Source organism: Dermacentor silvarum, chromosome 7 (assembly GCF_013339745.2).
Source record: "Dermacentor silvarum isolate Dsil-2018 chromosome 7, BIME_Dsil_1.4, whole genome shotgun sequence".
NCBI classification, from domain to species: domain Eukaryota; kingdom Metazoa; phylum Arthropoda; class Arachnida; order Ixodida; family Ixodidae; genus Dermacentor; species Dermacentor silvarum.
This window is the reverse complement of record NC_051160.1, coordinates 121719504-121791592: the sequence shown is the minus strand read 5'-3', so window position 1 is coordinate 121791592 and position 72089 is coordinate 121719504. Positions and strand designations below refer to the sequence as shown.

Genomic DNA, 72089 nt, shown 5'->3' with positions numbered 1-72089 from the left:
GGAATGCTTTCTTTGTGTTTCTGGGATGCACATGGACGCTTTATTCACAATAAATGCTGTCAAATATGCCACTGCGTCATCAATGTTAAGTGTACGGATGTCATCCCATGCTAGGCGGGTGAGCTCTCTGTATTGCTTCCAGTCGGCAGAGTCAATCTTCCACTGGGGAACATGAGGATAGTTTTCCTCCCTTTTTGTTAATGTTAAGACGATCGGGAAGTGGTCACTCCCATAGGGGTTTTTGATGACGTTCCACTCCAGATATGGCATGAGTGTACTTGATGCTATGCTTAAATCTATAGATGAGTATGTATTGTGTGCCACGCTGTAAAATGTGGGCTCTTTTTTATTTAGCAGGCATGCATCTGTGGTAAAAAGAAAGTTTTCAATTAAGCGTCCTCTCGCGTCACAACGAGAGTCACCCCACAGGCTGCTATGGGCATTTAGATCTCCAACAACTATATATGGTTGGGGAAGTTCAGCGATAAAGCTTAAAAACTCTGATTTGGAAAGTTGATAATTCGGAGGGACGTAAAGGGAACTTACAGTGACCAACTTCTGAAAGAGTACCGCTCGGACTGCGACTGCCTCAAGAGGAGTTCGGAGAGGCAGCCGCTGACAAGCAACATCTTTGTTTACTATAATGGCGACGCCACCCGATGAGGCGAGTGCGTCATCTCGATCTTTTCGGAAAATGGCGTATTTCCTGGGGAAGTTACTTTGTATTGGTTTTAGGTGTGTCTCCTGAACACACAGCACCTTTGGATTGTATTTGTGTAGAAGTTCTTTAATGTCGTCGAGGTTGTGCAGAAAACCTCTCACATTCCAGTGTAATATTTGTGTATCCATATTGTTTATGTTAATATGCTGTGTGTCAAGAGGATTCAAGTTGGCTTACGAAGCCTTTCCAGGCCCCGTAATCCGTGGCTTATTTGTCTTGGAGCGTTCGCGAGAATCGCGTCGCTCCCGAGGCGCTGGCTGCGCCGTCTGGCTTGGAGTTGTGTCCATCGACTCCTGGGAGCCGCTGGACTTCCGCTCACTCGAGCGAGGTAGTTTCGGGGTAGGCCTTGCTTCGAAAAGCAGGGCCTTGGAGGCAACCAACCCAGAGGTCGATGAGCCCTCCTTCAGAGACGGCGCAGCAGCGCTGGCTGCTGTCACCTGGGGGGCTGGTGGCACAGCCGTGGCCACACTGTTTGTGGGCCGGGCCGATGCCGGAGTCTGCTGCAGCGTTGCCCCCTTTCGCGCTGCACCATCGTACCCTGCGGTATGCAGAAAGGAAACACGTTTCCGCGCTTCTTGAAATGAGATGTTTTCCTTCACTTTCATAGTAATAATATCTTTCTCTTTCTTCCACGTAGGGCATGATCGTGAATATGCCGCATGATCACCGTCGCAGTTTGGACAGTGGAGCGCACTACCACAGTTATCAGAAGTGTGTTCATTGTTGCCGCATTTTGCACATGTCAGTCGGCCACGGCAGCTTTGAGCGCCATGGCCGAATCTTTGGCACTTAAAACATGTGCGGGGATTCGGGATGTACGGTCTCACTCTTGTCTTTGTGTATCCTGTTTCAAGAGAATCTGGCAGCTCGCTTGTCCCAAAGGTGAGGATCAAATGCTTAGTAGGTATTTCTTTATTATCGCGCTTAATCTTTATCCTTCGCACTTCAATCACATTCTGTTCCTTCCAGCCCTCTAGGAGCTCTTCTTCGCTCAGGTTCAGTAGATCATCATCAGATATCGCTCCTTTACTTGTGTTCATTGACCGGTGCTGTGTCACAGTGATTTGAAGATTGCCGAATGCCACTAGATTTGAAAGTTTATCATGTTGGTCCTTGTCGCGAACCTCAAGGAGAAGGTCGCCGCTGGCCATTTTGGTCACTTTGTAGCCTGGGCCCAGTTTGTCGGTGAGATATTTGGAAACACAGAAAGGTGAAATTGTCCTAGCGGTCGTTTCAGAGTTAAGACTATGAATGACGTGGAAACGTGGGAAGCATTGTTTGCGTTTGACAAAAAATTGAAAGTTTTCTTCGGTGCGCCCTCTTTTTGTAAGAGGACGATCATTGAGTCGGGGGAATGATGAAGCCATCAAGTGTTGATTGATTTCGGCAGCGATGCCAGCCGCCCACCACGGAGCCCAACAAGGGGGCGTGACAAGACTTGTGCATTGATAAAGCTTGCCATCGCCAGCTGTACACAGCCACTATAACCCAATATGTATAACCAAGGTTGGTTATCGCACACAAGGTTAACCCTCGCTGCCCAGAAAATCAGAAGTAAATAGAAGAGAGGAGAAGACAGGAAAGATTGAAAGTGAGAGGAAAAGACGAAGATTGAAGAGGAGAATAGGAAAAGGCAACTACCGATTTCCCCCGGGTGGGTCAGTCCGGGGGTGCCGTCTACGTGAAGCGGAGGCCAAAGTGGTGTGTTGCCTCCGCTGAGGGGCCATGAAGGTCCAAGCACCCGGCTTCGGCTCAACCCCCAGGATCCTCTTTTCCCCGGACACGGCTAGGCCGCGCACGGTTAGACGCGGGAGGGTCCAACCCTCGAGTGCTCGGGTAAGTCCAGGCACACAAACAACACTAGAAGACCAGGCCAACTTATTAGGCGAACACTTTTATAACATCTCAAGCTCAGCAAATTACTCAAACACATTTTTAAAATACAAAGAGTCGGCTGATAAACAGAGACTTCCCACTACCGGTGCTTCAATGGAACTATATAATGACACTCTTACAATGCAGGAATTAAACAGAGTTCTTTCGGCCGGTAAAAAAACAGCAACAGGTCTTGACCGGGTCCACTACACAATGCTGGCGCACTTATCTCAAGCATCGGTAAAGGCACTCCTTCAATTTTTCAACAAGATATGGCAATCTGGGGTAATGCCTACAGACTGGAAAAATGCAGTAGTAGTGCCTTTTCTAAAATCTGGTAAAACTGCATCATCGCCAAGCAGCTACAGACCCATTGCACTAACAAGTTGTCTAGCCAAATCATATGAGAGCATTATAAACGCGAGACTCACATTCATCCTTGAATCAAGACACCTAATAGACACGCACCAGTGCGGATACAAAAAGGGCTGCTCCACGACTGATCATCTCGTCCGACTAGAACATGAAATACGTGATGCGTTTCTACACAAACAACACTGTCTCGCGGTTTTCTTTGACCTAGAAAAAGCGTACGATACCACATGGCGATATGGAATTTTGAGAGACCTGGCTGATTTGGGCATTCGTGGCAGAATGTTAAACTGCCTATACGATTTCATGTCAAATAGAACATTTCAGGTACGCCTCGGCACAACACTTTCACGCACATTTACACAAAAAAATGGCGTCCCACAAGGTTGCATTCTCAGCACGACACTCTTCATAGTCAAAATGAACTCTGTAAACAAAATCATTCCATCGTCTGTTATGCATTCAATATATGTCGATGATTTGCAAGTGGCTTGCCGCGCCTCAAACCTATCCACCTGCGAAAGACAGCTACAAATAACAATAAATAAGCTCACACAGTGGGCCGACAAAATGGTTTCCGCTTTTCAACCCACAAAACTGTACAGTGCTGTTTTCCCAGAAGCGTGGCTTACATTGCGATCCAGTTCTGACACTGGATGGCGCAACACTACCGGTCAAACAAGAGTACAAATTCTTAGGCGTAACATTTGACACAAAACTGAACTTCCTAGCCCACATTAACACAACGAAAATTAAGGCAAATAAAGCTATAAATATTCTCAAAGTGTTATCGCACAAGCACTGGGGATCTGACCGAATATGCCTACTACGTATTTACCGGTCCCTTGTGCGTAGCATTCTCGACTACGTTAGTGTAGTTGATGATGTATGGTGTTTAATGGCGCAAGGGCCAAGTATGGCCAAAGAGCGCCATGCCAGTGTTTGTGAGTTTGCAGTGGAGCGATGAATTCTGAGAAATAGATGAGGCGTGGCTGTAAAGAGGCCTAAAATAGTCGCTGTAAAGTGCGTAAAACATACATGTATTAAGATCATGGCAATGGCTAATGAGGTGTGCTATGAAAATGAAGAATGCATTGAGGGAGAATGATACGATTTACAAAATATAACAGATGCAAGAATTGGCCAGAAGCACAATTGCCTAAACAAAGCCCTTGAAACACAAGGGCCTGAAGGCACGTGCTATAAAAATAAACTATCACAGCAGCATCCTCTGGAGAGAGGATGCGCTATGAACTTATTGGGCTAATAACGTGTAGTACAACATCGTTCAAGAAACGGAGAACTGCTTTGGCGTTAAAAAGAGGTTCTTCACCAATAAACATCGTAGGATGAAGAGGGATATGATAGTGGTATGCTACAGGGAAATGTTTCCTTCTCTCTGTTTCGGCTTCCCGACACTCCAGTAAGACGTGGAGTACGGTCAGCCTTTCCCCACATCTGCCACAGAGGGGAGGTTCAGCACCAGTTAAAATATATGAATGTGTACCATATGTATGTCCTATTCTAAGGCGGCAAAAGAGAACTTCAGTGTGTCGTGACTTTGTTAATGATGGCCAGTTGCCCAAAAGGGGCTTAATTACATGGAGTTTGTTCAGTGTTTGTTCATCCCATAAGTGTTGCCAATAGTTTCTGAGTTTTTTGCGTAGAAATGGCTTTAAGTCTGTGGCAGGAACGGGTATGGAAAAATTGCTAGGTTTTGTTGCTATGGAAGTTGCCATTTTGTCGGCAAGCTCGTTACCCTCTATATACCTGTGCCCAGGCACCCAACATATTACAACGTGTTGATTAGAAGCATACATATTGCAGAGTAATGAATAGAGGTTATTTATAACAGGATTTTTCTGTTTTCGTAGAGATTTCAAAGATTTCACGACACTTAAGGAATCTGTGAATATAATGGCCTTTGGGAGCTTGGCTTTCTTGATGTGTTTAGTAGCCGACAGTAAGGCATAGGCCTCTGCCGTGAAGATACTGGTTTCAGGATGTAAAACGTCAGATTCAGAAAACGATGGGCCAACAGCCGCGTAAGAGACGCCGGCTTGTGATTTCGACGCATCCGTGTAAAACTCTGGGCAGGTGTACTTCGACTGAAGCTCTCGAAAGTGCATATGTATGTGCGCCTCTGGGGCGTGTTTTGTTACATCTACAAATGATGTGTCGCATTCAACGATTTGCCATTGCCACGGCGGCAACAGCTCTACTGGAGCCATCAGGCAATTTTCGAGGATTGGGACATTCATTTCATCGAAAAGTTTTCTGACCCGCATTGAGAAAGGCTCTCTCACTGAGGGTCGATTATGGAATAGTGCAGCAGATGCCATATCGTTAAGATGTTTGTAGCAAGGATGTCGAGGGTTAGACTGTACTTTGAAGAAATATGTGAAACTGGTGTATGTTCTTTGTAGGTGAAGGGACCACTCATTTGATTCTACGTATAGACTCTCAATAGGGCTTGTTCTGAAGGCGCCTGTGGCTAATCGGATACCCAGATGGTGGACGGGATCCAGTATTTTTAGCGCGCTTGGCGCGGCTGAGTGGTATACCATGGCACCATAATCCAAACGTGATCGAACAAGGCTCTTATAGAGGTTAATTAGGCACTTCCTATCACTTCCCCATGTTGTATGAGAGAGAATTTTCATTAAGTTCATTGTTTTTAGGCATTTTGCCTTCAGATATTTGATGTGCGGAATGAAGGTCAATTTTGCATCAAGTACAATACCTAAAAACTTGTGCTCCTTGTTCACAGGTATTCGTTGCCCAGACACTTCGATACTGGGATCGGGGACTAGTCCTCGCTTTCTTGTGAAAAGGACACAGGAACTTTTCTGGGGGTTAAGGTTAAATCCGTTTTCGTCTGCCCATTTAGACACTTTGTTTAGGCCTTGCTGTATCTGTCGTTCACAAACTGCGAGGTTACAGGATTTAAAGCCTAATTGCACATCGTCTACATAGACAGAATAGATGATTGCTGGAGGTAGTGATGCACGGAGCGAGGTCATCTTAACAATGAACAGCGTGCAACTGAGCACCCCTCCTTGAGGTACACCAGTTTCTTGTGTAAATGGGCGGGACAATACGTTGCCAATTCTGACTCGAAAAGTACGGTTAGACAGGTAGCTTTCTATAGTGCTAAGCATATTACCTCGAATGCCCATATGCGACAGGTCTCGTAAGATACCGTACCGCCATGTCGTATCGTACGCCTTTGCCATATCGAGAAATATAGACAAGAAATACTGATTGTGTACAAAAGCATCACGGATGTTTGCTTCGATGCGAACGAGGTGGTCGGTTGTAGATCGGCCTTCCCTAAAGCCACATTGAAATGGGTCAAGCATTTTGTTAGACTCTAAGAAATGTACAAGACGGCGATTGATCATTTTCTCAAAAAGTTTGCAAAGGCAGCTCGTAAGTGCTATAGGCCGGTAGCTGGTCACCAATGATGTATCATTACCGTGCTTTAAAATTGGGATGACAATAGCTTCTTTCCATTTAGCTGGCAGATACCCAGCGGCCCAGATAGTATTAAAAAGTGTGAGTAGTGTGATTTGCGTGTCGGGGTGCAAGTGCTTAATCATATCGTACATGATTAGATCCGGACCCGGTGCAGAGCTCTGACATGCTGACAAGGCAGCTTTAAGTTCGGCAACGCCAAAAGGACGATTATAAGGGTTATTTGGGCTGCATTTTCGGTTTAGTGGCTTACATTCTTCTATTGCTTTGCACTTCAGGAAGCTCGCTGAGTAGTGGGTGGAGCTAGACACATGCTCGAAGTGTTGACCAAGTGCGTTGGCCTGGTCTTCCAACGTGTTTCCTTCTTTATCCACCACGGGCAACGGATGAACTTGTTGTCCCTTAAGCCTCCTTAGTCCGTTCCATACTTTTGCCTCCTGTGTGTATGAATTGATGCCGGACAGGAACTTCTCCCAGCTTGCCCTTTTAGCTTGCCGTCGCGTTCGCCTTCCTTGTGATTTTATGTTTTTAAATTCCATCAAATTTTCTGCAGTTGGGAATCGGCGAAGTATGCCCCACGCTTTATTTTGTTTTTTACGCGCCTCCTTGCACTCATCATTCCACCATGGAACTCGTCTTCGGGATGAGCGACCGCTTGATTGTGGAATGAACTTCTTTGCTGCCTCGATGATAAAATCGGTAAAATACGCTGTCGCGTCATCTATACTAAATTCGCTGATAAAATCACGGGATATAAAAGTCGATTCCTTAAAACGTTTCCAATCAGCAGAGGCTAGTTTCCATCTAGGTACATGTGGAGGGGAGTCACCTTGCGTTACTAGGCTTAGAGTTAATGGAAAGTGGTCACTTCCGAATGGGTTTTTGATTACATTCCATTCTAAGTCAGGAAATAGGGAAGCAGATCCAATCGCCAAGTCTATCGATGAATAGGAATTGTGGTGAGGATTATAATATGTTGGCTCCTTCTTATTAAAGAGGCATGCACCGGAGTTTACTAAAAAGTTTTCTACGAAACGGCCTCTCGCGTCGCATCGTGAGTCTCCCCACAATGTATTGTGGGCGTTAAAATCTCCCACGAGTATGTAGGGCTCGGGAAGTTGATCGATAAGATTATAAAAGTCTGTTTTCTCGAGGTGATGATTTGGGGGTATGTAAATAGAACATACCGTGACCAATTTGTTAAATAGGATAGCCCGAACAGACACTGCCTCAAGGGGCGTCCGAAGGGCGACGTGTCGACAAGCTACGGACTTGTCGGCAACTATTGCTACACCGCCGGAGGCGTTAGCCTCGTTACGGTCTTTTCGGAAGATGGTGTATTGACGAAGGAAGTTTGTGTTTGTAGGTTTCAGATGTGTCTCTTGAACACACAGCAACTTAGGATTATGTTTGTGTAGGAGTTCTGTAATGTCGTCGAGGTTGTGAAGAAGTCCTCTGACATTCCACTGAAGTATTTGTGTCTCCATAATGACAGATGTGTTTGTGCTGTGTGTTTAAGAGGTGAGGATTAGCTCACGGGGCCCTTTGCAGGCGCCGTGATACGAGATTTTTCTTTTCTGGAGCGGTCGAGAGATTCTCGCCGCTCCTTAGGCGCTGGTGGCGCCGTCTGGCCGGTTGTTGTGTCCATCGCATCTTGCGAGGCGCTGGACACGCGCTCTTGCGAGCGGTTAGTTTGACGTGAAGGCCTCGTCTCGAGGGACGAGACCTTGGAGGCCACCAGCCCTGAGGTCGATGGCCCCGTGTTCTGAGATGGCGGAGCAGCCTGAGCTGCAGCCGCCGAGGGGGCGGATGGCGTCGCTGGCGGCTCACTGCGTGTGAGCCGGACAGCCGCCGGAAACCGTTGTGTCGCTGCCCCCTGACGCGTCACATCGGCAAAGGTGTTTTTGGGCAGGTATGATACCCGCCTACGTGCCTCCTTGAATGATATGTTCTCCTTTACTTTGATTGATACAATTTCTTTTTCTCTTTTCCAGGTAGGGCACGACCGCGAGTATGCGGCGTGCTCCCCATCACAGTTTACACAGTGGAGAGAGTTTTCACATGATTCAGAGAGGTGTTCGTTCGCACTGCATTTCGCACAAGTCTGACGGCCTCGGCAGTTCTGTGAACTGTGGCCAAATCTTTGGCATTTGAAGCAACGGAGAGGGTTGGGGATGTACGGCCTTACTCTGATTTTAATGTAACCTGCCTCGATGGTTTCTGGCAGCACACTGGAACCGAATGTGAGTATTAGATGCTTAGTGTCAATTTCTTTACCATCACGCCTCATTCTGATCCGTTTTACGTTGATTACATTCTGTTCTTTCCATTCTTCCAGAAGTTCAATCTCGGTAAGCTCCATGAGATCAACATCGGAAACTACACCGCGGATGGTGTTCATGGTGCGGTGTGGGGTCACTGAAACGGGTATGTCCCCAAGAGACACTAGGTTAGATAGTTTTTCATGTTGCTTTTTGTCGTGAAGTTCCAAAAGAAGGTCCCCACTTGCTAGTCTGGATGCCTGATAGCCTGGGCCAATTGTCTGAGTTAGACATTTGGAAACGAGGAAAGGCGAGATCATTCTCGTTGTCTTTCCTGGTTTCTCACAGTGAATTACTTGATAGCGGGGGAAGTTCTCGGTGTTACGGCCAAAAAATTTAAATACTTCTTCGGTGCGCCCTCGTTTCTGAGGGCGATCAGGGAGTTTGGGAAAGGATCTATCCATCCAAATTTGCAGTTTTCGGCAGTAACGCCAGCCGCCCACCATGGAGCCCAACAAGGGGACGCCACAGGTCTTATAGAAAACAAGTCCTGCGGACGCCAACTGTACGTCACCACTATAACCGAATATGAAGTAACCTAGGTTGGCTCCTCACACAGGGTTAACCCTCGCTGCCAAGAAGGTCGGAAGTAATATAGAAGAGAGTAGACGACAGGAAAGATAAAAAGGCGAGAGAGAAAGACGAAGATTGGAGAGAGAGACAGGAAAAGGCAACTACCGATTTCCCCCGGGTGGGTCAGTCCGGGGGTGCCGTCTACGTGAAGCCGAGGCCAAAGGGGTGTGTTGCCTCCGCCGAGGGGCCTTAAAGGTCCAAACACTCAGCGTTGGCTCAACCCCCAGGATCCCCCTTTCCCCGGACACGGCTAAGCCGCGCACGGTTAGACGCGGGAGGGTCCAACCCTCGTGTGCTCGGGTCCGTGGTGTCGCAACACACCAAACGCCTGCTGACGCAGACGCCCCTGCGGGGGCTACCAGACACTGGTGAGACACTTACGCCCTTGATTGCTCAAGTGTTCACACTTTATTATCTGTTTAGAGTTTACAGTGAGCATGGACCCGCTGCAGTTCCCGCTGGATCACCGTACGCCTGCCTTTGCTTTAACGCCATCTCTAAAGTCTAAAGTACGATAACCTGGTTGACATGTTAGGTTTACCTCCGGGCATTTTCGAATTGCCTCCCGTGTTCTGTTCAGTTGATTCTGTGAACGGCTGCGTGCATGCTAATCATGGACAGCACTATTTTATAGCCTGGTCCTAGACTGAGTTAGAGATTTCGAAACAAGAAAAGGGGTTTTGATTGTTCGAACTTGTTTTTCTGGTTTTTCTGAGTTGACTGTGGGAAATCTTGTCTTTGATCCAAAGAACTGATCTTCGGTGCGCCCTGACGGCGATCAGAGTGTGGAAAAGGGCGCCATAAGAATATCCGGTTTTCGGCAGCAACGCCAGCCACCCACCATGGAGCCCAACTGCAGGCCTGTGACACAAATGCAGACGCAGCTGTAGTCACTACTATAACCAATATGATACCAGGTTGGCTACCCACACAAGGTTAACCCTTGCCGCCCAGAAAATCAGAAGTAAAAGGAAGCGTAGGAGACAGGAAAGATTGAAAGTCAGAGAGAAAGACGAAGATAGAGGAGGACAGGAAAGGGCGACTGCCGATTTCCCCCGGGTGGGTCTCCGAGGGTCTACGTGAAGCAAAACAGGTGCAGCATCGCTCAACTCCCAGGTTCTGGGAGGGACCCTCGTGTGCTCGGGTAAACTCAAGGCGTGGTTCGGGCGCTGTAAAGTGCGACATGTTTCATGGCAATGACTAATGAGGTGTACTATGATGAAGAATGCATTGAATCACACAAATATTTAAGATCGTAATTGGCAAATAGTGCCTAAACAGAGCCCTTGAACCACAAGGGCCTGACATGTGCTTAAGTATCACAGCGGCAGGAAAATGGATCCGCTACGACAGAGTTCATCGACGATGTTCTTCAGAGGCACATGCGGTACGGAGAGCTTCCCGACACTCCACGAGGCCAACGGTCAGCCTCTCACCACATCTATGCGGTTCATCACCAGTAAGCAAAAAATTGTTGCCATATGTATGTTATTCTTACATCAGTTCGTCGCGTTTTCTTTGCCAGTAATTGTTTTTTCAAGTGAATGTTATTTCTTTTGCATAATGCCACCGCTTGGAAAAGGCTTTAAATGTTGGAAAGCAGCATCGAACATTAGTGCCCTCAATCCTCTAAAGCATCACATGCTTAGATATCTACGCTTTACACCCAGAGTGATTGCAATGTGCGAGTCTGGTTCTTTTCATTATATACTTTCCATCCTCAGCCGTAAAGAACATGCAGTACACCGGATTTGGAGAGCTGCATAAGTATGTGATAAGCGTCTGTTAAAACACGAATTAGATTGGACGGATATGTGTGCTTCTGGCGCGTGTTTAGTGTCTATGAACGAGTGTCACATTCTATGAGCTGCCACTATAGCTGGAGCCATAGGACATTGTTATCACTGATTCCTCAAAGAGAATCGCTGCAGGTCGGTTTGTGGCAGCGTTCAGTATCCAAGGACAATGTTCGCCTTTCTAAATGCAGTATGACTAGATGCTGATTCGATTCTACGTATGGATTGTGTCCTGAAAGCACCAGTAGCGGACGCCACCATTTTTAACGCACTTGTTGCATTATGAGGCGTGAGGCAAGTACAAGCTACCCCAAGTTGTGCCATTGTCTTGTTTCCTTATGCTACAGCATGATAAACTTGTGCTCGCTGCACAGAGAGCGCAATTGCAATACGGACTGGCGTTGCCTCTCGTGCTCTTCTGAGCGTTTAAAACCATTTTCATATTTGACAATTTGTTTTCAACTGCATTGATGGCAATATTGCATGACTTGAAGGCTATTTGTCGTCGACATTGGAATAAAAAGGGACTGTGTGCAGGGCTAGTGGCAAGAGCGCCAATTGGTGAATACTAGACAGGCGTGAATGTGCGATTAGATATGGTAATCGATTGTATTTAACATGTTGCCACGGACACTCAGATCTCGGGAATAGTGTCGTAGCTTTTTCTAGGTCGAGGAACACTGAAAGACAAACTGGGGCCTCCGGTCTGTTGTGGCATAATTGGAAGTCTAGCCTTCGTTTAAGTTTCAAATAGTTTGCACAGGCAGCTTGTTAGCGCTATATGCTGGCTAAGATATATGACAGCTTCCTTCCACGAGGACGGGATCGACATGAGCATGTCACGAGTAGGGTGATCACGTAAGGCCTAACATCTGCCGCATAAGGAGCGTAAAAGAAAATCCTAAGATATGCAATGAGTGATGAGGCGCAAATGAAATAATATATATAAAAAAGTTGCAAGGAGATAAAGGCATATGCCTCCAGGGACACTTAGAGCAGGGCCCTGGGGAGAGTGCTTCAAATGATGATGATGATGTATGGTGTTTAATGGCGCAAGGGCCAGGTATGGCCAAAGAGCGCCAGGCCTGTGTTAATAAGTTGACAATGGAGCAATGAATTGCGAAAGGTAGATGTGTCGTGGCTGTAAAAGGGCCTAAAAACAATCGCTGTAAAATGCGTAAAATATATATGTAATAAAATTATGGCAATGGCTAATGAGGTGCACTATGAAACGAAAGAACAAATTGCAAGATAATGATGATAAATGAGAATTTATCACTGATAAGTCTTTCAAAAAGCACTACTGCCTTGACAGGCCCTTTGAAATGCAAGGGCCTGGAGACGCGTGCTATACAAAACTACTATCGCAGCGGCATCCTCTGGAGAGAGGATGCGCTATGAAACTATTGGGCAAATAACATGCAATGTAACATCGCTAAGAAAACCCAGGACAGCTTTGGTGTTAAAGAGGGGTTTGTCACCCAGAAACATAGCGGGATGGAGAGGGAGACAGTACCGGTACGCTAGAGGAAAGTGCCTTTTTCTCTCTGTTTCGGCTTCCCTGCACTCCACGAGGGCGTGGAGCACGGTAAGCCTCTCTCCACATCTACCACAGGTTGGTGGGTCATTTCCAGTTAAAAGAAAATTGTGGGTGCCGTATGTATGTCCTATTCTCAAACGAGAGAATAGGACATTAGTTCTTCGTATTTTCGTAACGGGATGCCAGGGACCTATCTGTGGCTTAACTAAATGGAGCTTATTGTTCGTTTCGGCATCCCACAAGCGCTGCCAGTGGCTTCGAAGATTATTTCTTAAGTAGGGCTTGAGGTCTGCGGCAGGGATAGAAGCTGTAGGGTTAACGGCTCGCGATGTAGTTGATGAGGCCATTTGATCAGCCAGAACATTGCCCTCGATGCCTCTATGGCCAGGCACCCAGCACAAAATAATATGCTGGTTAGCCATATATGCTTTGCACAGAGCAGAATACAGTTCAATGAGTACGGGGTTTTTGTGTCTGTGTAGAGTCATGATAGCTTTTACAACGCTTAGGGAGTCTGTAAATATTATTGATCGTTTGAGTTTTGACTTGCCTATATTCTTCACGGCTGATAAAAGTGCATAGGCTTCAGCCGTAAAAATGCTTGTTTCCGGGTGCAGTACATCGGACTCGGAGAACGATGGGCCGACTACTGCATAAGAAACCCCTGCATGTGACTTGGAAGCGTCAGTGTAAAACTGAGTGCAGGACGAGTACTTGAACTGGATTTCTAGAAAATGCATCTGGATATGTGCCTCTGGAGCGTCTTTTGTGACCTCTACAAACGAAGTATCACACTCTATGAGTTGCCACTGCCACGGTGGCACTGGATTTGCTGGGGCCATCAAATTATTTTCAAGTAGTGGGATATCCATTTCTGCACTAATTTTTCTTATACGTAGTGAAAAGGGTTCTCTTACTGTCGGCCGGTTATTAAACAGTGTGGCACTGGTCATATCATTTATGATTGAGAAGGACGGATGTTCCGAGTTCGAATTTACTTTTAGGAAATAGGCAAGGCTTAAGTATGAACGTTGCATGTCAAGCGACCACACGTCCGCTTCTACGTACAAGCTTGACACAGGACTTGTCCTGAAGGCACCAGTGGCTAGGCGGATGCCGAGATGGTGTACAGGATCCAGCATCCTTAGGGCGCTTGGCGTAGCGGAATGGTACACTATGGCGCCGTAATCTAGTCGTGTGCGTATGAGGCTCTTATACAGATTTAAAAGGCACTTTGTGTCACTACCCCAAACGGTGCGTGACAACACTTTTAGAATATTCATTGTTTTCATGCACTTGTTTCTTATATACTGTATGTGTGCCACAAATGTAAGTTTCGTATCTAGAATCACACCTAAAAATTTATGTTCTGTTTTTACGGCCACACGTTGTCCCTGCAACTCAATGTCAGGATCGGGGTGCAGACCCCTCTTCCTGGAGAACAGGACGCAGGTGGTTTTTGTGGGTTAAGGCTAAATCCATTCTCGTCTGCCCACTTAGACACCTTGTTCAGACCAAGCTGAATCTGCCGCTCACAGACTGCAAGATTGCACGAGGCGAAACCTATCTGTACATCATCGACGTATGCAGAGTAAAACATGTTTCTTGGGATGTACAGACGCAAAGAACTCATTTTTACGATGAAGAGAGTGCAACTCAGCACCCCGCCCTGTGGCACTCCAGTTTCCTGCACAAATGGTCTTGATACAGCATTTCCCACACGAACACGGAATGTGCGATTAGATAAATAACTTTCTATGACATTTAACATGTTACCACGTATACCAACGTGTGAGAGGTCTCTAAGTATTCCAAACCGCCACGTGGTATCGTAGGCTTTTTCCATATCAAGGAATACAGACAGAAAGAACTGTTTATGGACAAAAGCTTCACGAATTTGCGTCTCAATACGTATTAGATGGTCGGCGGTGGATCGACCCTCTCGAAACCCGCATTGGTACGGGTCAAGCAATTTGTTTGATTCGAGGAAGTGTATTAGTCTGCGGTTTATCATTTTTTCGAACAGTTTGCAGAGACAGCTTGTTAGTGCTATAGGCCGGTAACTTGAAGCAGACGAAGGGTCCTTGCCCTGCTTCAGTATAGGAATGACAATGGCCTCTTTCCAGGCAGAGGGGATCTTGCCGGAGGACCATATAGCATTGTAAAGGCAGAGGAGAGTTTTCTTTGTTTCTTGGGGAAGGTGTTTTAGCATTTGATAAACTATGCGGTCAGAGCCTGGGGCAGACTTGTTGCAACAACTAAGGGACGCATACAGCTCAGCGATGCAAAATGGCCGGTTGTATGCCTCGTCTCCGGTGCATTTTCTTTCTATTTTCTGTTTTTCTATGGTAGCCTTGTGTCTTTTAAATGTTGGCGAATAATGGGATGAGCTGGACACATGTTCAAAATGTGCTCCCAGGCAGTTAGCTTGTTCTTCCAGACTGTCGCCTTGTGTGTTTACCAACGGGAGTGAATAAGTTTGTAGCCCTTTTATCTTATTAACTTTCTTCCAGACTCTGCCCTCATCTGTATACGAGTTGATGCCTGATAAAAACTTCTCCCAACTCTCTCTCCTGGCCTGTCGACGCGTTCTTCTGCCCTGCGATTTTATCTTCTTAAAATTGACAAGATTCTCCGCAGTTGGGGAGTCCCGTAGCAAGCCCCACGCTTTGTTCTGTTTCCTACGTGCGTTCCGACATTCGTCGTTCCACCATGGGACACGGCGTTTGCAGGTCGCACCACTTATTTTAGGTATACATTCAGAGGCGGCATCAATTATAAGAGATGTAAGATACTCGACAGCAGCATCAATTCCCAGCGAAGATATGTCAGACCACGAGATACTACTTGTCAGACTTTGGAATTTCTCCCAATCTGCTGTATCCAACTTCCAGCGAGGTGCCTGTGGTGGTTCGTTTTGTAGTGGTGATCTCAGCAGTATCGGGAAGTGGTCACTCCCGTAAGGATTTTTTATAACTTCCCATTTAAGCTCAGCAAATATAGACGGGGAAGCTACACTGAGATCAATGGAAGAAAACGTTTTGTTTGCGAGATTGTAGTAGGTGGGTTCCTTCTTATTCAGGAGACACGCACCAGAGGAGAAAAGAAATTGTTCGATTAGGCGTCCTCGTGCATCGATACGCGTGTCGCCCCACAAGCTGCTGTGTGCATTGAAATCGCCAAGAACGAGGTAAGGTTCTGGTAATTCATCTATAAATGACTGAAATTCATGCTTGTGTAAAGGATAATGTGGGGGTATGTAGAGCGAGCAAACGGTTATGAGCTTACCCAGAAGTACAGCACGAACGGCTACCGCCTCAAGTGCCGTATTGAGTGGAAGTTGCTGACAGGCTACACTTCTGTCGAGTATGATGGCCACACCACCAGAAGATGCGGCAGAGTCCTCGCGATCTCTTCGGAAAATAATATTCTGACGTAGGAAGTTGGTGTTTCTGGAGTTTAGGTGTGTTTCTTGAACACACAGCACCTTTGGATTAAATTTATTGATAAGTTCTTGGATGTCGTCGAGGTTGTGGATTAGTCCCCTAACATTCCACTGCATTATTGTGTTCATGTTGGAGGAAAATAAAAGGTGCTGTGTGTCTCAAAAGGGAGAAGGGTGACTTACTTTACAGAGCCTTTGCTAGGCCCTGTAATTGGTGTTTTGTCTTTTTTGGAGCGGTCAAGAGAACCTCGCCGCTCCTTCGACGCTACTAGCGCCGTTTGGCTTGGACTAGTGTCCATAGCCTCTTGCGAGGCACTGGACACCCGCTCCAGAGAGCGATGTGTGCGTCGCGTAGACTTCATCTCGAGCGATGAAGCCTTCGCCCCCACCGGGCCGGAGGTCGACAGGACCCCTGTGGCCTCTGCGGTGCCCTGGCTGCTGCCGGAGCTTGTAGAGGCCACTGGTGTGGACACTGTGAGAGATGGCAGGGCAGCGTTGGCTGCTCCCACCTTAGGGGCGGGTGGCGTTAGCCTCGGCACGCTAGACGTGGTCCGGGCTACCGCCAGAGGCCGTTGTGGTGCCGCCCCCCGTTGCACCACTTCGGCGAAAGATGTTTTAAGCAAGAACAACGAGGAGATACGTTGACGTGCTTCGCGGAATGTGATATTCTCCTTCACTTTTACAGTAATTATTTCTTTTTCTTTCTTCCAGGCTGGACAAGCTCTGGAGTATGCCGGGTGACTGCCGTCGCAGTTCGCACAATGTACCTCGTCATTATTGCAATCGTCAGAAGAGTGACCAGTTGTGCCGCACTTTGCGCACATAAGCTGCCCTCGGCAGCTCTGGGATGCGTGACCAAATCTTTGACATTTGAAGCAACGTCGCGGGTTCGGAATGTATGGTCGAACATGAAGTTTTACGTAGCCGGTTTCCAGAGTCTCGGGTAAAGTAGTTGAACTGAAAGTGAGTATTAAATGCTTTGTTGGGATTTCGTTGTCATTCCGTCTGATTTTGATGCGCTGCACATGGATTACCCCTTGGTCCTTCCATCCATCCAGGAGTTCTTCTTCATTCAATGTCATTAGGTCTTCGTCTGATACTACACCTTTTACTGTGTTCATTGTTCGATGTGCGCTTACAGAAACAGGGATGTTACCAAAGGCTACGAGGTGTGCGAGTTTGTTGTATTGTTCCTTGTCTTTTAGTTCGAGTAGCAAATCTCCGGTTGCCATCTTTGTTGCCTTATACCCAGCTCCAATGGTCTCTTTTAGGCACTTGGCCACAAGAAATGGGGAAATTGCTCTAGCTTTTGTAGATGATTGTTCGCAGTGGAGGACGTGGAATTTCGGGAAACGTTCGTTGTTTTTGGGCAAGAATAGTGATGTTGCATCGGTGCGTACCCTTTTCGAGGCACGATCAGTTGAGAAAGGGTTCGGGGATCCCATGGAAAGAAACTACTTGTTCGGCAACAGCGTCTGCCACCCACCGCGGAGCCCAACAAGGGGACGTGGCAGAACATAGAGACAAGTCTGCACATCGCCAGCAGTATGCCGTTGCTATAACCCAATATGGTATACCCAAGGTAGGACAGCCACACCAGGTTAACCCTTGCCGCCAGGAAAAGTCGAAGTGAATGGAAAAGATGAGAGGACAGGACAGATTAAAAGTGGAAGGGAAAGACGAAGATGATGGTAGAGAGAGATAGGAAAAGACGACTACCGGTTTCCCCCGGGCGGGTCAGTCCGGGGGTGCCGTCTACGTGAAGCAGAGGCCAAAGGGGTGTGTTGCCTCCGCCGAGGGGCCTTAAAGGTCCAAACACCCGGCTTCGGCTCAACCTCCAGGATCCCTCTTTTCCCCGGACACGGCTAAGCCGCGCACGGCTTACACGTGGGAGGGTCCAACCCTCATGTGCTCGGGTACGTGGTGTCGCAACACACCAAACGCCTGCTTACGCAGACGCCCCTGCGGGGGTTGAGGATTTGGTACGGTAAGCCATACGTGATTCGATTAACCACTAAGGCCTGTCGAGCCTTAGGGTATCGTCTTCTCGCATTCCCACTTTTCGATACGTCACGGGACGTATCATTTGAGCTATGTTGTGGGTTGCGGATTTCAGGGTTTTGAGCGTCTGTACTGCTCTCCCGTCGCTCTGCAGCCACAAACCCAGGCCTCGCATCGTGGGTACCTCTCGGACTGATTGGCCCTCAACTACGATGTTAATAGATCCTCTGGATTTGTAGCCTTTCGCGTGTATCCGGATGACCTCAGATTTTTCGGGCGCGCACTTCAGGCCGCTCCGTGTGGAAAATTTGTCTACCGCTAATACTGCGCTTTGGAGCATGAGAAAATGTTAGGTAACATTATTCAAGCGCAGCGCCGGTAGCTCAAGTGGCGCCACATGCACCACTGATGCTTCGCGCTTGTTCGCGCTTTTAAGGCGAAAGCCTTTAATGGCTCGCGGCGTCCAACCGTCCGTCCGTCCGTCCGTCCGTGCCCTGGAACGGTGCCAGCTGTGGCCTCTCCCCCTCACACTCTCTCAGCAATCGCGTGATGGCACAGCGGCACATAGCAACAGTTGCACCGCCACAGCTGTGGCCTCGCCCCCTTACACTCTCTCAGCAATCACGTGATGGCACAGCGGCACATAGCAACAGTTGCACCGCCACAGCTGTGGCCTCTCCCCCTCACACTCTCTCAGCAATCGCGTGATGGCACAGCGGCACATAGCAACAGTTGCACCGCCACAGCTGTGGCCTCTCCCCCTCACACTCTCTCAGCAATCGCGTGATGGCACAGCGGCACATAGCAACAGTTGCACCGCCACAGCTGTGGCCTCGCCCCCTCACACTCTCTCAGCAATCGCGTGATGGCACAGCGGCACATAGCAACAGTTGCACCGCCACAGCTGTGGCCTCTCCCCCTCACACTCTCTCAGCAATCGCGTGATGGCACAGCGGCACATAGCAACAGTTGCACCGCCACAGCTGTGGCCTCGCCCCCTTACACTCTCTCAGCAATCACGTGATGGCACAGCGGCACATAGCAACAGTTGCACCGCCACAGCTGTGGCCTCGCCCCCTCACACTCTCTCAGCAATCGCGTGATGGCACAGCGGCACATAGCAACAGTTGCACCGCCACAGCTGTGGCCTCTCCCCCTCACACTCTCTCAGCAATCGCGTGATGGCACAGCGGCACATAGCAACAGTTGCACCGCCACAGCTGTGGCCTCGCCCCCTCACACTCTCTCAGCAATCGCGTGATGGCACAGCGGCACATAGCAACAGTTGCACCGCCACAGCTGTGGCCTCGCCCCCTTACACTCTCTCAGCAATCGCGTGATGGCACAGCGGCACATAGCAACAGTTGCACCGCCACAGCTGTGGCCTCGCCCCCTTACACTCTCTCAGCAATCACGTGATGGCACAGCGGCACATAGCAACAGTTGCACCGCCACAGCTGTGGCCTCTTCCCCCTCACACTCTCTCAGCAATCGCGTGATGGCACAGCGGCGCATAGCAACAGTTGCACTGCCACAGCTGTGGCCTCGCCCCCTTACACTCTCTCAGCAATCACGTGATGGCACAGCGGCACATAGCAACAGTTGCACCGCCACAGCTGTGGCCTCGCCCCCTCACACTCTCTCAGCAATCGCGTGATGGCACAGCGGCACATAGCAACAGTTGCACCGCCACAGCTGTGGCCTCGCCCCCTTACACTCTCTCAGCAATCACGTGATGGCACAGCGGCACATAGCAACAGTTGCACCGCCACAGCTGTGGCCTCGCCCCCTCACACTCTCTCAGCAATCGCGTGATGGCACAGCGGCACATAGCAACAGTTGCACCGCCACAGCTGTGGCCTCTCCCCCTCACACTCTCTCAGCAATCGCGTGATGGCACAGCGGCACATAGCAACAGTTGCACCGCCACAGCTGTGGCCTCGCCCCCTTACACTCTCTCAGCAATCACGTGATGGCACAGCGGCACATAGCAACAGTTGCACCGCCACAGCTGTGGCCTCTCCCCCTCACACTCTCTCAGCAATCGCGTGATGGCACAGCGGCACATAGCAACAGTTGCACCGCCACAGCTGTGGCCTCGCCCCCTTACACTCTCTCAGCAATCAAGTGATGGCACAGCAGCGCGCGCGGCAGCGCTCCTTCGTCAGACGTCTCGTTGCAGCAGTCGAGTTGGTCGGATGGCTCCCAAGCGGCCTGGTGATGATTCCACGGCAAGCGATTCGGAGAAGCTCCCCAAGAATGTGGATTCCCCCAATACCAAACGCCAGAAGAATGAGCGAATGCGCATGCGTTAGTCAGTCGAATGGGCACATGCTTTCGCTGAACACACTTTGGAATTTACAAAGCGTCCTTCAATTTTAGGGGCGAAGCTTCTTAGGGCGCGGGTGTAGTATATAGCCACCTGTAGTTTTATGAAGTGTTCACTAGATGGCGTAAGTGTCGATTTTTCTATATGTAAGTGTATATAATGTCACTAGATGGCGCTAGAGGAAGTGTCGATCTTTCTATATATAAGTGTATATAATGTCACTAGATGGCGCTAGTTTTTCGTATAGTTGATGAGAAAACCTACAATGCAGTGCGACGGGTTACCGCTAGGGGGTGTTATAATAAAAGGTGCTCGCTCTTGGCGCGCTTTCTCTTTCGCTCGGAGTCGCCGGATGGAAGACAAGCCTGCGGAGCGGAGAGCACGGTGTATCTTGCACCAAATTTGTCGAACGGACATATCAAGGCGTTCGTTGACGCCGCGTTGTTCGAGCCCGACAACTACAATCAAGGACCCTTTGTGTTGGTCGGGGATTTCAATGTGGACATTACAGAACGAACTAACGAGTGGCTCATACAACACATGGCAGCAAAACATGGACTCACGTGTGTCTCCTTAGACTATAAGAAACCCACGACAATTAGGGGGACTTGCATAGATCTTGTCTTCTCTAACTTCCCATTGAGACCTATAGAAGAACCGTTATCCCTTCATTTCACGGACCACAAAGCCGTGGTAATGAAGGGACTCCGCAAACCAAGCATCTAAGAAGAAGCGTCTAAGAAAATAAAACGTATTGTATATATACACGCGCTGTTTCTCACGTGTTTACTTGATCATATACTGGGCGAATTACTCGGAGTATTCACGGTTTACCGATGATCCCTCCGGAGCTTCGCCCCATCATCATCATTCAACTCGTGGATATGCTGTGATTTTTTGCTTTCTTTTTTGTCGATATCGAAATTTTCGGTGGCGGTGACGGCGGTTCGTTCGTACTGTTCGCTTGCTTAAAGTGATAAGAGTTTTCGGGTGGAGAAGTTCGGATCGGGTTTGCAAGAACGGCAGGAACAACACCGCTTTGTTTCGGTTCGGTAAATGATTTTGTTATAAGATTGAAAGGTTCCTGGTTTACTAGAAATAATGTATGATTTGAACGGCACGAGCGGCAGCTAACGTTTCGGATTGTAGCGTTTATGCAGTTGTTGACGAAGCCTGTTTCTGATTGCGTTATCTGATTTTTTTTAGCGGCATTCTTTTTCTCTTGCCTTTTTGAAGCGTGAAAATGGTACTGGCTTTGAGGCTTCGACAGGAGCTGTGTAATTCCGTTACCGACTCGACATGCGGATGTCGATCACCAGCCATGTCCTGATGTTAAGCATTTCCGATACAATTCTTCATCACTATGTACTGTGTTAAAACATGATCGCATAAATAACACTCGTAGGCTGCGAATACTGACGAAAAGTAAGCGATGCCACAAATAGACGAGAGTGGCGATGGGGGCTTCCAAATTGCCATTCCATGATGCCGCCAAATTTCACGTGAAAATGAAATTTGGCGCCTTTCCTTGACCGTGCAAATCCGGAAGAAAACTGCTAATGGCTCCACATTTAGCTCATGGAAGTGTGTCCACTCCGCTATTAAGCATGGAGGCAAGGCAAATAAAACCAACGGCAGGCAGCAAACAAGTGCAGTCGCCGAAGGTAACGGCCGCCTATAGCTGAGGCCTCTCTTGTACAATGATTCCAGTAAAGTGCAGAAGTTTATGATGCTGTTTAAAGGGAAGCCACAAGAGTGTAAAACAAAATAATCAGCAGCTCATAAGCATACATATTCAACATTTCGTGAAAAGTGAACCACTAGAGTGGTTCAAACATCTGTCGGGCTCTGATATCTTGAGTGCGAAAGAAATTATCACCTTTACACATTAGCTAAATGAAACTTGCAATTTCAAGGGCAGAAATTTCGTACTGTGTGACTCTTTCCAGTGTTCCTGAGTGAAATGTTAAAAGCGCATCCGGAAATCATGGTGAATGTTACTTTAGTTTTGCGTGTATTGTTTCGGGTAAATGCGTAGAATTTGCTAAAAGATTGTTTTGAATAGATACCTTAACCTTAAGTTGACCTCAATTTTATGTTGGCCTTAATTCTATTTTTACTTAATGGTTCTGCGCTGCACTACCCATGTGTCTGTCAAGACAGCAGTGTTGCTCGCAGGGTTGTGACAGAGTAGTGTGAAGTCAATGTAGTATGCATCTTTTTCCATTTTTGTTGTTCCAAGCATATGAATATTTTTTTTTTCAGAGCGCCTGTCTTAACTTGGATATCGCATTTGAAATTCTGTGTAAGCTATCATTGTTCATATGACATTTTGAGCCAATGGTTGAGAAAATCGAATTTCCGGGGCTGGGAGGAACGACCGAACGTGAGCTAATTTGCTGTCACAGTGTGAAAACAGTGGCAGAGTGGCCGACAAACTGCTGCTTGAGCGTCATCTTCCGCTCAAAGGTAAGTGCGATGCATTTTATAACCTTGATTACATAGAATTCTTGCTGAGTTTTCTAACATATATGAAAGAGAGCTATACTTGCACTTATTTGTGGAGGACCTTGCAGTTTTTTCATGTAGTTAGAAATATATGTTTCAAGCCCAGCGCAACACTTCGAGCGAGTTGCCGCCAAGCGAACGGACGTAAACAATGCGGCCGGCGTAAACAGCGCTTTGCGAACTCGAGAGCGACGGATCTGGAGACGGCGGGCGCCGACGGCGGGGACGCTGCAACGAGAGTCGACGGCTCAGCTTGTGGAACAGCCACGCCACTTGCCACGCACCGTACTTGCGCATTCCTTCGGCTTGATGCATAATCGTCCAAGGAGCAGAGCGTGCCTGGACCTGGGAAAGGGGTTCGCCATCCGACCGCTTGCAAGGCATATTTCTGCGGGGGTCATAACCTCCAAGCGACGGCGTTTACTTTAACACGATGCAGAAGAACCGGATTCCCAGAAATGCGCGCTACGGTGGTGTTCGACTGTTTATACCAACAAGGGATCCCAAGTGTGAAACCGAATACCCTGTGTGAGGCCACTTGTTATGATAATGAACAACGCCGATACAGCAGCTGTACTCACGCTGATCTAAAGTCTGCGGGGGTGGAAGAATGCGGGAGGCGATCGGTGACCTACAAGAGCCAACGATTGTTGCGGTTGTGCCGCGGGAGAGATTGCTGCTGAGTCTGAAGCCAATGAACAACTCCTGGGAAAGACTACTTCTGAATTCCGGACCAATATGCAACGTCTGGGAAAAAAGAACTGGCATTGATTGCGCATAACTGTGCACTGCAGTAAGTACAAGTAACTTCCCCTATGTTGTCCTTGGTGTCTTTCTTGGCATCTTATATATATATATATATATATATATATATATATATATATATATATATATATATATATATATATACCCTTTGCATGTATTTTGCGTAGCCCAAAAACAGATCAGACAATTGCAAAAGGTACAGACATGCCCGTAGCTTACGAAATTAACGGCGGAAAGCCGCACAGCTGCACGCTTAAAACAACCAACAGCAATGTTTCGACGAACTGCATTAGCACCGCGCGGGATAGAAGTAACACGTATACGGGGCATTGTTTTGCACGTCATATCCCTTGAATTTCTGTTAAATTAAGTATAGCTTTAAAGTAGCAATTGCGTCGGCATTTTTTCTATGGAGGAGTAAGGTGATTCATTTAAATTTTAACTTGCCACATATGTCGAAACCATGTGTTGGAACCGGCGCGGTTTCGGCTTCTGTTGCGGGTTTCGGTTTCGCTCTTTCTGGCCGGGCAGCTTCGTGCACCCGGACTTCGGCGTTCTCTTCTTTTTCGTTCTCTGTCCCATCAGTGTTGCATAATTGTGGCAGCACCGCGTTTTCACGATTGTTGACGCACATTAAATTCCGAAGTGTTTATAGTGTTGTCGCCGTCCTTCATCTGTCCGAGGAGTGGCCGCTACATCAACGCGCGCCATAGAATCGGAACACCACACTTTACGCACCTACTGCCGGTCGCGTTGATGTAAAAGGCACAAGCATTGGACAGCTGGGGAAATGAAGCCATTTTGACGCGATAGCGTTAAGGGCCCCGTGTCGCAGAAAATCCGGCGTCGGTGTGAGCGCGGGCCCGCCGGCGTCGTTGGCGGAAATAATCATCCCGAACCACCCTGGCTGCGCAGGCCCTCCGCGTGGCGCAGGGCATTAGTGAAGAAAACTGAATTGCTCAAGGTAAAATCCGTCAAAAAATCGTAAAGTACGACTTAATCGCAACCTGCAGACGTAATAGCGTCGGATTGTAATTTGAATGTACGAGAAAACATAATTCTGCTACGAGTAAACTCAAACACAAACCCCTTTTCCAGCATCTCTACCATACCAGCAGCGCCGCGCCCTTGTAGGTTACTTGCGAAAACACCATCCAGATGGCGCTCGCCTCCTCGGAAGCGCAAAACGGTAGCGGCGCGCAGAGGCGAAGGTAGAGAAAACGAAAGCTACAGTTGCCGGGAAGCCTGACAAGCATTCAGGGATCTTTGAATGCTCTCGCGTTCCACTCTTAAAGGCGAAGCTTAAGCGTCCTTCAAATTTTTGTTCCTGATCTTCTTTCGTTAAGAATTGTTCGTGAGAGCTACACGTTCCTCAAACTCTGTTTCTGTAAATTTCTCGACCAGCGGCGAGCCGGCCGCGACTTTACCATCACTAGGCAGCACAGCGTGGCGTGGCACTTCAAGAATCGCCCGACGTATGTGCGCAGGCGCGATAAGAGCGGGGGAGAGAGAGAAAATGGGGGGAGGGGGATTTTGCTCCTTAATTATTTGACTGAGCCGGTCCTGGAGTTGCGTGCCGGGTCAAAGTGCGTTAAGCCACGGGACTGCGTGCCTATACGTAGCTCCGTTTAATATACCCCAATTTCGAAAGCACGTCTCTGTTTTGAGCATTAGCGTATATCCTGCCCTTTGATTTACTATACTTCTCGGCAACGTCACGTCATCTGTGCACCCGTTATCATCAAAAGAATTTGAACACCACTGGGTATAGTCCTTGAAAAGAACTAACACCTCTTTTTTTGCATTATCTATAACTATTTTTGTTATATATATATATATATATATACAGCAAGACATGAGTGCTATTGGCTCCACAGTACAATCAGTCGCCGTCCCCAAAACGTTTTGCAACCGCTCCCCCTTTCTGCATCATGTCTTTCCACTCAATGGCGAAGTTAGGTACTTTCTTATTTTTTAAGAAAATACAGATGGACTTGGTGGAAAGCAGAGGCGTTGCAGAACGCGGGTACGATTTCTCCACAGCGACCGGATGTAAGGGCGGCTAGCGATAACGAACGCACATTATGCCGCCGCGGCAGCAGCCCCGACGCCAAGGCGCTGTGCGTGCTTTGCTGCTGCATTGATTATAGAAGGAGAGCCGAAAGGAAAGAAAATTGACCCTTCGCTTCATACAGCAACGGACTGAACCACTTCGCTGCATGCACCACCTCCACTGTGTAACCTTCTCTTGCACAGGAAATCCGTTCATAATCATTACACTACTGGGAGCTACACTAATTAAGAAGCTTGAGAACAAGCTAAAGACCGCGCATAGAACAATGGAACGAAATATGTTCGGCGTAACGTTAAGAGACGGGAAGAGAGCGGTGTCGATCAAGTGGGGGTAGCCGATTTGACATTAAGAGAAAAAAGAATGAAGCTCAGGCAAACTACTGCGAAGGATGGATAACCGGTGGACCATTAGAGTTACAGAATGGGTGCCAAGGGAAGGGAAGTGCAGTCGAGGACGGCAGAAAATTAGGTTGGGCGATGTAATTAGGAAATTTGCAGGCGCAACTTAGAATCAGCTAGCGCAAGACAGGAGTAATTGGAGATCGATGGAAGAGGCAGTCGTCCTGCAGTGGACTTAAATATAGTCTGATGTTGATAACGACTACATCGTAGTTTAATAGAGCCAAACTCTCAACAAGTTTCAAAAATATGTACTGGGTCACTACGGCCCAAATAAGCAAAAAGAACAAACAAGAGAATAATTTGAAATATATTACTCACGTATCTAAAACTCACGTATTAAAAAAATCGACCTTTCACCTTCATTGTTTCTTCTAAACATAACTCTGTTGCTGCGAAATTGACGAAATAACAAGTTTTGAAAAAAATACTTAATCACGCTAAACTGATTTAGTTCTACTTTTTTTTTAAAGCGTCGCATTCTTTTCCCGTATTCATATAAATTACCTTAAGTAAGAACATTTGTTATTCGCCGGCTCGGGCCACTCACGATAGCGATCACGATGATAATGAGATCGCCACAACGATGTACGCGATGCGGAGAGCACTCAAGTTATCGAGTATCGAGAACAACCAGGCAGGCTTTGCAGCTGATGGCTTAAAAAAAACTTTTCTCAGTCCGAGTACCCCGCAAGACTTCTTTCAAATAAGCACCATTTGTGATGCCGCCAACACGGACATCGTAGTTTTAAGGTGTGAGGCCAAGTCAAAATTGCATTTTTTTTTCGAAATGTCTTTTTTTTTCGGCTTTGTTAGATTTATTCTCCATCGTGTTGCTGAAAAAAGTATCTTCCTGCGCAGTTTCTTTCAAAAGATAAATAAACGAATATAAACCCACCCCGCGTCTACGAAACCGAAGCTGAAAGTGCCAGTTTTCTGTAAAACAGAAAAAAATGGCCTGGTTTGTAGTTCTTTGGTGGTTATTTAGGAATCGTATCACGTAAAAAGTGTAATAATGCCATAATAGCATTTTCAACATTTTCTTGATCAATTAAAATAATAAACGCCTCACCAGATGGACGTGCAATGTTTTGCACGTGTTGTTTAAGTTCTGGAGGCTGCAGGCGCGTTAAAGGAGCAGCCGATTGTTTGATGGATGTGTTTACTCTCTGTCGCTTCCTTTTTCTAACTGGCAACCACAGAATAGGCAAGTTTAGAGTGCAAACCCGCACAAAGTCAAAGTTTGCCAGCAATCAGTGCAAGGCGACAGACCTGGAGACATACTACAAATACCTGTAATAATGCCAAGCAAGCTAGAAAAAAAAGGAAGTCGAGGTGCCACACGAGCAGAATCAGACAAGAGCAAGACCCAAGACGGAACTCGCTACAAATATAGGGGATTTTAGCTCTCCTGATCATCTTGTGTAAGCGCTATGCTTTGAAATCTTTTTGTTGATTTTCTCAGAACCAATCTTTTTGCGATTTCTTCAAACGCAAACATTCACAACTTTTTCCCTAATAAAGATGTTTTTGTGAAACTTGGCACAAGTTTTTCTCACAGTATTGGGTGTGCAATGAACCTCAACAAGTAAAATCGTACCACAAGTTTTGATATGGATGCCTTTTACACCAAGGCACACCCAATGGAAGCACACATGTTTTTGGTTATTTCATCACTATGCTTCGAGAATTCATCTGATCTCAGAAATTTTGGTTCATTACAGAGATCAAAGCCTCCCCTATACCACTGCCGAAAATTGCGTGTTTTTATCGAGTTAAATTAGAGTTATGACTGTTCGCGTGAGGAGCACATTTATTTAAATTTTTCAAATAATGAAAATATTGAAAAAATAATGCAATCTTTAAAAGGCTCACGTGAGCCTAAAAAAGTGTGCTTTATGATCTAGACCAATAATTTGTATTCTTTATCCTCTTTAAAACTTTTTTTCCTGGCACTTGGCCTCATACCTTAAACACACCGACCGTTATTACGATCATGTGAGGTGCACAGGAACACCCGGCCACTAATGAAACAATCTCACGTATAAGAGAACACGTGCCCAGGGCGAGGAACTCACGACATTTCTGTTATATACCGCCTTTCATAAGAGAAGCAGTCAAAATACTCCCTCTCCCAACCCAGGGCCGGCGTTTACAAAACTTCTATCAAGTTAGCACTGTCTACGATTGGCACAGCTACGGCGATCGCGTCGTTATCCCGCCGATCGCTATCACGAATGGCGAACGCGCGTACTTAGCGCACGCGGAAACCGTTCTTATTCGTAGGAGAATTTTCCCAATACGAACGCAAACACTTTTTCGTCACGTGCAACGAAAGGAACCAGGGGCCGGCTTAGCGTAATAATTCATTTCATTCAGTACCCCTCCTTTCTTGTCATACGCCGTTCACAAAAACCGGCCGTTCCTGACGATAACGCGGGCGAAGTGCCGCTCGGATCACTGACTGAAGCGCGAAAACGGAATACAAATAAAATAGAGCGGCTAATAAATTACCGCCGCTCAGCTTTACGCGCAGGTACTCACAGGCCATGTCGGTGTTTGGAAACCACAGCACGGCGAGTATCCGAGTGGCGTCGGTTGTACGCGACTGGGGGAAAAAAACGACGCCGTCCTCTTTGAGCCGGGCAGAAAGCGAAACTACGTGCCGCCGGCGTGGTGGGAACCGATAGGGGAGCAGACTCTCGTTTCCTGCAAGTTACGTCATGCGTCACTCCGCGCTCGGCCGTCGAAATCGCGCCTCGAAAGAGTTTAGACGCGAAACTCGAACCGCTTATTCTGCAGCGCGCCGATCAGACGAGCCTGTCTCTCCGGATACGCTCGCCGTTGGCCGTGTTCCGTATCTGCTCCTATATTACTCGAGTACAAGGCGATGTGCTGAGCCAGCAGTCGTTGCGATAGTGTATGCTAGCCGTTATGAGTAATAAAATGAAAAAAAAATATGCAGCATGGACTGTCCGATATTGACACTAATGCAGAGTGAAGAGATAAGGCAACGAACAGCTAGGTTCGTTGTTGCGCGATTCTGTGTCACTATACGGCCAGAGATAGAGTTACTGCATATGCATGATACCTTTGGTAGAATGTACAGCAACTCTAGTGGGACACACAAAGAAATCACAAAGCCGATTAATTTAATTGTGGCATTTTACCTGCCAAAACCACGATATGCTTATCAGGCACGCCGTAGTGGGCGACTCCGGATTAATTTGGACCACCCGATGGGGTTCTTTAACGTGCACACAATGCACGGTGCACGGGCGTTAAAAATACCTCACTGTTTTCAAAGTTATTCCACTAATACATAAGAATTTTTATTACTCTCTCATAAAGGATTATATCGTCATTTCGCAACAGTCTACGGGGTCGGCCGGGCTTACATAAGATCAACGCAGGTACGCTGCACAATGCCCGATTTTGCCATGCCGCCTTTAGACTCGGTGCGATGCACTGATTTGTGCTCGAATGAGAAAGCGGGTCAGCGTCTTATATTACTGCCTGTTCATTTGTGCACATTCGCAATTGTGTGAGGCTATAAGCTTGAGCACGTAATCTGCATATTACGTACAAACACCAGAAAGTTAAAAAACAACTTGGTGACAAATACCCCCACCTGTTTCAAATCAAATGCTCAAAGCTTCATAATCATCAGCATGACAACGGCATAGTGGAATACGAATGTTCGAAGTGCCCCAAAAATGTAAGTGAACGTTAAAGTTTGATGCGGAGAAGTAAGCGCCGCTGATCATGTAGTATTGCAATGCACGCATCTTGATTCGACTTTTTATTAGAAACGGTAGAGCATGTAACAGCTAATAATGTTTCATTAGGAGAGCATGCAGACTTTCAGCCGCGCTGGGTGCTTCAGTGGAATTGTACTTAAATATGTTCGTTAACGGTGCGGGATATCTCGGCGATCGCCCGCATTTGACAACAAACTAGTTTTTCGCATTCTCATGACAGGGCGTTGAAAACAAAAATGAAAAAAAATACTGCCAACTTTTGATAAACGTTGACTCACGGAGGCGAAAATTTGCAAATGTACCAGGGAACTAGCTAGTTAATATTATGTTCACGGACGCGTGTTAATCGGAATGCGATCACCACGGAAGGGATCGAATCCGCGACCTCGTGTTCAGCTGCTCAACGCCGCAGCCATTGTGCCAACGCGCTGGGCGCAATGGAAATAAAATAATATTCAGGCTATAAAATACAGGGGAGCCAACCGAGTAGTAAGAAATATATTACGGCAGCTGTCAGCTGAGATGAGAACCACGCTCTACAAAATGTAAGTTCATTTAAAAAAATAATAAAACATCAGACCACGTGATGTTTACTGGTATATTGTGATATAAGATGGTAATAATACACGGAAACAAAATATCGACGGTAAATGAAGGTAAATTCAGGCGTTTGAGCGTCAAAGCCACGATCGCATTATGATGCAAGATGTAGTGTGGGACTTCGGATTATTGTTTACGGCCTAGAGGTTCTTTAACGTGCACCGAATGCTCGGTAACCGAGCGTTCTTCGATTGCGCCCCCCTCGCAACACACCACCGCGGCCGGAATCGAACCCGTTACCTCATTTTCTGCAGCGCAGCACCGTATCCACTGAACTACCGTGGTGTGTTCCGTACGTTCAAAAATATAAATAGCTAGGCGAATTGATTAAACGGGAAAATGAACAAATGGAAGAATGTGAACAGGCACTCAAAGCGAAAGGCAAAGGAAACGCCGCGACAACGAAATATAAAGCGCTATGGCAGCAAGGAAGGAAGGAAGGAAACAGAGGAGAAGGAAAGGCAGGGATGTTAACCAGTTTAGCACAATCGGTTTGCTACCCTACACATTGGAGCGGGATGGGGGGAATGAAAGATGGGGAGGAGAGAGAGAGAGAGCACATAGCACAGCACACACATCGTCAGTCCCAGTCCGTCACTCTTGCGTGGTAGATAGATAGATAAACTTTAATCCAAAGATAGTTTTGTCTTGCCCCAATGGGGCATCGCTAATGGTCGGGGCCCCTAGTCCAGGGCTCCGCTGGCTCTTGCCATCTTCTCTGCTCTCTGGATCAGCTTGAGCTGGTCGTCGAGGGCCGAGCTGGACAGCAGTGCCTCCCATTGCTCCCTCGTGGTGTTCGTGTCATGGTGCGTGACATCACTGTCACAGCCGCTTGTCCAAGCCCGTTTCTTTTAAAAACCTAAGTAGTCGCCTTCAGCTGCGATGTCTTCTGTCGACGACATGTGAGAATCGTTTCAAGTGACATTGTTCTGACGTTTCAACTGACATCGTTTCAACTGACAGGTGCGCTAGAACAGACGCCAGGGACGGTCTCTGAACATTATATTCAGGGCAGTCGCATACAATGTGTTCTAGCGCCTCCTCGAAAAGACAGGCATTGCAAAGAGCGTTGTCGGCCATTCGAATGAGAAATGAATTAGATTTCGTGAATGCCACCCCCTATAAAATCAGGTACGTGGGAGGCATGTGAACTTGAGGCATGGTTCGCGGACCTGCATATTAAAATTCGGATCAGTTCTGAAAATTCGAAGTGCGATCTGGAGATTAGGTTTAATCAAATGGTTGTTAGAAAACTAGCCTCAAGTGCGCGCTAGGAAAAACAACTATCAAACGGGGCAGTACTAGGGGAAATTGTGTAGCTATCCACTTAAGTACTGGAGGCTCAGAGCAAAATTTAACCTGAAGGCCGGAGGATAATGAAGGAAAATAGATGGGCGTCTAGGTTATTTAGGTAGATATAAATGAAAATGCATACTCAACGGGGGTAAAGAGAACCAGGAAGCTAACCATTAAGTAATAAGTTAACGGCGCGAACAGTGGCAAGAAAGAAAGGGCTAAACGTATAGTTAGGGATTGGTTAGGCGCAATGGTCGACTATGGACTTATTAACACAGCGAAGAATGAAATCTAACGAGCAAAGCTTTACAACAACTGAAAAGGCGCTGTTCTTGAAAGAGTAGTGCAGTTCTCAGATGAAGAATTCTAAGAACACAATGTTATAGGGAAAAGTTAGCTGATGCCGACTATGCATGCAGAGCGTGTGGACAAAGGGCAGCAACCATAGAGAATACCTCTTTTTTCAGCATGTCGCATGCACTGCCCATTCATATGTGAACGAGGTCCTGGTTACCCTGCCATGAATAATGGTGGAAATGCAAATTAACGTGCAGTGCAAAATAGTGAATTATAGCAGTAAAATTAATAATAAGCAGTAGCGTGAAGGCATGAAGCAAACTGAATCAAAATACTTTACTTTAAAGGACAATAACCTTCTTTGGGCTTGGATGGTTCTTAAAGGTCCCTCACCAGGGTCCATCGGAAATTTTATTTATACATGGATGGATGGATGATTCTTGATTCGCTTATACCCCTTAGGTAGTTACTCATAGCAGGCTTCTTTTCCATTGCCGCCACCCAGGAGATTGTCTAAGAAGCAGTCAATTGACCAAGGGATAAAAATACCTTTGTTATGCATCCATGTTTTAACTGAGAGTGTATTAATGTGTAGCTTAAAGAAAAAGTTTTACAGAAGGGTGCACTGGCATCCTTTTAACCCTCTTGAGAACATCTCCTGGGCCTCCACGGTTTGACATTTCGTAAATCGGTACAGGGAGCATAATGTCTATTAGGTCCTTATACAATTTTTTCCTAGTAACATTGGAGAGATACAGCATTGAAAACCACACATGCAACAGTCTGCATGCAAGGACGACTTCTTGTAGATAACCTTTAATTGCACCACACATTGCTTCAACGGAGCATACAACAAATCTTGGAAGGTGAAGACATAAACGCCCTTGCATGACTGTACGAAGAAACATATCGTTCTCATCGCGAAGGTTCATAGAGCGCGATACAACTTGTGTGCACAAATAAATGTGCCAGACCAAAACCACCTTTCTCTACGGGCAAGAACAAGTTTGTGCGACTGTTCCTTTCCCAAGTCGATGCCCATATGCAAACGGCGAAGTCACGGTGGGCTTTCTGAATGTTGATCCGCGAAGCATACAGCACACTCATGATGTACCATATCTTGGAGGCAAGAACATGTGGCGCGCGAGAACATTGACAATTGTCGCCCTTGCCACGCATCTGCCTTTTCGTTCGCTGTCGCCGCTTGTTCATTGCAGTTCGGCACCGGGTCGCGATAAGAGTCAAGTGGCACGCCAAGATACGTTGTTGCGACGATTTAAAAAAATTATTATGGGGTTTTCCGTGCCAAAAGCACGATCTGATTATGAGGCACGCCGTAGTGGGGGACTCCGGAAATTTGGACCAGCTGGGATTCTTTAGCGTGCACCTAAATTTTAAGTACACGGGTGTTTTCGCATTTCGCCTCCATCGAAATGCGGCCGCCGTGGCCGGGATTCTATCCCGCGACCTCGTGCTTAGCAGCCCAACACCATAGCCACTAAACAACCACGGCGGGTCGTTGTTGCGATGGTTTACCACTGAAGTCGAGAGAAGTAGTCTGGCGTTTCATCCGATTCGCCATGCCAGAACCCATAACTCTTCTCTCAGAAGAAGAAGACGGCTGCGAGTCGAGACGCGTTCGCTTCGGTTCCTGCATTTTCCAACTTTTTCTAGTATTTAATCGTCGCGTGTCCATGTTTATTTGTGCAAATATTTTCAGTGAAGTTGTAAGGGCCACGAGGATACCCTCTTTTGCCACAGTGAGTGACTTTTCACCAATTTACGGACATTCCTGTGCTTACGGAGACCACGCCCTTGCTTAGCTCATCTAGGCCACCCAGGCGGCCTCCGGGGCGGCTTGGCACCACTCGTCCGCTACCATGATGCAATATCAAGTAGAGGGAGAAAATATTCTCCCGGAGGAAGTTACTCAAGACCAGGGATGGCAAACTGCGGGCGCCAGAAGAGCTGGCGCCAAATCGCGGGCAGCTAACCCGAACGCCGTGGCAACACCTTCGGCTCCCCGTAGCAACAAGTCTAGTGGCGCGGCGCTGAAGTCCAAGATTATTAGGGCAAGCCGAATGCCGATTCTTCCCAAAGAAGACATGAAGATTGTTATTAGACCAAGAGGTGGACTGGATATTTCCAAAATTGGAGCGGCTACGGTGGCTGACGCAATACTTGCAGCCGCCGGCCTCAGCCAGGATGAGCTCTCACAAGACACTCTGTGCCCGAACTTACAGCAAAACATCATGGTGGCCAGCACTCCTAGACGGGAGAATGCCGACCGATACGGCCGTATCAAGCAAATCCTCATCTCAGGCAAGGTCCACGAACTCTGCGCGTACGAGACAGCCCCGCACTCCACGTGCAAGGGGGTAATACGTGGTATACCGTTACAAGACAACCCAGCGACGATAGATGGCAAGATTGTTAACCAGAAGAACCCTCTAGCACTGGCAGCCAAGAGAATCGCTCAGACCGGGACCGTCATCATCGCCTTTGACGGGCACCGGGTACCGAATTTTGTCAGGTACGGAACGCTCTTGATGAAATGTTCCCTATATGTAAAGCAAGTGGACGTATGCCACGCCTGCGGAAGACTCGGGCATCGCGCCGATGTCTGTCCAACACCGAGCGACGTCGTCTGCCGGGGATGCGGAATGCCAAACCCCGATGAGCAGCACCAATGCACCCCAAAATGCAAGATCTGCGGCGGTCCGCACCTTACAGCGGGTAAAGAATGTGCGCATAGATTTAAGACGCCGTACATCGTTCGTCGACGACGCTTCGAGCGTGCCAGACAGCAAGAGCAGCTCCCAACGCCATCGATTGTTCGATCCTCCGATCCGCGGGCCTCATCCAGCCCCAGCGTTAGGGGCAGAAGACGCTCGCGCTCGAGAGGCCGATCCACAAGCCGACGGGTCTCCAGAAGTCGCTCTGCCTCAAGATCGCGACCCATGTCGCATTCTCCAGCGCGCTCCAGCTCTAGAGGCCGCTCCAAGTCCGGCACCGGGAGCGACTCGTCCAACAGGCCACGATCCAAGACCCCCACCGGCGGTAAAGGCAAGTCCTCTCTAACGTGGGCCGATAGGGCCCGTGGCAACCAAACGCAGGCGTCCAACTCCCAGGACTCGCATGACCCGCGTCTCACGAACGAGCTCGAAGAGCTTAGGCGTGCCAATGATAGTCTTAGGAAAGAAAACGCTCAGTTCAAGCGTGAAATCAGTCGGCTAGCCGCCGAGATGGCCGAAATACGAAGATTGGCGCTAACACCGCCAGCTCCTCAGCCCGCCGCTATGGACACGGCGGAGGCCCCGCCCAAGACAGTTGCAGTGAAGCGTCGCGCCCTGGATGACTCGAGGGGAGACGAGACGGTAGAACTCCTTTCGGAGCTCAAGAATGCCATCTCCAACATACAGACAGGTCTCTCTCACGTACAAGAAATGATCGCGCACCCCCAGCTAGGCCTGGTCGCCCTCAGCGCGAGAATACTTAGGCTGGAGGGGACAAGCCACGGATTTTTGCCAAGCACATCGACAGCACAAGTCTCAAACTTGCACAGCGTTATCGCCCCACCGACGGAGGGTGCCATCCTGGAGGCGGCACTTTCGCAATCCATCCCCAAGCCCAATCATGGATAACGGAACTAACGTCATAACAATGTGGCAGTGGAATTGCGCAGGGTTTGTCAGCAAACGGGCGACCCTGCGGCAATACCTAAAAAGCGTAAAGGACAAACCCCAAATAATCGCCTTGCAAGAAACGATCACATCATCACCCATCAAGCTCCCCGGTTTCCTAACGGTGGCTTCCACTGAAGGGGGAAGGGGGGTCGCTACTCTGGTCAGTAAAAGGTTCACGTGCATTCAGCGAGACCTCGGTCCTGCGGACAATGGGGTCGAGTACGTCATGACCGAACTCCTTGTCAACCCCCCTAAGCGGCGCTTAAGAAGAAATAGTATCTTCATACTCAATGTTTACTGCAGACCTAGCGTTCACAGAGCCAGGGTTGGTGGTATTCTTAAGAAGGCTGTTCATTTTGCCGGCTGTCAACCTCTAGTTGTCATGGGGGATTTCAATGCCCAGCATCAGGCGTGGGGCTATCGCACCAATACGAAGAAGGGTAGAGACATATGGCATACGGCAACGGAGGAAGATCTTACGCTGGTAACCGATAAAGACTTTCCGACAAGGAGAGGGAACTCGGTGTGCCGAGATACGACTCCGGATCTCACCTTTGTCAAGAACCTGGAAAACGTCAAATGGACCAACACAGCCATGGACCTCGGTAGCGATCATTGCATCATTGAAGTGGTCATCAAGGTTGCCCGTAACAAGACGAGGACCTTTAAGTTCACTGACTGGGACTTGTTCCGAGCCAACCGCTCCGAGCGCGTCCTCACCCAGGATACGGACCTAGACTCTTGGTGCGACGGGATAAAAGAGGATGTGGCTAGAGCCGCCAAGGAGGTGACAACCGATCTGGAGGTGGACAGGATGGACAGTAGGCTCGCGCATCTGTTGGAAGCCAAGCAGGCACTGCTCGCGCGATGGAAGACTCAGCGCCATAACAGAAGACTACGCAAGAAAATTTCCGAAATCAACAGTACGATAGAGGCTCATTGCAAGGTGCTATGCAAGCAGCAATGGGACGAGCTGTGCGACTCGATGGAGGGCCACCTCAAGACGGGTAAAAGCTGGCGACTCCTCAGGCACCTACTGCACGATGGCAACACCAAGTCCAATCAGAAGAGAGCTTTGGTGAAAGCTGTCCATTTGGCCACCGACTCGACTCCAGATGAGGCGGTCACGGAGCAGCTCATAGACAAGTACCTGGCGGCCACGGACGATCCAATGCCCCCCCCCCCCCAATTTCCCGAGTACGAAGGGCGCGACGCGCCATCGATGGACGAGGATTTTACCGTGGCTGAGGTCAAGCGGGTTCTCGCATCCCTCAACGGCAGATCTGCCCCTGGGCCCGACGGGGTAACCAACAAAATGCTGAAGCATCTCGACGACGACTCAATCGAGTTTCTTACAGACAGGATGAATGAAATCTGGCGCAGCGGCCACATTCCCAAGAGCTGGAAAGCAGCCTACACAGTACTCATACCCAAGCCAGGCAAGGCGCCGAGCATCGACAATCTAAGGCCCATCTCCCTGACGTCATGTGTAGGGAAGATGGCCGAGCACGTCATGCTTAACCGCCTCACTGACCACCTCGAGTCTAACGAATGCTATACTAACAACATGATTGGCTTTCGGTCGGGGCTCTCGACTCAGGACGCCATGAGGCTGATCAAGCATCAGATCATTGACTCCACCTCCGCGGACACTAAGGCAATTCTCGGCTTGGATTTAGAAAAGGCCTTTGACAACATATCGCACGCCTTTATTCTCAAGAGCCTGACAGAGCTTGACGTCGGCAAGCGGGCGTACAATTTCGTGCGCTCCTTCCTTTCCTCGAGGTCCACTAGACTCAGGATTGACGAGTTTTTGACCCACGAAATTCAGCTTGGGCCAAAGGGAACACCTCAAGGAGCGGTGATCTCCCCGACGCTGTTCAACATCTCCATGATCAACCTGTCGAAGGCCTTGAACAAGATCCCTAACATTAACCACACGATCTACGCGGACGACATCACCATCTGGTGTCCCAGCGGATGTGAGGGTCAGATCGAGGGTGCTTTGCAAGAGGCCATCGATGTGACGGAGCGGTATCTCATCCCCACTGGGCTAAGGTGCTCGCCCACCAAATCCGAGCTCTTACTCTACAAGAAGAGGCCCAGAGGTGGTTCTCACCGGTCCTGGAAGCCAGCAACGGAGAGCCACATTACGTTATTCACTGGTAACGGCTCCCCAGTTCCGCGGGTGGACACTATCAGGATCCTAGGAATGTTTATCGAGTCTAACGGGGCCAATGGAGCCGCTGTCAAACGCATTTGTTCCAAGACCGAAAGCGCCCTCGGACTGATCCGAAGAATCGCCAACAGGTACCGCGGAATCAGGGAGGACAATCTGATCCGGATTATCCACGCATTTGTGCTATGTCACCTCGCTTATTCGGCGGCTATGCACAACTGGCTGCTGTCGGAGCGCAACAAGATCAATGCCCTAATCAGAAGAGTATTCAAGCTTGCCCTTGGCCTTCCCGTCCGAACGCACACAGAAGACCTCCTCAAGTTGGGCATCCACAACACGTTCGAAGAAATTGTTGAAGCCCAAGAGTTTTCTCAGTTTGTCAGACTGTCCGGCACCCCAGCGGGCCGAGCCATACTTGGCATGCTGGGACGTAACCCCACGGTCGTTGGTCCCGACGCTGTGAAGCTGCCCAACGACATAAGATCCAAGATTTCCATACACCGGATGCCACGCAATATGCATCCGACCTACAACGAAGGACGAAGACGAGCCAGGGGTAAAGCTTTGCTCGCCAGTGCCCGCTTGGACAAGGATCGAACATGCTTCGTAGACGCTGCTTCGTACGCTCAAGAACAAGCCTTCTCCTCAGTGGTCATCAACTGTGATTCGAAAATCATCAGCTGTGCTACCATCCGCACTTCTAGTTCCAGCGTTGCAGAACAGGTTGCCATCGCTCTTGCATTGACGGACGATATACATGACACAATTTATTCAGACTCCAAGACCGCTATCAGGGCCTTTCAGATGGGAATGGTGGCTCCCCAGGCCCTACGTATCATCCAAAACGCCAAAGACCTCAAAGATCACTCATTGGCCTGGTTCCCTGCGCACCTTGGAAACATTGAAGGTGCCTCGCTCAACCCCAACGAGGAGGCACACTCGGCTGCACGAGGTTTGACTGACCGTGCGCCGGGTAATGCGTCCTCTCTAGGGCGACCCGAGCCTCTCTGCTCATACAACGAGATATGCAAACACAATTACCTATCAAGAAGACTTCTGCCTCTGCCGCACTCCTCACTGTGCAGGGCCCAGGCAGTGACTCTCAGACTTCTACAAACCAGCACTTACCCAAGCCCTGCAGCACTGCACACAATGTACCCCGAACGGTTCCCAAGCCCGGACTGCCCCCTGTGTGGTGGTTATGCGGACTTCGAGCATGTCCTGTGGGGCTGCGCATTTGCCGGTCCCCCTTTCACCCAAGAGGAAATGATGATGCTTATTAAGGCCCAGGATCAGACCTCTCAAATCCTGGCAGTCCAGAGGGCCCGCGAGAGGGCCATCAGGTTTGACCTGATGGTCCCCGAGTGGGCCTAGCCAGGTGACGTCGAGTTTACTCGCGTCTATTGTGGACCCAATAAAGTTCACTCACTCACTCACTCAGTTTATTTGCAAAATGTTTCTACTATTGCCGCGGCCTCACAAATACTCTCTATTTGAGCAGAAAACAGCGATGTCGTCGGCATATGCTAAAATTTTCACATGCGTTGACTGTAACCTGTAGCCAGTTATCCGTTCATTATTCTGGATGGCCATGCGCAGAGGCTCAAGGTAGGCCGCGAGCAACAGAGGTGACAGCGGACATGCCTGCCTCACAGCAGACCGCACTTGCAGGCTGTCAGCCAGGTCTCCATTGACAATGACCCGAGTTAAACAGTTAGCCTACGCCATTCTGACACAGTCTGTTAGCACGCTTCCTACATCATAATGCTCTAATATTGCGAAGACAACATCATGACAGACACGGTCAAAGGCTTTTGCGAGATCTAGTTGCATCATCGCCACTCGGTCACCAAATGCATCACATCATTCTAGCAACCTTCGAGCTATGTGTATGTTCATGGCGATGCTTCGACCCCTTATACCACAGGTCTGATGCGTGCCAACCAGCTTCGTTATCACACCCTGGAATCGTTTGGCCAACGCCTTCATGAATATGTTATAGTCGACGTTGGTAAGGCTTATCGGACGGTAAGACCCCAACAACAGACGTTTTTCAGGTACATCTGTTCTGTGCGCATCGCGAACGCACGGCCGAACTTACAAGAGGGAAGCCAGCCTCCCTTCTTTTTTATTGCTTTCTCTTTCACTGACCCCCCGCGGACTCGGAGCTGTGCGCGAGACAAAGGAGCCGCTCCCTTCGTGCGGTTCCTGGAACTGACCCAGTGACGACGCTGCGAGGTGTCGGGTGGTGTTTCCCGGGCCAGGGGGACGACAACGTGGACGGAAACCGCGGTTCAAGAAGCGCGGGACCGCCAGACTCGCCCCACCAGCCCTAGAGACAGGACCACTTTTTACGGGGCTAAAAACTGAACGTTTTGTGTGTTTTTAACTTGCTTTTTGACCTTCCCAAGTTTGTTTTAAATATTCAACGTCGTTCGACCCGTTATCTAGCTGGATAGCGGACGCTTTGATCCCGTCAAGGGCGATCCGCGAGGCCAGCATAGTAAAAAAGTGAAGTCGACTGCCATCGGCGCCCAACTCAACGTCCGCCACAGTGGGATACGTCGCACGGCAAGACCTCCGGTTTGGCCATGACATCCGCCTACTGCAAGGACACGGAATCGCCAAGGTGTTGAGCTGCTGAAGGCACACAGGGCAACGACAAGGTGGGCTCGTTTCAAATTTCATCGCGCAGCTTAGCAGTCTTCACTTCATACGTCCGCTTTGAGTGAGATACGTCATGAAGCACGCGCGCCAATATGGATCAGGACAAGCTGACGCCTAAAACCTCTCAAGATATAACAGCAGAGCATGAAGCTTCTACGGCAAACACTAGATCACAAAGAGCAACTGCGCTTTCCATGAAAGGCAAAGAAGCGCATGAAACGAGCCGCGAAGAACACTTTCAGAGAGTAGACGCTGCATGGAAGAACGTGGAGACCGCTATTACCAAGTTGTCATGTGCGAAAGACGAAGACATTAACAGCGCGTCAACGCAGCTTCGTGCAAGCTATGAGCGCTACGAGCACGTCACCGCCAGATACGCTACCTTCCTCGCCAAAACGAACACATCTGAATCACGGCAGGAATTAGAGCTTCAGAAGGCAATCGACGCAGATCGTGATGTGACTGTAAGAGACAAGTTGCATGAGGCTACAGAACGAGAACGCGACCGCTTACAAGAGACAACGTCGCAGCACTCTCAATCGGCCTACTCAAGCGCTTCTTCGAGGTCACGACGATCGGGCTCGTCAACAATCAGCCTAGCCGCCATACAGGCACGCGCGCAAGCAGAAGCCGTCCGGGCCAGAGCATAGTTTGGTCGCAGAGAGGCCGCGATGCGCATTGAGAAGGCAAGAATTGAGGCTGAATTGGATGTTTTGCAGCATGAAAAAGAAGCGGCAGCTGCAGACGTACAGGCAAATACGCTCGAGGAAGCCGCGGAGCAGGATGGCGGGGAGCGCGTGCGCACGCTCCCTTCTGTAGACCGAAGGCAGCTAACTAGGAGCTTTATCAATGAACAGGATGCTCTACGCGACGCTGCGCTTGTGTTTCCTGAGGTGGATGTTTCCAACTCTAGCGGCCACGTAAACAATGCTCACACGTCGTCGGGGGCCACCACAGCTGCGAATGATTCGATGAGCCTGAGAGCTGATAAACGGCCACTTGATTATAATGCTGCCCCTAACAACCCAAGTTCAAAGCATGCTGGAGCTACGAGTCGTCCTTTGGATTTACAAGTTGATCCGCAGCCGCCTGTGTATGCGCCGACACACAACAGCTCAAGCTTAGAGCTAGCCGATGTTCTTAAATTCCTGTGCCGCAAAGACCTTGTTTCAAGCGGTCTTACCAAGTTTGATGATCGACCTGAGAACTTTCGCGCTTGGAAGTCATCGTTCAAAGGCGTCGTCAGAGATCTAGGTCTTTCTGCCCAGGAAGAGCTCGACCTTCTCATCAAATGGCTTGGTCCTGAATCGTCACATCAGGCTCGGAGGTTGAAATCAGTGCACGTCGATGACTTTTCAACGGGCTTGAACGTCGTGTGGAGACGGCTAGACGACACATTTGGGCGCCCTGAGGCAATTGAGGATGCGTTGCTTAAGCGGCTGGAAGACTTCCCGAAAATAGCTTACCGGGATAATACCAGACTCCAAGAGCTTGGCGACCTTCTACTAGAACTCGAGGCTGCGAAAACTGATCCGTATCTAGCCGGTCTTAGCTATTTGGATACTTCAAGAGGGGTAAACAAAATTGTCTCGAAGTTGCCATCTGGACTTCAAGAGAATTGGATGTCAGCAGGGTTGAAATATAAGAAAGAACACAACACTGCATTTCCACCCTTTTCGGTCTTCTGCAAATTTGTCAGAGATCAGGCCAGCATGAGGAACGACCCAAGTTTCATCTTACACCCACAAAATGCCTCGTCTGAATTCAATCCAAGAAAGGAAGGCAATGTTCCGAAGACCACGCGGCAAAGATCATCTGTGTCAGCGAGAAAAACAGACGTGCATCGTGCTTCTGCAAAGATTAATCAAGATGCCACTACTAACGAGCAGCTGGTGGAATCTAAGGACTTAGAACGGTGCTGCCCACATCACAAAAAACCTCACCCTTTGGAAAGGTGTCGCGCATTCCGCAACAAAACCCTGGAAGAGCGGCTATCTTTCCTAAAGAAGCAAGGGATGTGCCTACGATGCTGCTCATCTAAGAACCACATGCAGTGGCAATGTCGGGCAGTTGTGATGTGCCGCATATGCGACAGTGGTGACCATGCCACAGCGCTTCACCCAGCATCGCCAAGCTCAGAGCCGTCAAAGAGCAGTGCGTCTGAGGAGAGTACCGCAGAAAACTCAGAAAGACGAGTCACATCTAGGCGTACCGAAGTGGCAAACGCTGGAAACGACACTCGGTCTTGCGCTAAAATCTGCCTCGTAGAGGTGACCCATGAAACTCAGCCTCAGAAGACACTCAGAGCCTACGCGATCCTTGACGATCAGAGTAATCGCTCGTTGGTTAGGCCTGAACTTCTCAACGAGTTCCAGGTGAAGGGGACCCCTACGCAGTACACGCTACGCACTTGCTCCGGCAGCACTGAAGTGGTTGGAAGAATTGCTCAAGGCTTCTTCGTGCAGAGCGTGTCAGGCGAAATCAAGTTTCCTCTTCCACCTCTCCTCGAGTGCGAGGAAATCCCTGAAAACAGAGGTGAAATTCCAACACCTGAAGCTGCACGGCACTACCCGCACTTGAGGGCTGTAGCAACTCAGATACCACCTCTTGATGAGGCTGGAATACTGCTCCTCCTTGGCCGAGACATCCTGAGAGCGCACAGGGTTCGCAAAGTAATTAACGGACCCCCCGACGCTCCGTATGCTCAGAAGCTCGACCTCGGTTGGGTCATTGTCGGCGACGTTTGCGTCGGTCGCACGCGGAAAACAAGCAGGGTCAATGTGTTCAAGACCCATGTACTGGACAACGGAAGACCATCTCTATTCGAGCCATGCTCGAGGCATTTCTTTGTAAAAGAAGCACCGATTGTCCACGCTGCGGATAGGGTCCCAAAAGATTTACATTTGGCAACATTGGATGACACTTTAGCTCCGAATCTTTTCAAAACAACTGAAGAAGACAACCAGCGTGCTTCCTCCATAGAGGACAAGACATTCCTCAAAATGATGAATAGTGAATTCACCCAAGACAAGTTGAACAATTGGGTTGCCCCTCTCCCCTTTCGCACACCGCGAAGTCGGCTTCCGAACAACAGAGAACAAGCTCTGTCTCGTCTGCTCTCGCTACGACGTACCTTGCGAAACAACCCAGAGACAAGGGAACGTTTCGTCAGCTTCATGAACGAGCTCTTCATCAAGGGTCACGCAGAGGAAGCTCCACCACTTCACGCGGATGAAGAATGCTGGTATCTACCCATATTCGGCGTTCACCACCCCCAGAAGCCTGATCAAATCCGAGCCGTATTCGACTCTAGCGCTCAGCATGAAGGGGTATCTCTGAACAGCGTTCTCCTGACCGGCCCTGACCTGACAAACAACCTCGTCGGGATCTTGATACGCTTCCGGTAAGAACCAGTGGCGGTTACAGCAGACGTCCAGCAGATGTTCTACAGTTTCATGGTTCGCGAGGACCATCAAAACTACCTGAGGTTCCTCTGGTTTAAGGGCAACGTTATCTCTAGAGAAATTATAGAGTGTCGAATGAAGGTTCACGTTTTGGCAACAGCCCATCACCAGCTGTTTCTACGTATGGCCTTCGACGAACTGCCCAACAAGCTGCCCCACAATTTTGTGAAGATGCCAGAAAGTTCGTTGAAAGAGACTTCTACGTCGATGATGCGCTGAAGTCTCTCCCAAGAGAAGAAGACGCCATTAGTCTGCTGCAAAGAACGCAGAAAATGCTTGCAACAGCCAACATAAGGCTGCACAAAATAGCTTCGAATAGGCAGAATGTTCTGAATGCGTTTTCTCCAGAAGACCACGCCCAGGGACTCAAGAATCTCGACTTTGCCAATGACATGTCGCTTACGCAGAGAAGTCTCGGGCTACTGTGGGACATAGGCAACGACAGCTTCGTCTTTAGGGCTCCTCTTCAAGACAGGTCATATACGCGTCGAGGAGTGTTGTCGACCGTCAACAGCCTTTATGACCCACTAGGTTTTGTGGCTCCAATAATGGTCCAAGGCAAGTTCCTCCTCCGTGATCTCGTGACGAAGGGTTATGACTGGGACACACCACTTTCGCACGAAAAGAAGCAGATCTGGGACGAGTGGAAGAACTCTCTCCAGGCACTGCATCATGTTCACGTGCGAAGAACATATGCGCCAGTCTCGACGCTTGAAGCCGAAAGTAGGGACATACACGTATTTTCAGACGCGTCCACAAGGGCCATCGCAGCGGTGGCATACCTACGCGTGACCGACAAGCAAGGAAACAGACACGTCGGATTTGTCATGGGAAAGGCCAAGCTCGCTCCACAACCAGAGCACACTATCCCAAGGCTTGAGTTGTGTGCAGCGGTGCTTGCTGTGGAAATGGCCGATTCCATACTACGGGAGTTGGACTTCCAGCCGAACTCGGTCACGTTCTACACGGACAGCAAAGTGGTCTTGGGTTACATACACAACGAAACAAGAAGATTCTACGTGTATGTGGCCAACCGAGTACAGCACATACGTAGCAGCACGCAGCCTGAACAATGGAAATATGTTCACACCGAACAAAATCCAGCAGACCACGCCACTAGAGCGATTGCTGCGGCACAGCTTGAGAGCACGAACTGGCTGTCTGGTCCTGAATTTCTCTCACAACGAGAAGAGGAAGCACCGTCGTCAGGCTTCACTCTCCTAAATCCTAATGAAGACAGAGAAATACGACCTGAAGTCCGCACTCTCGCGACTGAGGTTAACAAAAGACAACGACTAGGAGCCGAACGCTTTCTTAAGTTCTCAAGCTGGAAATCTCTCGCTCGTGCTGTGGGAAATCTGATCGGGGTTGTCCGACGCGCAAAGAGCACGTCACAAGAAGAGATAACTCCCGTTGAGGCGCTCTCTAAAGCCAGACTCGTCATCATTCGCGCAGTACAGCAAGACGCATTTTTTGAGGAGATACTCTGTATCCAGAGAGGAGAACCAGTCCACAAGACAAGCTCGCTTCGAAGGCTTTACCCATTTTTAGACGCCAATGGCTTGATTCGCGTCGGCGGCCGTTTGAACAGAAGCGATCTTCCGGACGATGAGAAACACCCTCTCTTAATGCCGGGTCGGCACCATGTCACGACGCTTCTCGTGCGCCACCACCATGAATGCGTGCAACACCAGGGCCGGCACTTCACGGAAGGAGCCGTACGAGCGGCTGGTTATTGGATCGTTGGAGGTAAAAGGTGCATCTCATCCGTGTTGGAGGCATGCATTTCATGCAAGAAGCTGCGAGGGCGCTTTCACAGCCAGAAGATGGCTGACCTTCCGGCAGACAGAATCAGCACAGATCCGCCTTTCACGAATGTTGGAATTGACGTTTTCGGTCCCTGGATGGTTGCCTCTCGCCGAACGAGAGGTGGTGCAAACAGCAAGCGCTGGGCAGTTATGTTCACTTGCTTAAGCATTCGCGCAGTACACATTGAGCTCATTGAATCATTGGACACGTCAAGTTTCATTAATGCCTTGCGAAGGTTCTTATCAGTGCGAGGACCCATCAAGCTAATACGCTCTGATTGCGGGACCAATTTTATCGGAGCATGCAGAGAACTTGGAATCAGCGCAGAGGGCATTCATCGCTCACAAATCGGCAAGTTCCTTGCCAGAAACGGCTGCAAATGGATATTCAATCCACCGCACGCGTCCCACATGGGCGGGGCGTGGGAGCGGATCATCGGAATTGCGCACCGCATTCTTGACTCAATGCTCATGCACTCACGTCATCAACGGCTCACGCATGACATTCTTGCAACGTTTTTGGCAGAAGTTGCGGCCATCATTAATGCCAGGCCCATAACTCCCACTTCGTCTGACCCCGAAGATCCCACCATCCCAACTCCGGCGACACTTCTAACCCAAAAACACGGAAGCGCATCTATAACAACTGGGCAATTAGACACAACTAACCTATACAAACGGCATTGGCGTCAAGTGCAAAACCTAGCTGACGAGTTCTGGAAGCGCTGGCGCGCAACGTATATCACTACTTTGCAATCACGCCGAAAATGGCAAGCAGCAAAGCCCGACCTCAAAGAAGGCGACATCGTTCTGCTCAAAGATAAAGAAGCAACCCGCAACGACTGGCCCGTCGGAGTGATTACACGAAGCTTGCCCAGTGCAGATGGAAGGGTACGCAAGGTCGAGGTGAAGACAGCCAGAAACGGGGTTGTAAAGACATTCTTCCGGCCAACGACACAAGTTGTGCGTTTGCTGTCACGGTGATATACTGGTGGTGTCTAACAACGCAGACACCAGACGGGGAGTGTTCTGTGCGCATCGCGAACGGACGGCCGAACTTACAAGAGGGAAGCCAGCCTCCCTTCTTTTTTATTGCTTTCTCTTTCACTGACCCCCCGCGGACTCGGAGCTGTGCGCGAGACAAAGGAGCCGCTCCCTTCGTGCGGTTCCTGGAACTGACCCAGTGACGACGCTGCGAGGTGTCGGGTGGTGTTTCCCGGGCCTGGGGGACGACAACGGGGACGGAAACCGCGGTTCAAGAAGCGCGGGACCGCCAGACTCGCCCAACCAGCCCTAGAGACAGGACCACTTTTTTACGGGGCTAAAAACTGAACGTTTTGTGTGTTTTTAACTTGCTTTTTGACCTTCCCAATGTTATTAAAGTTTTTTTTAAATATTCAACTTCGTTCGACCCGTTATCTAGCTGGATAGCGGACGCTTTGATCCCGTCAAGTGCGATCCGCGAGGCCAGCATAACATCAGTTTTCGGAATGAGAACGATGTGTGAAGCTGTGAATGACAGTGGTATACGGCTTTGCTGATATGCTTCGGCGAGAACTTTGAGCAGAATCTGGGCTATCGTTATATCGAAAGTTTTATAAAATGCTGCTTCTAGTCCATCAGGGCCCGGTGCCATGCCAACTGGTAGTGCATCGATTGCGTCCTCTATTTCTATCACGGAAATCGGCTGTTCCAGACGCGTTTTTTGTTCTTCGTCCAACTTTGGCATTAACGGCAGAAACTTCTGCTTGAAAGCTCCCTAAAACGTTGCGAGATCGACAAAGCATATCTTTGAAATGATCAGCTACGACGCGCTTCAAAACATTGCCGTCAGCCAAACCCTAATTATCACTTCTTATTTGCCGTATTTCCTTATGGCACGCGTATCGTTTTCCGTCCGATAACCCGTGCTTTGTTGAATTTCTAACTGAATTTTTATGCCTCTTAATTCTTTAGTCTAAGTACTGGTTGGGAGCATTCTATACTCGTAAGAAATTCAAGTTGGTCACGAAGCAGTGTTTCGTTTCTCTTCATACCGCAGTGAGCTACTTCTTTCTATGGCTTTTATGTTTACTACTTGCTTGAAATCCTCCCACTCTACAGCAACGCTTAAAGATTACACAGCGAGTGGTTGCTTTAGCTTCTCATCTACATCCTTAACAAAATCCTCAACCTGCAACAATTTCGTATTAAGTTTCCAAAAGTCCCACTTAAAGTACTTTTTGTTTTCTTTTTTACGAAAGGTTGAGACATTTCAGACATTGGTCACTGAAAGACACTGGCTTAACCTTGTAGGACGTGCATAGTGGCACACGTTCAAGCGACACGTACAACCTGTCTAATCGTGCATGGCTACCGCCTTGAAGATGAATGAATTGGGGACACGTACCGTTTGTGAAAGCACTGCCAATATCTTCCAAGTTGTGATCGTGAACTAATACATTCAAGACCTCCGCACTCTTATCTCTCACTGGCAAACCTTTTACACGATCTGCCGTATGGCAATCTCTACGGTTCTGGCTATCAGTTCGTGCGCGATTCCACACGTCACGTCGCAGCCATCTCGCCTACTAAAGGTGTGGCTTTGTGCGTGGACTAACACGCTGCACTTTAGGTACTACGTTAAGTGTTCATATGTGGCGTTCAGGAGGTCGCCTTATGCCACACGTGTACATGCTTCAGATTCCGGCTCCTTGTGTCTTGCAAGAAGGCTAGCCCCGATTGTTTGGTAATGCATTACCAATATGTCTTACAAAGAAGTCTAACCTCGATTGTATAAGTTGATGTATTACCAAATGTGGGGCAGGCTTTCGCCTTCTGTTACAAGCCGAATCCTTTTTTTTAATCATGAAGTGGAAAAATGTTGAATGCGGCTTACGCGGCAAAGATTATTATCTATAGACTGGGTTAATAAATCTGTTTTCGGTGCCCGTAGTGCAACCGCAATAACCAAGTTTTTCACGTTTTTTAAACGTGAAGGCGAAAGTCTCTCAGCTATGCAAGAAGACGATGAACGCGGGAGCAGTGGCACGAGCGCGAGAGGCAGTATGGGAACGCTGGCATGATCAGCGGCATCGGAGCCAGCTGTGGAAGAAGACGACGACGAACGCGCGAGAAGTGGCACGAGTGCGTCTCTGTGACCACGTGACGTCCGCAATCAGGCACGCACTAACAGGAGCGCGGCAGAGAGGAAAGTCGACGCGAGAAACCCGTTTGGACCTTTGCACCGCGTCGAATGTGCACAATTCCCCCTGGACCTCCCTGTGCGTCGCCACGTCAGCCTCTTGACAGCTGTAATTAAGCGGGACCCCCCGCGAAAGCATTGCAGAATTGCAGGGCTTAAAGGTGACTTATGAATGCAAGGAAACGCTACTACTATAGACACGACAGCGGTTGTGGGCAAAGTGGATACATTTAAGTTCGAAGTACGGTACGGAACGGTTTTCCTATTTATGAAAAATAAACACCGTGTAAATTTCTCAAGCGGACAACTTACGCCGGTCGTGCAGAAGCAGGACCGCATTAAAGCGCACCGTCCTGTCTATAGGTGACACTACGGAAGAGGTCACACGTCAGTCAACATATTTGTGCCCGCCGCGGTAGCTTTTTGGCTATGGCATTTCTCGATGTCGCGGGTTCTATCCCAAACCGCTGCAGCCACATTTCGAAGGGGGTGAAATGAGAAACGCGTGCACTTTGCTATAGAGACACGTTAAAGAACACCACGGTGTCAAAATTAAGCCGGAGTCCGCCCCTACGTCGTGCCTCATAGCATGATTGTGTTTTTGGCACTTGCAGCCCCATAATTCAACCAAAGTTTAATACTTCTGCCATTATGCGGTGTGCCACGTGAGGCAACGACAAGGCTCAACGCTCTCATAGGTTATGAACAATGGCGCACAACAACGCCTCAAGCAAACACCTCCCCCTGTGTGCTCTGCGTAATACGCAGACAAAGAGCAGTGGTGCACGCAGCGTAACGTTTAACATAAACTCACAACTCTGGAATTAAACGTTGAAGAAATTAAACAATCGCCGTGTGACATCACCGCTAATTTTCGTCAATCAAAGCAAACAGCACAGAAATCTTCGCTTACATCGATTCCCACAGTATCTGGGTTCCGCATGATTTTTTTTTTCCTATAAAATAGTTTACGTAAATCCGGCAACAGGGCGCGGGATGGGACAGATATGTTTTTAACAGCGGAGGTGTTCAAGCCGGAGGTTGGCCCGTATAGCGTAGACCAGAAACTGCGCCTGTAGACGACGTCACCGCGCGTTGCCTAGCAACTACTTGGCGCAGCTGCGCCTCGGTTCTCCGCCGCTCCGCACCACCGCGCCGAGCTGCTACGACCGCGCGCCTGCTCCGTCTAGCCATGACGTCACTTCGCATCGCCTAGCAACCAGATATGCCCCGCTTCGCCAGGCCGCGTCTTGAAGCGCGTCGTGCGGACAAGCGAGAATCTGCACGTCAGCGGCGAGCCGGTCCGGAATACCGTGCCGAAGCTGCAGCCGAGAATAGGTGTCGTCGAGTCGAAGATCACGAGTTTCGAGAACGAGAACGCGAGAGTCTGCGTTGAGTGTCCAGCGTCGTCGGATAGCGACCCTGGCTCTGGCTTGGTCGATCACAAGCTCCGTTGTTTCTTCCAGCCTTGCACCACTAATGCAAGCTGCGCTCTTTTTTTCTAAGCGGCAAGCGGCAAGTTTACATGTTATTCCGTCTGTGTTTCAACCCGCCGGGGTGGCATAGCGGTTATGGTGGTCCGAATAAGTGGCAATTTGGTCATTGAGGAGGGAGATGCGTTTCTGCAGGTGGCGGTTACACTCATTTCGTCTCCACCTGCGAATAAGGCCGTCACGGGCCTCCCAAAGGTGAAGATGGGCGTCGGCCACCGACGCATCCTCTAATTGCTTTAAGGCATGGATATGAACCTGAGTGCGATATGAGTTTGTTGCATTCAAGTGGCATAGTCGGCAGGGGTGGAAAGATTGTCTGAATCGGAGTCCTCACGAAACTTAGTCCAGTCAGTAAGTCAATGAAGGCGGACGGATCGTCTATAGTTGGGAGCCTATAGGGTGATATTGATGTGTGTATGATCGCTACGGAACGTATCGTGCGTAGTGGTCCATGTGGCTTTAGTTGGACCTTTGAGGAGGGTAATATCTGGTGTAGTGTCCCGTTGCACATAGTTCCCGTTACGGGTGGGTGAATCGGAATCGTTAAGAAGAGTGAGACGTTCCTGCTGGATGATGGTTTGGAGTTTCGTGCCTTTGGCACTATTTTTGCTGAATCTCCATGCTGGGTGAGGTTTACTGAAATCTCCGGTGATGAGGTGAGTGAATATTCGCGACGATCGGAGACGTGCGTTGATTCGAGGAATAGAAGGGACTGTTTTGGTGGCCTGTACACGTTTGATGGGCAGACGTGATGAGCCAAATTCTTCGAAAAGGGGCGAGAGGTAGAGAGTTTAACAGTGGGGCTGTACGGCGTGTGTTGGACAGGGTTGAGGGCAAGACCCTTTCATGTGAGATTAAGAAGAGTGTGTTCAGATTTTGTTGTAGCGCGTGTATTATATCCGGAGATTGAGATCGGTGAGCGGGGTTTTTGTATCAGAATGACGTCTGGCTTGTCTGGCTGAGTGGCAATGTATTGCGTCAGGAGGCCATGCTTGCGGGTGAGACCTCTGCAGTTCCACTGCCAAACATGCAATGTATCACTCATGATGGTCAGCTGACGGTGCTGCAGGTAGAGAATAAGGGCTGCGCGAGTGCTCCTAGACGGTTTGCGGACGCCTGTGAGCTCCGCTTCTTCAATTCTAGTTAAGCGGAGGAAGAACGATTTAAACTCCGCTACGACAGATGTCATGCTGGAGCTTAAGGTGGCAACTCCTTGATCGAGTGTGCGGGCTAGTTTTGCCTCTAGCGTTGCTTCAAATTTGGAAGTGAGTGCGGTTATCGTAGCTTCCAGTCTGGCATTAAAGGATGAAGCAATAGTTGCAAGCTTGCTATCGAAGCGGGTTTCATTGCGGTGATAGCACCTTGGATATGCCCGTCGATAGCATGGGGATCGGATGTGCGTGTGAGGAAGGGGAAGAACAGCCATCATCAAGATGGGGTTGTTTGCGAGGAGGAGGATTGGACTCTTCCATGTTCTCCGTTGCTGGCAGAGAGGCTACAGGGGCTGGATCGATAGTAAGTGTACGGGATGCAGTCGGGGGATAAGGTACAATAGTTTTTATAATGGCTTGGCGATAATCTCGCGCGTTTTGTTTGGCTAGAGTACCGAGAGAGGTAGATGGGAGAGGGCAGGGAGGGGTGGCTGACTTACCGGTGAGTTCTTGAAGGCTGGGAGCGGAGTTGGGGAGAGGGAGGGGGGGGGCTTCTGCGACCATGTTCAGCAGTGTGCCCTGTTGCTTTATAGAGGGGTTACGTCCTCGAGGGGGTTCCACTTGTTTCGTCGTTTTGGACGGTGCGGTCGAGTCCTGAAGGGGCTGTTGAAAATGCGGAGTGGAGATTGTGGTCAGTGGAGCGGATGGTAGATCGGTCTTCGCGTAGGCTGAGTCGTTTCAGGTAGGTGGCCTTGCGGGCAACAAGATCATTCTTTTGGCGTACCTCGCACCCGGTGTCATCGGCAGTGTGATCTTTGCCGCCATTTGGACAGCCACGCTTGCACTCGTGCGGTTTTTTTCGGGATTTGGGTTGTCAGTGCTACAAATTCTGAAGCGGGGTATATCGGGGCGGCGACAAACGTCTTGTCGGTTGCCCATGGCCAGGCATGTGTGACAGAACTGTGCCTTGGAATGGTGAAGTGCGCATCGCTGCGTCCCTTTCCTGTAGTACACTGTGTATGGGACATGGGAGCCGCGAAATGTGATGAGGGCTGGGCTGGCCTTGCCATCATGCGAGCAGACAAGATGTCGCAGGTAACGGTCTTGAGCTGTTTGAGGAGGTCCGTCGATGACGTGTGGGATTCAACTTGATGTATGACGTCCTTGCAGGAGTCATGAGGAGGCATCCCGTCTATCTTAATAGAGAAGAGTTGGTTGGAATTGTTTACTGATTGGACGACAGCTTGGGGAGGATGTTCAAGTCCGTGACACGGAGGTTGGCAAGATTCTTTGGTGCGTGGATTGTAGTGGTAACCGATAAGGTGACAGAGTCCGTAAGGCGGGCCGCACGACTCACTGCAGAGTGGGGCATATAGGGCCATAGTGCGGCAAGTTGCAGACCGGGAGAATGGCGTAGAATTAGAAATTTTTTCGTTGACATACACCTAGGTCTTCCAGGAGCCGCGTTAGTCAACCCTTCTTTGTCTGTCACGCAGAGTGGAGGCATAGTGAATTAGCCGGAAACCAGCGACTAAGCCGTGGTACGCTGCGTCGTCGACAGCGGCTCGGTGCGATGGAAGGCTTAGCTATCGGCAGCGGTGCAAACGGAGAGGATTGTGGCGTATTCCGTGGCGGCTGCCTCTCCCAGCACGCAGCACGTGTGGCGCTGCTAAGCACCAGGTCGCGGGGTCGAATCGTGGTTTTGGCACGATTCGATCCCGCCTCATATGGAAATCGTGGTTTTGGCACGTAAACCCCATAATTCAATTCTGTCTACGTTTCGCAATGGCTACCGATGGAAAACAATATGCGTAAAAATACACACGATAGACACGTATGCTGCTTGGAGAACACGGAAAATATTTCTTCTTCAAGGAAACTATAATGAAAGCCGACACTGCGCCGCAATGCACGCGCAATCACCGGGCGATATAATGAAATACAAAAGAAAGGAATTAATTTGTAAAACTTAAATACGCATCATATGTAATTAGCGACACCATCTGAGCAGCCCGATCGGAAATACCAGCGCACGAAGTAGTACGAACGACCCCGGCGAGCAGCATCACCAGCAGTTTCCAACGGCGCTACCTTGATAAGGCCCAATCCGCTCAAAGCCACAATAAAAAGTAAGGCGCTTCGCTGCAAAGCATGCGCCACCCCGGCCACTCGTGCCACTCAACCTTATTCTAGTACACTCTATTTTTAACGCAAGAGTTTGCTGAACATCTGAAGTCACAAAGCCGTTCGACCCCAGAAGGATGAAGTTTTCGCGTGCTGGCTCAGCCACCATGCTTGAAGCGCCCGTAGATACTGGTGCCACACTTTCCCACAGTAACTTTTGTAGAAAACTCTATTACCCTAAAAGGTTAATACTTACCATAATTACCCTACAAGGTTAATTGGCGGCGTGGCGGAACCACTTACAGAAGGCATGTCGTAGACGTGGCATGGTGGAAAGCTGCATATCACTGCTCCGAGGGGAACAAACAACCCCGCCGATTGCGCAATGGTTCGGTTCCTCTAACACCTGCTGCTAGGGAGTCTGCACATCTTTCTTCGGCTTGACCGGCCGTTGGGACAACGTGACACTGCCTTGCGCTATATCACTGCGAGGAAAATATTCGTGAATCAACAGGTATAACAAGATGACAAAGTACAAAAAAGTCACTAAAGACTTCGTTGTGAAAAACAGCGCAGAACCAATGGGGGTAAAACAAATCTCCCCAATTTCTTCTCTCGTCAATTCCATAACTCTTCATGCAGTGCACTCGATATTACGTGCTCCTTTTTCTCCTGCGGGCCCAGGATATCCCTCCTTCGACCATTTCAGCGACCCCAGCAGCGTGCCTCAAAAAAATTCCACATGCTTGTGCAGGAGGTGCGCTAATTGAATGTCCTGGCTTAGACAGGGCGCGAAGTGCCATACGGCGCTCTGTCCGCTAAAATTTTTTTAGGCTTGTCTTTTTATACGTTAAACTAAAAGTGTTCAAGTGACGCGCACCGCAACGTCCCGCAAGCACTTGGGATTAGCGTTCGTAAGGCGCCGAACGCCTATTGTAAAGCTGACTAAAACTATTCTAGAACGCCCTACTTTTCGGACCATCCTCCGTATGCGGGTGACGATGATCACTTGGGAACAACAGCAAGCTGATCCCGTTGGTCTGGCTGCCTCCCCCTTGTGACTAATGACGAGACAATACATCCTTTGTATTTACTATGCCATTGTTTCTCATCATTAGGCAAAACTATCTTAGATGGACCCTTTCATTGTGTTGAATTCAACCACTCGATTTATTACCCCTTTATTGACGAGTGTTGCCTACAGGCAACATACCAGAAAAAAATGTGTTTCTTGCCGAGTTGCCAACGCTACCAAAATTAACAGCTACTCAAACACATGCTATGGAAATGTAACGCACAACACAAAAACGAATTAAACTCCGAGACCCTATCGCTGAGGTGGGCCGCCGCTCTGCGCAGCTCCGACCTCGGCGACCAACTCTTGGCTGTCCAGCAGGCCCGCGAGGCGGCGCTGAGACAAGATCTCGACGTCCCGTCGTGGGAGAGCTGAGCCCGGTTCGTCAAAACTCCAGGACGATTCAATAAAGTTATTACGATTCATTGCCGAGTTGCTGTATGGAGTACAAAGTTTCTGGCTAAATGTCTTCCTCCAACACTGAATGACAGGCAGCAAGCGTCATTTGTTGGTTCAGAGCAGGAACACTGCATGGACGACGAAGAAGAAGTTTGGCACGCGACTTTTGAAAGCAAGGTCAGAGGAGACATGTGCTAAATGTTTGCCTTTACCCCCCTTGGTATTTTTATAGGCACACATTTCAAACAACCTAATGTGACCAATGCCCCCTGTGGGTACGAGCCATGTTTTGAGGCAACAACAACATGCCGATCCAAGATGTCCAGCTGCAGTGGGGCCACACATGTGGTGTAAAGCAAATGAAATGTGCACCTGTGGTTCACATATGATGAGAGCTGTCTATAAAATTGAAAACGAAGCCTTAGGTGCTTGGGGTGAAGCCCACTTCCAGTTTCTTGCCAGGGGTTTTCACCCTATTGCTGAAAAAGGTTCCGCGAAATATTTTTTTCTGTTTGTTGATTGTGCTTATTCTTGGTGTATTTTCAACATTTAGAGAGAAAATAAACATTTTTCTCGGGTATTTATATGTCTCATCCTTAAAGGGTTAAAACGTTACGTCGCTTTACTTTTCCTTAGAACCTATCAAAATTTCTCTGGAGTTTTCTTTTACACTTGCGCAATTATTTTTATAATTCATCCTATATTTGGCGCATCCCCCGCACCGGTTATGAGCCACACACAGAGGCAAACAAATCACCCAACTGACGAGAAAGAAGAAGCGAAGGCAAGCGAGAAGCAAGCATCAAGAACAAGAACGAAGAAGTCGGATTGTGGCAATCACCGACCGTTCTTGGACAATCCCCTCACTACGGGCATACGTGCCGCGGACTTCCAGGCGGACGAGAAAGAGCCACTCCACTTCGACGTCAAGCCAGCCATGGGCAACATCGTCCACAAGAACGCGCTGGACAAGCGCACGGGCATGACCAAGCGCGAGAAGACGCTGCTGCGGGACACCTGGCACAAGTTCTGCCAGAAGAACCCGGACTTCGGCAGCCTCGTGTTGCTGGCCATGTTCACTCGGCACCCGGAGAGCCAGGCGCTGTTCCCCAGGTTCCAGGGTCGCGAAGTGCGCCACCTGCGCGACGACTCCGAGTTCCTGGCGTTCGCCGCCGGGGTTGGCCGTCAGATGAGCGCCATGGTCGACTCCGTGAACGACTACGACGCCCTGTGCGAGGTGGCGCGCAAGAACGCGGCCGACCACGCCCAGCGGGAAGGGGTGCACGCTGGCCACTTCGAGCACTTCTTCTCCGTCACGTTGGGCGAGATGACCGAGAGTGACGAGTCGGCCATGACGCCCGCCGCCGTCGCCGCCTGGGAGAAGTTCTTTGTGGTGAGCACTTGTAGGCTGTTGTACGCTCTCTGCAAGCCGGCAAGGCGATAAAGGAACATTAAAGACAAACGCCTAAGATGAAGCTCTAGCTCGGGGCCAACCTAAAAAAATTAAAAAAATAAACTTTAAAACGTTTTCCGACATAACCCACCTGACCACGAATGTCGCCGTTAATGCGATTAGCATTGAAGCAATGTGGTGAAACGTCGTATTGCCGCCGCAGAGACGTTTTATGTATTAGGCGTGTATGCAGCTGGGTTCCTCTCTGGCGCCTAGGGTGCCTCGATGCCCAGCGCCGCCGTCCAGGGTGGAGACAACCCCGCTGGCGCCGCCATATTGAGTCACACGAGCTGAGACTCAGCTACGCTTGCGTTCATAAATAGTGTTACTCGCGGCGCACTTCCAAGTGCTTTGCCTTGATGAGGATTTTTTATCGGTATCGCATCTGCACATCTTTATAACCAATAGCCGTTAACTCGTCGAAGGTCCAAGACGTAAATGTATGGCGCCGGGAACATGTCCCAAGTTGCCTAATTCAATTTACATTTAACATGCCGTGTGTATGTTTGAAATACGCACTATTTTTTTTTTTTTGCTCTTCGATGCTTGGTATATAAGGTTTGCGACCCCCTGTGTGTGGAAGTTTTTCTTTTTCGCTGTTGTATTTTGGTTTACACGTCACGCCTCCTTTACCGTAGCCAGCCACTCGGCCACGGCGGTTAGTTTCCCTTGCGTTGCGCGTGCTCTTCGCGTTCGTTGCAATTATTTGACGATATCTACGCGCAATTTCCCTTTTTTTTTGCCCACAAAACTGTGTGCTGAGAGGATTAAGCTGGTGTAAAAATAACTGCGATGTGAAAATAAGGTTTAGTTAGTGCTGTAGAGAAACATGTAACGTAACTTGTCTGTGTCAATCTTGCGTAGTACACACAAGAAACCAAACGATGCACAAAATACATTTACTTATAATGTCTAGTACAATCAATCATGAAAGAGATATGTACATGAAAAATATATGTACTGTGTGGCGCCTGAAGGTTATGTTGAAAGACGAGATAAAAAAAATCGCAAGGTAGGCTCGACACACAATTCGGGATAGTGAGAGTTTTTTTTTTAATTTATTCATTACATGGGGGGGGGGGTTCAAGTGAGTACGTCAACCTTATTACACACAATATAAATCGAAAACAAGAATACAAACAAGAAAACGCAACCGCGGGTAATATTAATCAAGATATCCAGCCAGAATACATCAGCTACCATCGAATACGTCGCATCAGCCAAACACATCGATGGCGAGTACAGAACATTTTATCAATAACCATTAGAACACTGATAACTACATTGAAAAAATAAACAACACTGCATACATATCGCGTACAAAAACCGTAAATGAAACTAAGACAGTCAAATACAGATTAGCAATATTTTTCACTTCGAAAATATAGTCCATGATGATGTAGGGCTGTTGACTTTAACAGAGGCGCCCATCCTGTCGATTTCCCTCGTACTGGTCCTCTTCAAAGTGTTTCTAAGTACAAGTAAAACAACAAAAGTGATTATTGATATGAAAAGTTGCCTTGTAAATACAGAGAACCCATTACAGTGCTTAAAAATAAATTTGCGCAGAAGTAATGCTGTATTACCTCGCTTCACACGTTTCGAAGAAATGCACAGGCTACAACAGACACCATGCCAGAAAGCGCCGAAACATTTTGGTCGCATGATGCCCCTTACTCTCTTCCCTCAGCACAACTGAGGGAAGAGAGTAACCCTTAACTCTTCCCTCAGCACAGCAGTCCGACGCTGTACCTATTAGACCACGTACTATCCAGTAATCCAAGTTGGCGGCAAAACGGTTACGCAAACAGTTATTTGAAAGTTCGTGAAGTTCCCAAAGAATGCTACTTGCGAGAATATATGTAAAACGCGGCAATGGTTTTATGAAGCAACTGCAGCACCGATTTTAATTACCTTTTTTTTTTTGCATTTGAGAGACAATTGTAAATTCTAGGAACTCCAAGAAGCAGAATTCTTATTTAACATAAAACTTCCTTTAGGAAATTGCTAACAATCGTAAAGTTTTAAAATATACAAGAACGAAATTTAAAAACATATCACAGCTCCGAATAAAAGATATCGCAGTTAGGTAAACTGCATCCAATGCTGCGTCTGTTAGAGCATCTCAAGTGGGCAAATGGGATAGAATAATTTATACAGTTTATTAAAATTATCGAAACGTTTACGAGAGCTTGCAAAAGTCTGACTCACATATTAGTGTTATATTCCAGAGTGCTCTATATATCATCAGTTTTGTCCCCTGTAAATGTATTATTATGCGTTGTTAAAAGAAATGTGACATCGTGATCCTTGCGTATCTTTTATTGAAATTTGAAGGATTTTCAATTGATGCTAGAAATATAAAAACCATTTCTGCAATTACTATATTTTAACTTCGTCTTTTAAATGCAACAAATCTCGTAGCCGCTGCTGCGAACTTGCTCGGCAAGAATCGTCACTTTCTTTCGAAGCGCACTTTTAATAATTTGAGGCAGTCGTCGCAGGAACATGCCGCATTTGCGCCAGCCAGGCCACATTAAGGATTGGTCGATAGCCAGCACCGTGCTTCGCTATTCTCGACTTCGTCGGGCTTTCTCGTTTCCTCAATGTTTCATAATGCACCAACCGATCGGTCACGGGAGCCAATGTTCAGCGTGGTGTTCCAGTTCATAGCAATAACTTCTAGGTGCGATAATAAGGAAAACAGGCTGCGACGATCTAACTTGCTTTTCTTTAGTATTAAAGATGATTCATCGGAGGATTGGGCAGCATCGGAGCTACAGATATTAAATTTTCGAGCGCGAAAGCAGGAAATAAAGATAACTGGTGCCCAGTTTGTACGTGCACATCGTCTAGGCAAATACAACGCAGACAAGCACCGGCCCCTCATAGCAAAGTTCGCGTTCTTTAAAGACAAAGAACAAGTTTTTGCAGCTGCGCGTAAGCTTAAAGACTCATCATATTCCATACGCGAAGTCTTCTCGTTTACCGCTCGCCAAGCCAGAAGAAAACTGATATAATTTGCTAAGACACAAAACAAACCACCTAAGTTATCGATTGATAGGCTGCGTATGGGTACAACGACATATGTATATGACATTGTCACGCAAAGTGTTGTGCAATGGAATACATAGCTAGGAAGGCGAACGTGCACCAACGACCGTCAAGAATCACGATCTTTCCTCATTAATCTCCAATGTCATTATCATTTACTAACATCCGAAGCCTAATATGAAAGCATGATAAAGCTTCCTCCCTCCTCGAAGATGCCAATTCTGACATAGTAATTCTCCCCAAAACATGGCTGCATCCAGACATCTCTGATAATGACATTTTTGCAGCGAAGCTGTATACCTCTACCCCCCAATGCGTTTCTCGTGTCCACGGGCAAAAATAACCTCCTTCGTGGGCCGATCCCGGAGGTAGTGCAATCGTAGCCTAAAATTGAAGCGACGCTCAGCGCAAGCGCCCAGCGCGGCAGGATGATGATGAATCTCGTCAAGCTGACAACGTGGCCAAGCGACGAAGGTGCAATGCAATCAATCGATTCAATGGTGTAAAATCTAAATTTAAGAAAAATTTCTCGATGCAGAATTCGGATTTAGTTCCTCCGTGTGTGATCAACTGTGGTTCAGTGCATTTCGCTTGTCTCCGGTCCACTCTTTGTAGGTGCACGAAGTAGAGGCACAAATCAAGTCGCAGGCCTATCAAGAGTGTTTGGTTAATAATTAGGTAAAGTGCATGTGAATTTCGCCATGTCAATAATTTCAAGCCACGTCGCAATGGGAAATCGTTCTAGGTGTCGTTTACAGCTACGCTGTCCAACCACCTTCACATTAGAGGCCAGTTTCTTTCCCTCGGGAGCGCCTGCAATATATACCGGCATTGACCGCTTTGGCAGGCGAGGTGGTGGCGTCACCCTTGCGATTAAAAAAATGACTACATCTGCTTACCTTAACTCAGACTCAAATCTCACGATCGTTTGGATCACCTGCCTAGGCTGTTCTACGAAAGTACTAATTGGTGCCTGTTACCGTCCATTTGATTCAAACCAAACCTTTGTCACCGATCTTCGCAACAGTATTGTTAATGCAATTGAGGTCTGTCGAGCGGATATGAATTATCTTTTGGGGGATGCTAATTTTCCCCACATCGACTGCGAAAAGCTGACCTCTACCGAATGTCATTACAATTAATTTAACCCTAGACTTCAACTTCTCCCAGATTGCCAACCAACCCACTCGCGGTTGAAACATATTGGACTTAATACCTACAACCACCGCAGAAACAGTTTAGCAGATAACATTCTTGGGTGAATTTAGGGACCATAATTTACGCCAATTACTCCTTAACATTCGGTTACCATATACGGGTATAGCAAAAAAAAAGAACAGTTCGCAACTATAACAAGGGTGACTGTGCTACCATTAATGCGGACCTAGAATTTTTAAAAATTTTGTAACAATGCGTTTGTTTCTTCCTTTTACAATCGAACAGCCGAAAGAAACAGGGTACTCTTTCGAGACAAATTACGCTCATTAGAATACCAGCACATCCAAGAATCAAAATATGCAATGATAAATAGAACCACTGGTTCACATATTTCCTTCGGCGGTTTCGAAACAAAAGGAAACGTGTATAGAGGAGTGATAAACTATTTGGCACCCCCATCGGCTAGGAAAAAAATACAATCAGTGTTTTAAAAAAGTCGCAGTTTCGCCCGAAAGGTCAAGCATCGATTGCGATAGCAAATTAATAGACAGCTATACGAAGTAAGAATAGTAGTCTTATCGGCCGCATCAACTTGAAAACATTCACTTACTAATTGAAATAACAAGCATGGTGTCCGCGCGCACAAGCAAGCATGAACACATCACACTCGATGACCGCTGACACTCGCCACCAAAACGCTTACGTGAGCAAACGCGGCAGCAGCCGCAAGCGAAGTGACCTTCGTGCTGTCTATCGCTTCAACGCAAACTGAGCCGCGAAAACACAGCGCGCACAAAGGTATGAGCCGTCTGCAAATCGCTTTCAAAATGCGGCGCGCGCGACCGCGCGCGGTCGTGCAAAGTACGCAGTTGTTGGCGGAGTAGAAGCCGCCTCCCCTGCCTCCCGCGCTGCCTCTCTGTTTACCTCCCTTTCACGCGCGTGGTTGAGCCGCGATCGTCCATTCCTCTTGCACTCGGTCGCGCAATACGCAGTTGGTGCCGGAGCAAAACGCCGTCCCTCCTCATTCCCTTCCATCCCCCACGGACTTTCGGGCGACGAAAGACGGCGCGTTTGCTCTCCGCCTTCCTCCCTCGCGCGCACCTGATTGAGCCGCGATCGTCGGCTCCCCTCGCATGCTTTCACTCGCACATACAGCATACGGCGCGCGGCGACGGTGTTATCGCCCTTGGGCTTTATACGGAACATCTCGGCGATGCCGACGGCGACGGCAAAAATGCGCCTGGGGTGTCCATATAATGGATATCGCAATAAAAAACTACAACTCTGCTTAATGCATTGCTAACGATGCGTATTTCTCACATAATATTCCACCTCTTCTCTATTTCAACCCTAATAAATTTTGGGAAAGCATCTCTCAAGTTACATGATAGCGACCACATGCCCTTCCAGACAATAAGTGTCATTCGTGCTTCAACACGTATTTTTCGTGTATCTTTAGCACAGATTACTCCAGCCTACCTGATGTTCCCGACTTGGACTATAAGTACAAGAACACCATTATGACTTCTAGCAATTGTGCTGTAGCAATTACGGCTCACATCCTCAGACAGTCACGAACTTCAGGAGAGCTCCCGTCAGATTGGAAGACTACAAAAGTAGTTTCCATATTCAAAAACGGCGACAGATAGTCACCAGAGAACTACCGGCCTATCTCACAACACGTATTTGTTGTAAAATACTAGAGCATATAATTGTCTCTCATATATAAAACCATGTGAAATCCAAGAGCTTTTTTTTTCACTAATCAGCACGGCTTCAGGAAAGGTTTGTCATGTGAGACACAGCTTTTCAAATTCACAACTGACTCGCACTTTGATATGGGCCGTAATGTACAGATTGATAGCATCTTCCTCGATTTTTCAAGCGTTTGATCGCGTAGCTCATTGCCGCCTGATTTCAAAGCTAACCGCACAAAGATTACATTTACTGACGCTAACCAACATCACCTGAGGCACAGGCCTACGCACTCCTGGTCTATGACGTCCGAAATTTCCATTGCCAAGGCTGGCGTGACGAAAGCGGTGACGTCAAAATCACTGTTGCTTGCGCGGGAGCATTCCCACTAGATTCTATGCCAGTCGGGCCAGGTAGCATGACGTCATTATCGGAGTGCGTAGGCCTTGTGCCTTGTGCAACACTGTGGTGGTGTTGCGCTAACTCGGCTCCGGACCTTTCTTTCTAATCGCCGACAGTTTACAATCGTTTCCTACCTTTCTCCGCCCCTTTCCTGGGTCACCTCCGGCGTATCACAAGGTAGCGTTCTTGGGCCGCTACTATTTTTAATATACATGAATGATATCCCCAATAACTTGGCATCCCGAGTGCGAACTTTCGCAGATGGCTGCATTATTTCCAGCCCTATACCCAGCCCCGATGACCACCTCCTTATTCAAAACGACCTTCAGCTCATTTCTGATCGGTCGAACATTTGGTTAATGACTTTAAATTCATCTAAACGCAAAGTAATGTCTATCACTTGTAAACACTCAATCTATAATTTTCCTTGTCACATAAATAATAACCTATTTTTCCCAGCTACTCCATGCAAGTACTTAAGCATCAATCTCGTACCAAGCCTTTCCTGACCCATCACGTTACTACCATATGTGCTAATGCTTCAACTGAGGTGCTTACGCCGAACCTACGTAATTCACCAACCAACATCCGCAAGCTAGCTTATCAGGCGTTTCTTCACCCGCGACTCGAATTTTCCTCTCCAATTTGGTCACCTTATCATAAAAACCTAATCAGCTTATTATAATCAGTTCAAAATAAGGCCGCTAGGATTATCTCGCGTAACTATAACTACAATTCCATATTCTCACAAATAAAACTTGATATTTCAATTCCGCCCTTCAGTACTCGTCTTGATTTTTCACTCTTATCAAAACTTCAGAAGTACGTTCATCGGCTGAAAAATCTTCCTTACGGCTTGAAATCGCAGCTTCAACATCACGCAGGTTAAATGGTCACCTTAGCTTCACGCAAATCTACGGGAACACTCATATATTCAATTGTTCGGCGATTCCTCGTGCCATTCGGTTATAGAACGCTCTTCCTGATTTCATAGATAGATAGATAGATAGATAGATAGATAGATAGATAGATAGATAGATAGATAGATAGATAGATAGATAGATAGATAGATAGATAGATAGATAGATAGATAGATAGATAGATAGATAGATAGATAGATAGATAGATAGATAGATAGATAGATAGATAGATAGATAGACTTTATTAGAAAGATAATCAGAGTTTTGTCTTGCCCCGAAGGGGCATCGCTAATGGTCGGGGCCCCTAGTCCAGGGCTCCGCTGGCTCTTGATAGATAGATAAACTTTAAAAGAAAGTTAAGCAGAGTTTTGTCTTGTCCCGAAGGGGCATCGCTAATGGTCGGGCCCCTAGTCCAGGGCTCCGCTGGCTTTTGCCATCTTCTCTGCTCTCTGGATCAGCTTGAGCTGGTCGTCCTGATTTCATCGTGTTTCACACAAATCCTGATAAATGCCGCCAGCTTATAAGTTCATATTCCACTGCGTAACTTCGACAAAAGGCATGCTGTCTTTTCATTTTTCTTCTTTTTTTCTTTCTTTTTCTTTTTTTTCAGTTTTATGCGTTCTGTACGTTCTCTTGTTTTTATTTCTGAGTTCATTCTTTTGCTTGTTATTATTGTACTTTTATCTTATGCCGTCAGAGTGACTACTTTTCAAAGTTGTGATTTTGTTTTCTGAATGTACTGTATCTGTCTTTTTGTCTAATATATGTACATTACCTTTTCCTATTATTTTTATGCAATAATATAATGTCCGCATAAAATGGTGCGCATACATTGTGATACTGTCTATTTATCAAGCATATATATTATGTTTTGTAAAAAAATCAAGTGCTGCGAGTTTTACGTGCCAAGAACATTGTGGTTTGTTATATACCCATTTAGTCCTTACTGTCACACCTCCTTACCGAATGCTTATACGAGGCCTGTAAAGAAATTTAAAATAAATGAATAAATATTGCACCAGTCGGCGGCCCAATACAGTACGCTTCTATAGTTTTCCGATATTCGTCCAGCTTGCTTGAATGCATCGGAGGCGTCGTCCTTGAGAACAGAAGCACTTGGCGTCCACTCCGCCCTTGTCTCTGTCGTTCACACCCATTGTGATATTCCAGATCTTATACTGACATACTTGTACGCTGAACCGAACGTTTATAAACGTGTTTCTCTCACGATGCAGATAAGCTACAGGGACACTGCCAAAGAATTTGGCAGATCCCACGCCTGTGTGGGATCCGGTTATAAGCGAAACTTTCTTTGGAGTTTACTAAAACGTCTTCACTTGTTCAGTGCAAAGTAGCTCAACACTTATCGTTCCAATACACGCTCTGCGTACAATATGTTCACTCAACTTCACACTCGGCTGCACCCGTTGCCGACTTCGCATTATCTTCTCTGAAGCCAACACCAATATTTAAGACGAAACTTTCTTTCGCCCTTCCCCCCACGTAGCTTGTACTGGCCGCTGTCTTGCGGACTACACAAAACTTGGGCCACTGGATACGTGCCAGCGGAAATGCGCAGCTCGATTTATGCCTGGACAGACAACTTCGGCCATTCGGTGTGCGCCACTACTGGATATGTGCACGAATAGACAACGCGGGACATTGGGTCTGTGCAACTGTGCATCAGTCGCTGGGTACTGCACGCGAACATTCTTGGCCAATCCCTCAGAATGGGGACGTGCCTCTGGCTATAGGTGACCTAATAGACAAGCAGAATAAGAGGTGAAAAAGTCGGCAACAGAAACAGCCACGCGACAAGATACGTGAACCATAAATTGCAGCGACGCGTGCGCGTCGCAGTGCTAATGCAATAATCTCTGTGTATCTCTGTTTGTCGCAGGTACTGAACACGATCACAAAAGAAGTCTTCGAGGAGGCGGCCAAGGCTGCCAAGGCTGCCAGGGCGACCAAGGAAGCCGAGGCAGCCAAGGAAGCCAAGGCTGCCAAGGAAGCGAAGGCTGCCAAGGAAGCGAAGGCTGCCAAGGCGGCCGCGGGAACGACGTCACCGCCCCAGGACCAGGGGCATTCGTCAACTGACGAGCTGACATCCACCCCGGCAAGCCCGTTGCCGGCGACGACTTCAGCGGCCCAGAAGGCCACGAGCCCGCTGGCCATACAGAGCGTCATAAAAGGGGCCCGCTCAGACCACAAGCCTGTCTGGAGGAGTGGAATCAAGGAGAAGCACAACAAGCCTCCAAAATGAGCGCGCGGCTCGTCGCCTGCCTGTTGGCGCCATCTTGAAGACACCGGCCTTTTCACTGGACCCGCTTTTAACGTTGGTTCCGTATGGCTGCGCGTCTCTATGCCGTTTCAATGGGCACATCCCAAGCGCGCTATTTTCGATGCGATAAAGAGATGTACTTAAAACACGTTTCATTGCCAGTTTTATAATACCTGTTGCTGCGGTGACTTGTAAAGTCTGGGAAAGAGAAATCGGGCTTAAAAGATGCCTTCCTGCATTGTAAAAAAAACGACAGCGGTGTAATTGGCAAACAAAAGGCTTCTTCGGGACGGGTACATTTTACACCCCGAATCATTCAAAGTGCCCGCGAATAAATGGCGGCGTCTTCTTTGCCACTTTCACTGATTGGACAGCCAGTAAGACAAACAACCTACACAACCTATGTGCACGGAGGCAAAACAAAATGATCTGCAACTGTCTTTACAAGCATTCTTGAAGCTCGCTTACTGGCTCAGAATCCCCCACAATGCATGTTGTGCAAATTAGGAGTATGTAGCAATTAGCCCCGAGAACGACCTACAGGGGCGCTGCGAGCGCCACTCGCGTGACGTCAGGGCAAGGACTCGTGCTGTCGCCTGCTACAGTTCGGGAATGTCCTGGCGCCTTCTGCAATGCTTTCTTTTGTTCGCTCTCGTTCTTTATAGTAGTACACTTATAGCGGTCATCTCAAATATATTTTCACGATGTCCTCGTAAAAATTTATTCTGAGGTTATTTCCTAGACAACAATATATTTCATGCGCGGTTCTACACTCTGTAGCAGTAGCTCGCGTGGATAAAAGCGTAAACGCAAAAACATAGGATAGCACAATCCAGTTAAGCGACCATACTTGCTGGTCGTGTAGCGATCATGTGACAAACGCTGGTTATATACTTTTACACCATTTACCATGATGGTTAAGCCGTTATTTGCCGGTTTATCTTAATCGGCGTGGTAACTTGAAGTAAATCTAATTGAGGCTTTCAGCTGTTTGCACCACACGAGAAGGCGTGGACCCATATTTATTCCCTTTACAGGAATACGCGCTCAACTCTGTTCAGCAATTCAGTACAGTACAGCACAGGTGCTTGTTGATTGGGGAACAGCAGTTATGACTGATCTGTTTGGCGTAACCGAAACAGCTGCTCGGCACAACGTTGAGGGCGAAATATTCATTTTATCATGTCATGAGAGAGGCAGTGGCCGAATACTGCACCAGGTAGGCCAATTCCTGTTCTGGTGATCGAGGGAGTGACTTTGTTGAAGCTTAGTGGGCCTTCCTAATTTGATTGCACCTGGACTAGTATAGCCCCACTAGCTCTCGGAAATATATTTTTCGCCGGTGTCAGGCGCCACTCCATGCCTGAAAATGTAGTGGACTGGAGGAGGGTTCGAATTTACGACCTTAAGATTAGAGGCCGGGATTAACCCAGCCTCTGCTCCACGCCACCATCCTTTTATATCATTGCATTCTACCGGTGCTAACATATGGGGCAGAAACTTGGAGGTTAACAAAGAATCTCGAGAACAAGGTACGGAGGAGGATGAGGAATAAACTTCATTTTTGTACAGCAGATTTCTGAGGCCTAGGCCTCTCTACCTAGATGACGGCCTCGAGCCCTTGGGCTCTGGCGGCATCTTCGGTCTGCTGGATTGCCTTAAGTTGGTCTTCCGGTGCAGAGCTGAGCAGCGCGGTCTCCCACTGCTCCTCTGGTCTTGTGCGTTTTATTCGGTGTGGGTGCCCCAGGATAAGCCCTAACCTTATGTTGCAAGTCCACCCTTTCTTGACAGAATCTGCATCTATCAGTGTAAAGTTCTGCATAGTAACGGTGGTAGGCCACCGGGTTCGGATATGTTTCTGTTTGCAACAAGCGCCATGCTGTCGCTTGCCGTCTACTTAGCGAGGAGTGTGCCGGGGGGAAACGGGCCCTGCCCAATTTATAGTGTTTGGTTATTTCGGTAAAGCTGGTCATCCGGTCTCTCTCCGTTCCCAGTATTCGCGTGTCACCTGCTCGGTCCGTCAGTTCTCGAGCCAGGTTGTGCACTATTTCGTTCCCGGGAAGGGAGGAGTGTGCGGGTGCCCATATAATGTAAACATCTCGATCTTCACGATAGTTGGATAAAATTCTTAGCGCTTCCGGCGAGATTCTTCCTTGGCATAATTCTTGACGGCGGTCTTGGAGTTGCTGACTATGATGTTGGCCTCCGTGGAGGCTATTGCCAGTGCTACGGCAGCCTCCGCCACCTCAGCCTTTCCTGTTTTACAGTGCCACTAACTCTGGAGTCACCCTCTAGACTGGTAGCAACTATCGACATACTCTGTCTATTTGTGTACTTCGCCGCGTCCACATAAACCACGTCCCTAGCACTACTGAATCTTTTGTGGAGAGCTCTCGTTCTTGCGATTCTTCTATCTTCGTGAAACTATGGGTGCATGTTTCTGGGGATTGGGAGTATTTAGAGATGTTCCCTTATTTTCCTTGGGATGTCTTCCCGCAGTCCGTGCTGTGCTTCGTAAGATACTCCGATGTCGTCTAAGATGTGTCTGCCCGTCAAACTCTGCGTAAGTCTTTCATACTGCGCCACTCTCTGGGCCTCAATAAGTTCGTCTAACGTGTTGTGCACTCCGAGTGCTAGCAACCTGTCGTTTGACGTATTTCCTGGAAGTCCCAAGGCTTGCTTATACGACCTTTTAATGATGCATTCTATCTTGGCTTTCTCCGCAGCGTAGAGCTTAAGGTAAGGGACCACATATACAATACGGCTGATTACGAATGTTTCTATTAATCAATTAAGATTGTGCTCTTTCATGCCATAGTTTCTGTTGCATATCCGCTTTATTAGTCTAATTGTTTTGGTGAACACTATTATCCAGTAGTCTAATGGTTTCGCCATTATGGCCGTTTTCGGATATGCGGAGTCCCATCCCAGTATTCTTAGGCTCTCCACTATCGGTATCCTGGTGCCCTCTACTGTGACCACAACGTCCGGCCTTTCCTTAATGCTTTTTCGACCTCTGCATGTGGGTCTATAGAGCAGAAGTTCTGATTTTTGAGAGGAACATCGCAGTCCCTTGTCTCTGATGTAGTCTTCGACCGTGTTTACTACTGTTTGGAGGATCTCTTCCACATGCCCATCGCTTCCAGCCGCCACCCAGAGGGTAATGTAGTCCGCGTATAGGCTGTGTCCGAGTCCTTCTATTTTTTCGGGTCTCCCAGGAAGACCAATCATTGCCACATTGAATAGAAAGGGGGATAGGACCGATCCCTGCGGAGTACCCCTATTCCCTAGTTTGATCTCCTGCGATTTGATTCCCCAAATTGTAATCTTTGCCGTACGATCCGTCAAGAAGTCCTTGATGTACGCGTATGTTTTACGCCCTACATCCAGCTCTTGCAGATTTTGTAGTACTGCCTTGTGCGTGACAGTGTCAAAGGCCTTCGTTAGATCGAGCCCTAGTATCGCCTTGGTATCTAGAGTTTTCGCGCCCACATCTATAATGTGATGTTTCAGTTGGAGCATAATATCCTGCGTCGATAACTTTGGTCGAAATCCAACCATGCTATGCGGGTAAAGTCCTCCATGCATCCATGTATCTCGTGAGGCGTGTGAGAACCACATGTTCCGGCCATGAGTTTACCGACGCAGGATGTTAGCGATATGGTCCTTAAGTTTTCAGTTGTAGTTTCTTTCCGGGCTTCGGTATAAAGATGATTTGAGCTGCTTTCCATTGACTTGGAATGTCACCTTGCTCCCAACACTTATTCATGTAGTCTTTGAGAGCTCGGATGGATTCATCGTCGAGGTTTCTGAGCATTTTGTTTGTTATCCCATCAGGCCCTGGTGCAGATTTCGGATTCAGCTTGGTAATTTCATATCTGACTTCTGCCTTCGTAATGGGGGCATCGAGATCAGGATTCTCATTGCCGCTGTAATCCGGGAGTCGTTCTCTATTCGCATCTCCAACGTACATATTTTGCAGCTCTCGAAAGAGCTCTTCTTCTGTACCTGCGTAGCTGTGTATAACCTTGTGTAAATTGTGTCTTTGTACAGTTTTTGTACTCTCGGCATCCAAGAGGCATCGTAGAATGTTCCAGGTCTTCGACATACACATTTGCCTCTCCATCGAATTGCACGTGGCTTCCCAATTTTGTTGGGTTAACCTATTCGCGTAAACTTCGATTTGCTTCTCTAGTTCCGCAATTCTCTTCCTTAATTTCCGATTATGTTTTTGCTTTTACCATCTTCAGCATACTACCTTTCGCTTCTGCTATCCATCTCCTCTAATCCTGCCTCTTTTGGAACAGTTTTGGTAGCTCGTTTAACACTTTGTTGCAGTTTCTCTGCCCATTTCTCGATGTCCGTTATATTCTCTTCCGCACCTTCCTTTCAGATTTTGCGGAAAGACTCCCATTCTACAAGTTTCAGTTCTCTACCTCTTTTTCTTTGGGCCTGCTTGTACCGTTGTGACGACGATGTAATGGTCACTGCCTAAGCTTTCCTGCATGTTTTGCCATCGAGAATCTATTACGTTTTTTTTTTTTTTTGTAAACGTGACATCTGGTGTCGTGTCGTTGCTTACACTGTTTCCTATTCTGATGGGTACTTGAGGATCAGTTATGAGCGTTAGTCTTTCGTGCTGAGCGTCTGCCCATAGGCTTCGGCCCTTAATGTTCCCTGAGCTGTATCCCCAAGCAGCGTGTGGCGCGTTAAAACCGCCGACCACGACCAGCGTCTGTTTGTCGGCTACGCTCAACGTTTTGCGGAAGAGTGGACCGAATTTCGGCTTGTGCCGGGGTGGACTGTATATGTTCAGAATAAATAGACTTCCCGCTTCCTTGCGGGAGGGAATTATTTCAATAAGGACGTGGTCTATGCCTCGCATTCCGGTATCGTGCTCGACAGCCACGAGTTTTCTGTGTACCAGCGTCGTGACGGTTGCCTTCTCGTCCTGAAGCACTGTAAGATTTATAACTCGATAATTTTGCGATCTCCCCGGTCTCCTGCAGGGCGATGACATCTGGCGGCTCCTTGCTTGTTATGAACTGCTGCAGGTTTCCTCGCTTGCGACGATACCCGCGGCAGTTCCATTGCCAAATCGCGTATTGGTTACGCGGCGCCATGTTGATTTATCTGATCTTCCCCGGTGGCCTTGCCATTTTCCACCGCAGTCGGTCTGCTATACGGTTTGCTTTTAACGGGTCCCGCGCCTGTCGGCCGAATATCCTTTGGTATGCTTTCTACTGCCGCTACTCTATTTTCTAATCCATCGAATAATTGTTTAATCTCTACATACATGTTTGTGATTTGTTGCTGTATCCCATCAAACATTTCTTTAAACGTTCCCATAACCTCGCTGATTGTAAAGTCGCTCTTTTCCTCAACCGTTTCTTGCGCCTTCCTTTTGTGTGGTGGTGCTTCCCCGTTCACTTGTGCGGGAACGGGTGTTGCAGCTCGACTAGGCGTCGGCGTCCTACTGGCGGAGGGCGTGTTGCTATTCTTTTTTTGTTGCTGTAGCCTCGTGTTTTCTGCCCTAAGCTGATTGATTTCTTCTTTAAACGTTGCATTCTCTCGAGTAATCTGTTCTAGCATCTTTCTAATCTCTTTCATTTCCTGTTCTAGGGCAGACCCCCTTAGCTTTAGGAGGTTGAGTAGCAGTGCCGGAGACCACGCTTGCCCAGCTCACCTGTGCTTTGCTCCCGTCTCCCCCTCGAGAAGTGCTCGAACCGGACATCGGCCTCAACCTT

General features: G+C 48.3%; 1 protein-coding gene across 1 annotated transcript; it reads left to right on the top strand.

The window, feature by feature from the left end:
• The first annotated feature begins 56103 nt into the window (after window positions 1-56103).
• Window positions 56104-66448, top strand: LOC125946951 (uncharacterized). Its single transcript, XM_049671166.1, has 2 exons — window positions 56104-56772; window positions 65962-66448. The coding sequence occupies exons 1-2, from the start codon at window positions 56107-56109 to the stop codon at window positions 66322-66324; spliced, it is 1029 nt and encodes a 342-aa protein (XP_049527123.1). The 5' UTR covers window positions 56104-56106; the 3' UTR covers window positions 66325-66448.
• Window positions 66449-72089: the final 5641 nt, after the last annotated feature.

Bases quoted from the DNA above. Each gene is read 5' to 3' on its own strand.
- LOC125946951 (XM_049671166.1), top strand. From the start codon at position 56,107: ATGAGCCACACACAGAGGCAAACAAATCACCCAACTGACGAGAAAGAA. The intron at 56,773-65,961 runs GTGAGCACTTGT...TGTTTGTCGCAG, and splicing joins CCTGGGAGAAGTTCTTTGTG to GTACTGAACACGATCACAAA.